The sequence below is a fragment of the Coffea arabica genome, chromosome 2e (assembly GCF_036785885.1).
Source record: "Coffea arabica cultivar ET-39 chromosome 2e, Coffea Arabica ET-39 HiFi, whole genome shotgun sequence".
Taxonomy (NCBI): Eukaryota; Viridiplantae; Streptophyta; class Magnoliopsida; order Gentianales; family Rubiaceae; genus Coffea; species Coffea arabica.
In genome coordinates this window covers 27868321-27939041 of record NC_092313.1, presented here as the reverse complement: position 1 = coordinate 27939041, position 70721 = coordinate 27868321, and the positions used below count along the sequence as shown (strand labels likewise).

The 70721-nt window shown below is 34.9% G+C and overlaps 6 protein-coding genes, 1 long non-coding RNA gene and 1 other non-coding gene across 22 annotated transcripts in view; 2 read left to right on the top strand and 6 right to left on the bottom strand.

The window, feature by feature from the left end:
* LOC113728883 (polygalacturonase QRT2) overlaps positions 1–786 on the bottom strand; it is a 9507-nt gene extending 8721 nt beyond the window's left edge. The window contains exon 1 of the mRNA XM_072077502.1: positions 634–786. Coding sequence (XP_071933603.1) covers positions 634–786 — 153 coding nt within the window. The remainder of the gene's footprint in view (positions 1–633) is intronic.
* Positions 787–16689: 15903 nt separating this feature from the next.
* On the top strand, positions 16690–27890 carry LOC113732263 (carotenoid 9,10(9',10')-cleavage dioxygenase). The gene is made up of 14 exons (XM_027257944.2): positions 16690–17087; positions 18696–18766; positions 19034–19048; positions 19654–19765; positions 20840–20939; positions 21212–21274; positions 21585–21695; positions 21969–22153; positions 23789–23927; positions 25509–25626; positions 25706–25807; positions 26097–26348; positions 27219–27330; positions 27647–27890. Exons 1-14 carry the CDS (start codon positions 16851–16853, stop codon positions 27674–27676), a joined length of 1647 nt encoding a protein of 548 aa, XP_027113745.2. The 5' UTR covers positions 16690–16850; the 3' UTR covers positions 27677–27890.
* A 1539-nt stretch (positions 27891–29429) lies between these two features.
* Positions 29430–33651, top strand: LOC113732262 (cell number regulator 6). Of its 2 annotated transcripts, none has more exons than XM_027257942.2 (6): positions 29430–29581; positions 29971–30059; positions 30175–30292; positions 30889–31003; positions 32157–32422; positions 33270–33651. In XM_027257942.2, exons 3-6 carry the CDS (start codon positions 30182–30184, stop codon positions 33495–33497), a joined length of 720 nt encoding a protein of 239 aa, XP_027113743.1. In that variant the 5' UTR covers positions 29430–29581; positions 29971–30059; positions 30175–30181; the 3' UTR covers positions 33498–33651. The 2 variants fall into 2 exon arrangements, with proteins under 2 accessions (XP_027113743.1, XP_071936361.1); XM_072080260.1 differs by having other exon boundaries at positions 29450–29581; positions 29689–30059.
* A 5738-nt stretch (positions 33652–39389) lies between these two features.
* LOC113732261 (uncharacterized) lies at positions 39390–40741 on the bottom strand. Its single transcript, XR_003458707.2, has 2 exons — positions 40496–40741; positions 39390–39982 (listed from the first exon to the last, which is right to left on the bottom strand). It is a non-coding gene; the product is annotated as an uncharacterized lncRNA (long non-coding RNA).
* LOC113733557 (small nucleolar RNA snoR130) lies at positions 40127–40256 on the bottom strand. Its single transcript, XR_003459066.1, has one exon. It is a non-coding gene; the product is annotated as a small nucleolar RNA snoR130 (small nucleolar RNA).
* Positions 40742–42096: 1355 nt separating the features above from the next.
* On the bottom strand, positions 42097–46486 carry LOC113732258 (uncharacterized). Of its 11 annotated transcripts, none has more exons than XR_003458704.2 (6): positions 46267–46485; positions 44114–45933; positions 43944–44043; positions 42826–42891; positions 42527–42726; positions 42097–42438 (listed from the first exon to the last, which is right to left on the bottom strand). XR_003458704.2 is itself a non-coding variant. In XM_072080256.1 (6 exons), exons 3-6 carry the CDS (start codon positions 43165–43167, stop codon positions 42382–42384), a joined length of 531 nt encoding a protein of 176 aa, XP_071936357.1. In that variant the 5' UTR covers positions 43168–44043; positions 44114–45933; positions 46267–46485; the 3' UTR covers positions 42097–42381. The 11 variants fall into 11 exon arrangements, 6 of the variants coding, with proteins under 6 accessions (XP_071936357.1, XP_027113741.1, XP_071936356.1 ...); XM_072080256.1 differs by having other exon boundaries at positions 42960–44043; XM_027257940.2 differs by having other exon boundaries at positions 42960–44037.
* Positions 46487–48618: 2132 nt separating this feature from the next.
* Positions 48619–56170, bottom strand: LOC113732257 (nuclear transcription factor Y subunit A-1). 3 transcript variants are annotated; one of them, XM_027257938.2, is made up of 6 exons: positions 55935–56170; positions 54677–54899; positions 52580–52695; positions 52249–52311; positions 51317–51469; positions 48619–49410 (listed from the first exon to the last, which is right to left on the bottom strand). In XM_027257938.2, exons 2-6 carry the CDS (start codon positions 54870–54872, stop codon positions 49027–49029), a joined length of 912 nt encoding a protein of 303 aa, XP_027113739.2. In that variant the 5' UTR covers positions 54873–54899; positions 55935–56170; the 3' UTR covers positions 48619–49026. The 3 variants fall into 3 exon arrangements, with proteins under 3 accessions (XP_027113739.2, XP_027113738.2, XP_071936353.1); XM_027257937.2 differs by having other exon boundaries at positions 51317–51481; positions 55935–56166; XM_072080252.1 differs by lacking the exon at positions 55935–56170 and having other exon boundaries at positions 51317–51481; positions 54677–54916.
* A 5463-nt stretch (positions 56171–61633) lies between these two features.
* Positions 61634–70721, bottom strand: part of LOC113732256 (uncharacterized) — a 19616-nt gene continuing 10528 nt past the window's right edge. The window contains exons 8-12 of one of the 2 annotated variants that reach the window (XM_072080248.1): positions 65719–65786; positions 63653–63736; positions 63508–63572; positions 63338–63394; positions 61634–62069 (exon numbers count right to left, since the gene is read on the bottom strand). In XM_072080248.1, the coding sequence (XP_071936349.1) occupies positions 61984–62069; positions 63338–63394; positions 63508–63572; positions 63653–63736; positions 65719–65786 (360 nt within the window). In that variant the 3' untranslated portion in view covers positions 61634–61983. The remainder of the gene's footprint in view (positions 62070–63337; positions 63395–63507; positions 63573–63652; positions 63737–65718; positions 65787–70721) is intronic. The other variant, XM_072080249.1, reaches the window with a different exon arrangement.

Genomic DNA, 70721 nt, shown 5'->3' with positions numbered 1-70721 from the left:
TTGATTTTCACAAGTTATTTCTGTTTCTCCGTTTGGCAAATTCATAGGAAAAGGCTAACGTTTTAGTTTCATCTCTAGAAGTCTGCTGAAGACTTGAAATGCTGCTAAATGCTAATGTGATGGTAAGAGGAAGATCAAACTTGGACACATTGGACAATTCAATTTTCAGTTTTTGATGGATTATTTTATAGTACTTAGGAATACCGTAATCATGAATGATGGTTTACTTTTTGTCACTTTTTTCCTTTTTTTTGGGCAGAAATTCTCTAAATCCTTCATGATGAAAATGATCCCCAGAAAAAAAAAAATTCCAATTTTAAATATTCTCAAAAACCCCCCATTAAAGTCAGCCAAAAAACTCTTTGAAAGGGAGTTTGGTTTTCAATACGAATTCATTCTATTTTGTACAAGAATTTTGCTTACTTCAGAGCTTCTTTCTTTACATTTTCTCTCTATAAAATAAACTGATTCAAGTGTCAAATCTTCCCTCGAGGATAAAACCCCACCTTTTATATCAATTGCAATTGCAATTGGACATTTTACCGGCTATTACCCAATTTGGAAGCTGATCTCAATTTTGACATCAATAGTTTGGCCCCGTCTACAAAAATTGTATCTCACCTCTTACTTTGCCTGAACTAAGATTATATTACTACGAAAATCACTAAAAACACTAGGACTATTAACGGAAACTAAATTGAAGGCAACTCCAAGACTCTTACTGGAAGACAATCCAGCCAAATGCTCCGCGGACAGGGTGAAAAGGCCAGGCAAGGAGTCCGCCATGTATCTTCAGTGCCATGAAAGGAAGCAAGTAAGAAAACTGAAAATTGTTGGAGAATATGGGGATTACAAGTGTCTGGAACTTATTACAGAACTATTACAAGAATTATTTCAAGAACCTGACTAAGCTAATTTCGAGGAATTCAAGAGATTTTCCAAGACGCATGATCACTTTTTTTAAGGTATTATTTGCCCCTATTATCTTGCTAACCGGGTTGAAATGACAAATTATCTCTAGGATACAATGGAAACGAAAAATAGCCTATAGCAAGTTTAATCTTAGTTTTCACAAGAAAAGGATGCAAGAAGTTGGTTTTGCAAATCTAAGATGCCTTAAGCACAAGGTGCTACAAGAAAAGTTTAGATTACCTTTATTTATAGGCAATTCAAGAGCAAAAGTACATGAAATTTACTTAATGTCCATTTATGAATATAGTACACCGAATATATGAACTAATGAACTTGAGAAGATACATCAATGTTTCTTTACTTAATATCCATTTATGAATTTAGTATACCAAGTACATAAATTGAGTGGTTCCATAAATGAACTAATGAACTTGAGAAGATACATCAATGTACCAATGAATTTTGTAGGAAATTCATAAATCAAACTTCTAGACATGAAAAGAAAGATCATATCACAAGTCATGATTAATTTTTATACTACAAACTAATTTCCAACAAAAACTCTCCTACAAAGGAAGAGAACTGAGACAGAGGCATCAAGGAAAGTCGTGAAGAAGATACATGGGAAAAGAATAATCAAAGGCCAGGAAAAGGTAAGCGCAAGAAAGTAGGACAAGACTAAAGAGCAAAATTGTTCGACTTTCACAAATGGAGGAGTGCGTCTCCTTAGAGCACCAACATCCAAGTTATCGAAGACTTTCTCATAAGCAACACATATATCTTGAAATATTATAGGAGCTTCAACATAAGGCAGAGAATTTGACAATTAAGTACACTAAGAAGAGAGGCTATATAATCATGTGGTGCCCCTCACTAATGAGATCATAAGGGAGTCACTTCATGAACTCTACTACCTTTGACAATCATAATAGGACCACTGATCTAGCTAAGCACTTAGGCTCGCACCGAGCCAAGATGTGCTTGCAAAGAACTTCATATGCAATTCCCTGCAAGAGGTTTCCTGAAAAGGAGAGTCGAAATACTAGATCATACCTTGCGAGTAAGCCATCTTCGGATGAATACGAAATAAATTCCTGGAAAAAATCTTTTTAGGAACTCACTAATGAAACTATAAAAAGAACTGTAGACACTATGCATAAAATGGAGAAAAGATTGTTTAACATGGAAGGATTCAATCCTGGTAGAAATTTAGACTTCAAACAACTACTTTTAGCCCAACTCACATGGTCCAAATGTGAGAGGGAAAAGGGTAACTGTTTCATTGATAGGGTGCATTTTAGTGGAATATTTTGGGTAATTTTGCACAATTGTTTAACTAAATATTGCATTAATTGGGTGGATTCTACTCAGATATGATTTTGGTGCTAATTGCAGGAACTGATGCTGAAAAGTACTTAAAATCAAAATTTAGAGGATTCGTCGTACGTGGAGCACTTCAAGCAGTGGGATCCGCTTGAGAAGCTGAAGAAATTAAATTGTAATAGATTTTATTCTATTTTAAGGAGGGAGTTTTGTTTCTTTGAATACCAATTTCCGATAAGAGGAAATCTCTTCCTTGAATTTCAGGGTTACCAAAACAAAAGAAGGAAGTATTAGACTCCCAGAGGGTCTGCTTGGCTTGGATTGAATTTCGTTTGGCTGGGCTATGTTTTGTAAGCAAGACAAAAGGAGACCACGGTTGTTGACCTTAGAGGACTACTTTTTCATTCATGTATTAGAGGACAATTGAGGGAACAAAAGGAAGAAAAAAAAAAAAAACCCTTTTCTCGTATGTTTTGTGAGGAAAGAAAGAAAGAAAAGAGGAGCTGCAATTGTGGACCATTAAATTGCTTTTCATTCTGGCTTTGACCGAAAAATCGAAAGTGCATCGTTTAGCTTTGGAAGACAATTGGAAGCAATCATAATCAATTGTTCCCTTTTCTTTCTTCGGTTGACCGAATTGAACGAGGGTCAATTTCTTTCGTTTGCTTTGATTAAGGAATCCACGGCTCTTTCCAACTTTGTTCGCATGGCCTGTTCTCTAATTATGGGGAACTAAATCCCTAATTCTAGTTAAGGGGACAACTGACGAATTGGTTCAATAATTACTGTGAGATCTAAACTGTTTTTAATTATTTCCTTCATTTATTGGTATTTATATGTTTCTTGCTGTTAATTGTTATAACCCTTGTGTATGATTGATTAGTGCGCAATAATTAATTATTCATATAGGCTATTTTGCTAACTAGGGGTAATTGAATCCGTAATTGTTCATTTATCTCTATCTCAGTAGCAACTGACGTAATTGGGTTTATGTCAGGGGAACATACGATCTAGTTTAAACAAACCCTTGTAGCGTGTTTGTTAGTTAGGATTGGACCTTCCTAATTATTAATGCAATCTAGAAATTAAATCCTACGGTCGTACCTAGGGTTGCTTCCGGATTAGACAAATAGTTAACGATCGTACCTTAACTATCGAGAAATTAAGGAAAAGTTAATTGTTTATCGCGTGCATGACAACTATAACTAATCTATTAGTAAATGTTGAAATTATCTGTGAATCGATGATCAGTGCATGAACCATTTCTGACATGTACCCTTGGCTAGAGTTTCTCTAATTATTTCTTTTAATTAATTATTTTCTGCAGTTAATTTATTTAGTTAGCATTTAATCTTGAAAACCCCCATTTGTCTTGACTCGAAAAGAAACAAATTTCTCCCCAGTCCCTGAGGAGACGACCCTGCTTGCCACTGTCTACTAATTAGTGAAGTCAGTTAAATAATTAATTCTGGTATATCGGATTAAGCAAACTCTTCGGGAACAGAGTGAATCAAGTAACCCATTGCACACCTAGGGTCCCTACTCTAGTACTAGAATTGATTATTGACTGCTTCAGGTGGTAGTTAGGTTTTATTATTATTATTGCACAGGTTCAGCACCTGTCATCCATGCAAAAATAAATTGTATGGATTAGGTGTTTTTAGGAGTGTTTTTCAATAATTTTACTAGAATAATGTATGTGAAAAATTTTTACAATAAATGGTTAGGTGTTTTTTAGGGTATTTTGATGTATTTTTTAGAATTTAAAATTTTAGTGGAATATTTATAAAAAGAATTAATTTTTCCTACACCGACAGTATATACACTATCAGTATCAACGTTGGATAAATAACAACTATGCAAAATTTGAATTTGAAACTCAATATTTGTACATGTGTTATGCATCCAATAGTGATCGTATATGCACTATCAATATATATAAGATTTAATCTTACAAAACTTTCAAAAAAAAAAACTTCACCACCACCGCCCATTTCTTTCTCCACCTTCACCACCAGCCTCCTCCTCCTCTCTTCTTCAGAAACAAGGGGAGAAAGAAGGGAGGAGAGAGGAATGGAAGAGGCAAGAGAGAGAAAAGAGAGAGCTAGAGGAGGAGGAAGGAGAACAAAGAGGGAGGAGAGAGAAGGGTTAGAGGGAGGGAATGATGGAGAGAGAGAGAGAGAGAGAGAGAAGAAGATGGTGGCTATTGGCAGCGGTGATCGCTGACAGTGGTGGTTAGTGGATGCTGATGGTTGGTGATATTAGTGTGAAAGAAGAGAAAGGGGGAGGATTTATTTTATTTTTTAATTTAGTATATTTGAGTGTGTTTTTGGAATTGTTTTTAAAATTGTTAGTGGAGTTACGATAGACTCTAAAAAACAAAATTAAGTATATGAGAGAGAGAGGGATTAGTTGGATGGTATAAAAGAGGAAGGGAGCGTATGTGAGAAGTCCCGAGTTTGAAACCTCCCGCTTACAATATAGGACCGGACCAACTGCCCTCGACTCATTCGACCCAAGAAAAAGCCTGATAAGTTTAATTTTTCATTGAGTTGGGTTGAGTTTGACCCTAAATATTAGGTCTAAATTAAATATGAGTCAATTAGAGCCTTGTTACACTCAAACTTGATATAGGCCAAACTTGATGAAGGCAAAGTGTAATTAACCCAATTTTATTTCTCTTGCTTTTTACCCAAAGGGACTAAAATGTGACACAAAAATATCAAATCAAGGTAGGGGTTAAGTGAAATTACGAGGAAGAAGGCTTTTGAAATTATAGAAAAATGCACTTTTCATCCTTAAAATTTAGATTCTTGACCAATTTCGTCCTCAAAATTTCACCAAAAACACATTTCATCCTAAAAAATCCTTAATTTTGGCCAATTAAGGACAATTAATGGGAAATTATTCAATTTGGATGGAAATTTGCACGTGAGAAGCACGTTTCATCAAAACCAACTTTATACCCAACAAAAAAGGGTCAAACCGAATGGAGCCATTTTTGTAACGGACGAAAATTTGGTTAATAGCAAAACCAACATTCTTCTCTTTCTTTCCTCTCTCTCACTTTGTAACCCTAAAATTTTTCTTGCCAATCTCACATTCACAATTTCGAGCATCTGTTGGCAAGAAGAAGGGCATAGACGACATCCGTGGAACATTTTAGGTGAAGAAAAAAATGGCATTGCGAAAGAAAGAGCTCAACATTTGTCCACTCCCAAATTACGATATTTGTTCTATACCCAAAATCAACAATTACATAAGATATGTCTTTTTTTGGAGAAGGATACCTTATATATGGTCTCTTGTGTTTGTAAATTTTGAAATGGTTTTTCACTATAATTTATGGCTATTTTTTTTTTCCAAATCTGGGCATTTATATGAGGTATAAATAAAATATAAAATTTGTCTTGATTTGATTATTATAGTGTAGATGTGGTCCTTTATGTTTGTGTAATGGTTGCCGCTTAACTATAATTTGTGGTGAGAGTGATTAATAAACAATAATGCAAATTGTGGTTGTATTCGGCCATGTGTATGAAAAAAGTGTTAAAGTGGTCCCTTGTTAGAAAGTTGTTGTGTGGGACAACAGTTTATTGTATGAAATTATGAAAATTAACAACCTTTTTTTTCTGATACATATTATTTTCTTTAACAAAAAATGGGTAGCACATTTATTACATTAAGATGTCACCATAGAAGCCTGATATCATATACTCCTCATCCCCATTACAAAGGTGGAGATTTGTGTGTTTTTGACTATGTTGAGAGTATAGGTCTAAATATTTTTGAAGTGGATAGATTAACTGAGGGTGCTGGTGTATATGGTCATAAGGTGTATTATGGTTGGAAAAATAACACCTTTGGGAGATAGATAATATTAGGGAGTTGAATGGTTATGTTAAGGGAGAAGTTGGACCAACTAAGAAAATTAACTTATATCTTGAAGTATCTTTTCATGAAATTCTAGTGCAACAACTTGGTTATGATCCATATGAGATAGATGAGACAGAAAATGAACCTCAAAATGATGATGGTAACAATGATATTAGCAATAAAGGTCAAGAAGGGTGTGCTACTAATAATGGTAATTGTGAAATAGGTGATGATAATGATTCCAATTCCAGTGATGAGACTTATTTTTCAGCTATTGATTTAGATTATGAAATATGTGATAATGCTGATATGGTATATTTCATGATAATGTGGACAAAAATGTTGAATGGTTGGGGGTAGACAATCACAAGAAAGAAAATGTGGATAGGAAAATTGATCCTTTGAATAAAAATGATGTAGTGGTTGAGGTTGATGAAACAAAGGTGGTTCCTAATTCTGAATCTGATTTTGAAAGCATCCATGAGTCTGATGATGAAGATTCTAAAATGAGGTCTCTTGCTTTTGATCCTAAAGATATTCACAATCCAAAATTAGAGTTGTACTTGTCCTTTACAAGTCTGAAATTTTTCAAGACTGTTGTACATAATTATAGTGTGAAACAAGGTAGGCCTTGTAAGTTTATGAAACAAGATACAATGAGGGTGAGAGCTAAATACAGAAATAGTGAATGTAATTGGGTTATATATGCTAGAAAGTTAAGTGGGAATGAGAGTATTCAAATAAGAACATTTGAAGATAATCACACATATGATAACTCTCTTGTGCATTCTGGATGGGTAGCTGAGAAATACTATGAAGAGTTTAGGTGTAATTCTAAGTTAGATTTGGAGCATTTTAGGAAGACAGTAATGAAAAAAAATAAGTGCTCATTCACAAAAAATCAAACATATAGGACAAGAAGAAAAGTAATAAAAATTGTTCATGGTAGTGAAAAAGACGACCAATACAGCAAATTAGGGGTTTATATGCATGAAATTCGAAGATCCAAACCTAGTAGCAATGTTATAATGCAAACTATTGATGGCTTTAGAGATTCAAAAGTAAGGAAAGGCAGATTTGAGAGGTTGTATATCTGTTTTGCTGGAGTGAAGCATGGTTTCCTAATTGGATATAGGCAATTTATTGAAGTAGATGGCACTTTTTAAAAAGAATCAGTAGGAGGAGTTTTGCTAGTAGCTGTTGGAGTGGATGCCAATAATGGCATTTTTTCAATTGCATATGCTGCAGTAGAGAGTGAAAGACTCATGGTGTTGGTTCTTCAAACTACTGAAAGAAGATTTGAAAATTGAAAAGGATTATGAGTGGACGATAATGAGTGACAAACAAAAAGGTCTAATTGAAGCATGTGACATGATTTTTCCAAATGTACCCCATAGATTTTGTGTGAAACACTTGCACAGTAATTTTTCATCTGCTGGTTTTAAGGAGAAGATTTGAGGAGAGCATTATGGGCTATTGCCAAACAACAACACTAGCCTAGTTCTTTAGCAAAATGGAAGAAATGACTGAAATTGATGTAGAGGGAGCCAAATGGCTTGATGACAAACCACCAAGTCATTAGAACAGAGCCTACTTTAACACTCATCCTAAATATGTTATGTTATTGACTAATATCTATGAGTGCTTCAACAGCAAAATTCTTGATGCTAGGGAGAAGCCAATAATTGAAATGTTTGAGACAATGCGGTTGTACATGATGCAGAGAATGCAAAAAAAAAAAAAAAAAATAGGGATTCGGCCAAAGAGAAGTGGCAGAATTATCCTTATTGCCCCATAATTCTTCACATTATGCAGAAAATATAGATAAAGCACCTTACTGTTTTTCATTCACGTCAAATGACGATCTTTATGAAGTCAGCTGCCCATATGGTGACCAATATGCAGTGAACATCAAGAAGCAAACATACTCTTGTAGAAAATAGGAACTAATAAGTATTCCCTGTCCCCATGTCATTGCTACATTGTGGATGGCTATAAAGGATCCTCTGCTATATGTTTCAAGTTGGTATACAGTGGAGACATGTATAAAGTGCTCTGAAGAATTGGTGTGTCTCATAAATGGAGAAAGTGAATGGGGGCTTACTGATGTTGGTAAAGGCCCTTTGCCACCCTTGTATGGGAAAGCACCTAGAAGGCCTAAGAAACTGAGAATGAGAAGTGCAGATGAGGTTTAACAATCCAAGAAAAATATTCAGAAGAAGGTGACAAGAGTGGGGCAGATTAACAAGTGTAGATACTGTCATAAAAAAGGACATAATATGAAGTCCTGCAAGCTTCTCAAATATACTCAAGATCCTGCGATTGCAAAAACTGATATTGGTTCAAGCCAAGTTGCTACTTCTACCAACGATCTAGCAAATGAACAGTTGGCCATTTCACCTACAAGGTCACAAACATTTGACAAGAACAGATGTACTAAAGCTGGAAAAAAAGATGTAAGTTGTCTTGATTACTTGTTATATCTATCTCTACTACTTGGTATATAAATAACATGTTTTCCTTTTAAATTATAGGCAACAAGGAAAATCAAGGAGCCTACTACTGAGTCTTCAAATAAAAGAGTAGAAAAACATACTTCAAATTTTGAGTTTTGTCTTATGCAATTTGACTTTTGCTACTTCATACTGTTTTGTGCAGAAGAGATAGCAAGGTAGAAGAAAAGTTGTAACTGTAGTTTGTAAAGATGATTCAAACACTAAACATCAATAGGATGCCGAATCGTTGGTTGAGATTGACATAATAACCTCTGCCCCAAATCAAGTGGACAAGGATATGTACAAAGTGTTTGGGCTGTCAAGGTCTTAAGTCAAATATAGCACCAAACTAGCAAGACCACAAACTAGAGAACAAGTAGAGATGCCCTTTAGGATTAGAGATGTTTAAATGCATGTTGCTGCTACTGCCAAGTCAACATTAGGTGTTCCTAGTTCATCTAGATCGAAGGAAAAGAAGAAACTACTGCGATAGTTGCTGCTTTTGTAAAGAAAATGACTTTTGTTTTTTCAACTTTTGCCTTGCCTAGTAATTATGGAAGTGCAGACAGTAATATGATAGCCTGCTTTATTTAGTTTATGGTCCCATGTTCAACAACAGTCATGTAGTTGACCATTTGGAATGCACTTTAATTGAAGTTATGAATGACATATATGGTAGCTGTTTTCGTGTTCATTTGTCTCGTTTTATTTTCATTTGTTTTTCCAGTTTGGTTTATCAGTACATTTGGGACATCGTTGCCAAAAACAATAATTCATGGCCATTTTATATAAATGATAGGAACAACACTTTGACAAGGTTAGCAATTACAATGTCAGAATCGAAACAATTACAATGTTAGAATTGAATCTACTTTACAAATAAAACATGACCATTTTCTTACACTTAACGCATTGCTCATACATTTTCCTTCCTAAATCCCACCTTTTACATAAGAGCTCATTTGGAACCATTGTACAAAGAAAACAAGTTCCTTTCTATACCCTACAATTGGATATTACTCATAAACAAATGATACTCTCATTCGAACAACAAACAAGGCCACCTTTAGAATGTTCTTCTGCAATTTTAGCAAAATCACTTCAGTGTTAGCAGCAACTTGCCTCCCTTTGCTTTTCCCTCACCTTTACTCCTCCAACTCAGCACTAGCAAACCCATCAAAAGCATAATTATGGTAATCAAAATTTTCTCCCTCTTACGCATTCTTTCAACATTTTCTTCCATTTTTGTTAACCTTTTCTGCAAACCAGGAATGAGAACTCTCCCTCTTGGACAAATTGGCTCATCAACCCATTCAAAATACCTGCATCTCTCAAGTCTCTATCATAACAATAATGACATTTTTCAGAAATTAGTTAGTTAAATTAACACGTTGAAGAACCAATATTTATAGACAAATATTTCTTATCGGCCACAGAGAAGCAACCAAGGATCTTCTTCTCGAATTCTCACCACGCCAATAGGTACTCATATTTGTCCTCAAGCCACAATTGCAAAATGGTATGGATGAACCACTGGAGACTTCAAAACTTTTGCTTCTCATTGACATGAAAACTTCACCACTTCTAAACTTCTCGCTAGCAAATGCTTTGAATTAGGGAAAAATTATAAAGGTGAGATTGGCAAAAAATTTTAGGGTTGCAGAAAGTGAGGAAAGAAGGAGAAGAATGTTGGTTTTCATCTGTTGCAAATTTCGGTCCGTTAAAAATTGGGTCCATTCGGTTTGACCCTTTTTTGTTAGGTATAAAGTTGGTTTTGATGACTCACGTGCAAATTCCCTTCAATTGTCCTTAATTGGCCAAAATTAAGGATCTTTGAGGATGAAATGTGTTTTTTGTGAAACTTTGAGAACGAAATTGATCAACACCCAAACTTAGAGAATGAAATGTGCATTTTTCCCTTTGAAATTATGGATGGTTATACAGTGGAGACAGTACGGATGTCTCCAGAAAGAGTAAACCAATGGTTTGGAAGGATGTGGTGTGCAATGAGCCACTGCAGCAGCATTGATGGGAAGGGCCAGCACGTGCTGTTTGGTTGCAGCCCAACAGTATTGATTTCTTACCGGTTTGACAGTGAGTTAGGTGTTATCCATGGGACCCGTGAATGCTTAGTGGGCGGTCGAGGTGGTAGCGGGTAATGAAAATAATTCAAATGAATCAGCACCGCGTACTGTTTTGCAAACTAAAAGTACAAATATTACATATATATTCGATTCATCCTTCAGAATTATATCACATCCCATATTTAATAAAATAAGATGAATTGAAATGGTATTTTGTAAAGACATTAGTACCTTCAATATATTTTTTCGATTGCCTAGAAAGGACAAAAGGAATATCTTGTTGTTTTTTCAACAATGTTTTTAACTCTAAATTATTGTACCTCTCAGTACGATTCAAACCCAGATGAAATTATGACCATTTATCAGAGACATAATAATGAACCAATCTTGTAAGATTCCTAACAAATTCTTGGATTGCTTTGGCAAGAATTCTCATTTTAATGTCCTCACTATTGGCTATTTTAGACTAAGGTAAATTATATAAGTACAGACTACAACACATTTCCATACAATTAGTTATTTCATTTTTAACATTCACATTTTAAATTATCTTAATTATGTGAATACTATTTTGTACGATAGGCATTCAAAAAAGGTACATACAAATGAGATGCATTGACACCTATGATATATATTATTAATGTTACATTCGTTGACCGATTTTAATCTTTTTGGGACTTCATTAAAGCAACATATAGCATCACTAAGTTCTCTCAAAATTGTTCCCATTTAAGAGGTTAACAACACAACTCGGCAATTTTTCCATTTTTTTAATCGATAAGCTCATTTTTTATGCAACGTTGTAACTGCATCGAGCATATAGTCTTAACTAGGTTTTAAAGCATTGCTAATATCTTGTGCATTTTGCTCTCTACCAAATTACCCAAAACAAATGTTTTCCCTTTTTTCTACTTAGCAATCGATCATTCATCTACTTCCCATTCACTTTCTCTACCATTTAATTTTACTAGGTTCACAGATTTTCTTACCTTTATTATATTTGTATAATATGTTTTCCACGAGCCAAATCCATTATATTTCATGATGTTCAACATATGTTCACATATTATATGAACATAATTTGACCTTGATTGAATATTAAACGACCTATAAATGCTGCTCGAATTCGCTTCAATAATTTGTATATATGTTTGACTTCAAATTCGATGTCAATTTGTTAAAATCTCCTGGAATCGAATTCAACCTTGAGCTCTAACTCCAATTTCAGTTTGAAAACTATTTCATTATGCATTTTAAAAATCATTCATGATTTAGAATAAGTTTAATTACGCTTCTTTTTTTTACAAATTAAATAATATTCATTTCATGTATAATTACTTTTTTAATGAAACAAGACATATATATCCTATATTTAAATATATACTCATATTGCTATTCATTTATTCTTTGTCATTCTATATGTGTTCACGAACTATTTGAATAGTTTGTAAATAGGATCGTGCTCATCTCGACTATTAAATGAACCAATATCGTGTTCAAGTTTGATTCGTTTATTACACAATCAATCTTTTTTGTCACTCAAATGAACTGAACTCGAACATGTTCATGACACCTTTACTTGTACTATGCACGAAACTTTGAGAGCAATGGATGATTTGGATGGTACGTGGAATGGAGTGTATGAACTTATTTCTAAGTTCGAGATCTGCCACTTACACTAAAAAAACGTAACAATACTTAACTCTTCTTTGCTTCCATCCTATAACTTTTAATTACATCCTTTTTATGGACCATAAATCTCACTTCTCATATCCGCCAAAAGTGCGCCTATATGGAATGTTAGACTTCATCGTGGTTACTAATACATACACATATACACATGTATGCACGCATACACACATATACCATATTTATTATTTCAAGAATTGATCATTTATACTCTACCAATTTCGATAAGGGATAATTGCAGAAACCTCCCCTGACTTTTATAGTAATAGCATTGACCTCCCCTATCAATTTTGAAATAGCACTGACCTCCCCTATCAAAAGTTGGAGGCAATTTAATAGGCAAAAGTGGGTCAATTTACTAAAGTACCCCTGACATGATTTAATTTTACCAAATGAATGTGATGAGTACTTTCATCAAACCCAACAAAACATTTGTTAATAAAAATTACACTAAATTAACTATTTCTGCATAGTTTAACTAATTAACTAATTAACAAATTAACTAAATCACTAATAATCTAATAATCTAATTAATTAATAACTAATTATCTAATTGTTAATAGTTATTAACTAATCAAACTATTTCTGCATAGTTAAACTAATTAAATATTAACTAATTATCTAATTAACTAATTAACTAATTTCTATTTATCTAATTAACTAATTAACTAATTAACTAAAGCTGTTGTCTGTCCGAAACTAACAAACTATTTGCATGTTAAATTAATTAACTAATTAACTGCTTAACTAATTAACTACCTAATTATCTAATTAATTAATTAACTAATTAACTAATTTTTGTTTATCTAATTAACTAATTATCTAATTAACTAAAGTTATTGTCTATCCAAAACTAACAAACTATTTGCATGTTAAACTAATTAACTAATTAACTGTTTAACTAATTAACTAATTAACTAAAGCTGTTGTCTATCCGAAACTAACAAACTATTTGCATGTTAAACTAATTAACTGCTTAACTAATTAACTAACTAATTATCTAATTAATTAATTAACTAATTAACTAATTTCTATTTATCTAATTAACTAATTATCTAATTAACTAAAGCTGTTGTCTATCCGAAACTAACAAATTATTTGCATGTTAAACTAATTAACTAATTAACTAACTAACTAATTAAAAAACTATTTGCATGTTAAACTATATGCAGTACGCATTAGCTATTTAAAGTATCAGTTCTTTATGGGTATTTTACTTTCAAACATTTAATTTATGATAAAAACATCAATGTTTGTAAGTAAAATTCAAAAAGTGTTACAGTAATATTCTTTCAAAAAGGGAGGGGCATAGGGCCATAAATTAAATGTTTGAAAGTAAGAATATTAATATTATTGTAACACTTTTTAAATTTTACTTACAAACATTGATGTTTTTATCATAAATTAAATGTTTGAAAGTAAAATACCCATAAAGAGCAGATACTTTAAATAGGTAATGCGTACTGCATATAGTTTAACATGCAAATAGTTAGTTAATTAGTTAGTTAGTTAATTAGTTAATTAGTTAAGCAGTTAATTAGTTAATTAGTTTAACATGCAAATAGTTTGTTAGTTTCGAACAGACAACAGCTTGAGTTAATTAGTTAATTAAATAATTAGTTAATTAGTCAATTAGATAATTAGTTAATTAAATAATTAGTTAATTAGTCAATTAGATAATTAGTTAATTAAATAATTAGTTAATTAGTCAATTAGATAATTAGTTAATTAATTAATTAGATAATTAGTTAATTAGTTAATAGTTAATTAGATAATTAGTTAATAGTTAATTAGTTTAACTATTAACTAATTAGATAATTAGTTAAGCAATTGTCAAGCAAATAATAATTGTCAAGCAAGTAAGGGCAAAAATGGAAGAAAATTCTTATCTCACTTCTACAAAAGCTGTCAAGGAGGTCTCTGCAACAAATTGTTACAGTTCAGGGGAGGTGAATGCAATTTCTAAACCTAGAGGGGAGGTCAGTGCAAATGTCAGAAATCTCAGGGGAGGTTTCTGCAATTATCCCTTTCGATAATTATCTATTTTGATTGTATAACAACTAATTTGTTCTACTTGATTTTTACTTATTTTTTCATCTAACTCTCTTTCAACTGATTTCATTTATAATTTGTCTTTTCTAATAACCTCTATCACACCTAATGCATTTGAGTTATTCTTTTTATCCTTGCCTTCTAGTTTTATTTATCCTTTTTCAATACACTTGCATTATCATACAGAGTACTTTGCGTGTACATTTATTAATTCATTTTTTATATTCGTTAACTTATTAATTTGTTACATAGTAATACGCCACTAATGCACAAATGCACTATGCTATCTTTCCTTTTATTTCTACTTAAAATGACTACCGATGTCAATATAATCGCATACATCATAAATTTAATTACCACCCCAGAGAATACATTTCATCTATTGTATGAATTGTAGTATTTAGCATATATGATTGCACCACACAATTTTTATATACATAAATTTTTAAAGACTACTATGGTACATAAATACTTCAAATGCAATTATTTCATCATACAACTATGAATACTTTGACAAAAGATTATTATAGATTTATTTACACCTTGGATCAATTCATAATTAATCATTAAGCAAAAAAAAAAAAAAACATTGCACCCGCAAAATAAAAGTTGTTATTCATGAACATACTAAACCTGTGACAAATTACTTGCATCTATACTATGCTTTTTATTTGGGAATGATTTCGGAAACCTCTCATGAGGTTTCTGACAATTTCATTGAACTCTCGTGAAATTTGAAAAATTACGTTTACCTCCATTAATTCAATAGTTTTAGTAACAATATATTAAAATAATATTGATTTTGGCAAATTTAAATAAATACCCATAAATGCCCTTGTATAATGAGTTTAAATTTTTTCCTATACAATTATAAGATTATTTAGTACAATTATACGGAATAGGTGCCAAATTTTTTTATGTCCATATCTACTATTTTATAAACAACTATAATAATAATTTTATTATTATGATGGGAAACTTTTTCATGATATTTTATTATGGATTTAGATTTATAAGCTATAAAAAATATGTTGAAAAAATCATTTAGACTTTATTAATTTTTCAAGTAATGGAATTATCATAAATTAATAGTGGTTTTGGCCCATTTCTTTTTCATTTTTTGTCGGTTAAAAAAATGGAAACAAGATAAATAAAAATATTGAATTACATATAAAATTAACTCTTACAAAAATTACTAATTCGACATTTAATTACAATAGAAACTAGAGACAATAGTGACCGTTCTACAGTTTAATTGACGAAAAAATAACAACAACAAATAAGGAGGAAAAAGAATTAACAAATAATTTGGAAACTCATTGTAAATATACGTATACCAAATAAGAGAATTTCATTACAATATTTAACCGTTCAATTGTCTTTTTTAAATCTCAACAGAGGTATGTGTACTTGTTAAAAATCGTGGGGGATGTTTCTGAAATTACCCCTTCTACTAGCAAGCCTTTTTTAGGGGCCACTTGCAATTTAGTGTTCCGTTGGTCTCCGTTCTTAAATTAATCATCTTTCCACGTTTGCAATGATGCGGACGTCCAACTGGAACATCACAGATTTCTCGCCATCTGCTTTGACGTGGACGTCCAGCTGGAACATGTGCCGCTGCAACAACACCGGCTCAGCAATTCTCCTTTCCGTTTCCATGCAGCCTTGATTTCCGTGGCTGGACAGGTGCCAATGGATCGGATTTGGGGCAGGGACGGTCATACTGATGACCGTCCCTGCACGGTTAAGGGCCAAGATTTGCCCTCAAAATTTTATGCGGCTGAGATTACACCATATAACTCGATTTTCGCGCGCCAAGTGTGGGTCCCACCACTATCTGTTGTGAAAATACATCCTGTAAAAAAAAAGTTACACGATGTACAAAGAAAATTACGCGCAGTTAATAATGACTAAAATTGCTCTGGATGGTTGCACCTGCAACCGTCCGTGCCCCGAGTCCCAATGGATCCTTCATCTGGCCAGCTTTGCTCTTGGTGGAGACATCCGTACTGTCTCCATGACAGAAAAATCCTGAAAGTATCCCAAACAATAAAGGAAAAGAAAAGATCCGTGCAAATGCGCCAAAACCATTGCATGGAACCACGCAATCCGACAAGACTCAACCGCTAATGTGGAGGCCAGGCGTACCTGCCAGCAAATTAACGGTTACCACAGCAGTCTCATGCGATAAGTAACTGCTGACAATGACGTAGACGAAATAAGTAACACTTTCTCATCTATCCAAGCTCTTCACACTCCACCACAAATCCACAGGCTGACAATCGTTGCTCCCAAGAAGATCATATCTGCCTAAAAACTGACAAAACATGCATATTTGGCTAGACTTTTAGGTAGGGATAAGAAGTACTAAAAGAATAAGCAAGTGGGGTTGGTCTTAGAATTGAGAGGAAAAGCAAAAATGGGTAGGCAAGAAGGAGAAGAAGTGGTGGAGAAAATTGAGGGAAAACAAGAAGTTGTGGTTGTGAATCCAAAACCCAATAATGGATTCACTGCAAAGTTGATAGATTGGGTGGAAAAAGCGGTGGTGAAGTTGATGTATGATTCGAAACAGCCTCTTCATTATCTGAGTGGGAACTTTGCTCCCGTTGATGAAACTCCTCCTTGTAAGGACCTTCTTGTTAAGGGTCATCTACCGGTGAGTCTACTTAATTTTTAGTTTTATAAAGTTTGAGTATGTGATTCTAATTGGAATTGCTTTTAGTTTTGCGGGTTCTTGTGTTTGATGAATTCTATGATGATATCTATGGGAGATTTAGTGGTGTATTATGGTAGCTTACGGTTAAGTCAGTACAAACTGTTAGTGCTAATCTAGGCCTAGAGGCATTACACAATTCCCCCTCCATTTTTTACCAGATTAAGGACGGGATTAAATTGCTTTGACTTTGTTTGATCAAGCTAAGGGGTTACTTTTTACCAGATTAAGGTGGCATTAAATACGCCTAGTCATTGAACAGTAACTTGGCATTAGATTTTGAATTTCATGGTTCATGGTTGAGTAAATGTACATTCCAAGAAAAGGATTAAGTAATTAAAAGAAAGAGATTCTAGCAATGCTACCAAAAGGGTTAATTTATCCTCGAATGAAAGAAAATAGAGCAATAGAAATGTCCTATTTTCTATCCAGGCGCAGTATAAGCTAAGTAATTGTTGTGGTGGTTTCATGGTCAGTTATTAGCAATAACATCTCTCTCTCTCTCTCTCTCTCTCTCTTATTTTTGTTGACATGATTTAATTGCTAGGTGCACGCTTCTTCTTGACTGACTATCTGCCTAGTTTTTATTACTAGATGCTTCTTTTGACCTGATCTCAAGAGTGTATAAAACACACAATATTTGCTCTGCATGGTTCATTTACTGTGCTGTCACCGTAACCAATTTTGGCCACCTAGATGGTTGATGAAGTGGCAGAATGCTTTTTGGCAGTGTAATAATGTTTTGATGTGCTACAGTAATTTATAGGAGCACTTGTATATAAGAGTGCTTTTTGTGCAATAGCAAACTCTGAACTTTTGAGAGGAATTGAAGGATTAAGTGACTTGTCTTGTAGAGTTTGATAATGACCAAGCCCGTCATGTTCAAGTTCCTATATTCCAGATAAGTATAAGAATAAACTAGATGGTAATCATTGCTTCAAGCGCATATAAAGCAAATATTAGTGGCTGAAGGTGGCCAGATTAGCATGCTGGTGCTGGTAGAATAGCCTTTGAGATTGCCTTAATGATCAAGGAAGTTTCTTTCCTCTCCTTTCACTTTGTCTTTAGCCAATAGATCTAAGTAAAGCACTAATATGGTTTTGCAGAAATAATTGTTTGTGTCACTGATTACTTTAAGATGTGATATCTTTTAAACAAATTGAAAATTAGCTGCACTTTCTTGGATTTTGATGTGAAATCTTGGTTTCTACAGACAACATAGGCACTTTATAGAAAACGGGAAAGTGAATTGAAGCAACTTACGACTACATGATTGCTCCTTCCGAAGAACTGGATAATCAGGCATTAAGTATAGCATGTTTTGTAGCTAAAGAAATATGCAAATAAACAAATTGCATAATTAGAAACTTAATTACATGTGTTTATGTGGTGTAAACTTAGTGGAACAATTGGACATGGCAGATGCTGATAAAGTTTGAATCTTGATGCTTTAAAAGAGAATAAAAATGTGGACTCTACGCTGGTGATTAAGCTCTGTTTATCCAGTCAGTGGTGCTTGCTATGTGATAAATGAAAATCTTTTCATTGCAGGAATGCCTCGATGGCGAGTTTGTAAGGGTTGGTCCCAATCCTAAGTTTTCTCCTGTGGCTGGATACCATTGGTGGGTTGTTTTTCTTTCTTAATAGTTCTTCTGAATAGCCTCATTTCTACCACTGCTCCTAAATCTTCCTCCTGGACACTTGCATCTTCTATGAGACAAGGTCCAAGTAATTTATTTTCAGCATTTTACTTGCATGTGTGTTTCTGTTGTTGCGGTTCAAATGTATTTGGATGTTTATACATCATGCTAGGATGGAATGTATAGGTACATCAGAGAATTGCTGTATATTGCATTTCTCCACCTTAACCTCATGTTTCTCCTCTGCAGGTTTGACGGAGATGGGTACGTGTTTATGATTCTTTGATGCAAGATATAGACTACACATTCATCAGTTACTTGTGACATGTGACTGATGGACTATGAATAGTATTCCACCTCTCATTCATCTGACCCTGCAAGAAGTATAAATTGACCTATGTTCTGCCAAATTTGTTAGAAACTAAAGATGTTAAATATTTGTTTCACTTGATCAGAACTTCTTTAGCTCTTAAAGATTGGGATAAGAGAAAAATGGGCTTGCATCATCACATGTGAATATCAATTATTGAACACAAAACAGAGAATCTACTATCTAGGTAATGCACTTAAAGACCACTTTAGCTCCTGATGTTTCAAGAGAGTGATACAGTGGAGCAATTTACCAGTTTGATAGTGGAAAGAAATGTCAACTACCTTTACCATTCATGATCTTGACATGTATGTTTAACCAGAAAGAGAAACAAGTATGACACTTCTCTTCATGCATCTGTCATCCATTGTAGTCTGTTCGGGCTTTTTACGTTAAAAATTCATTTTGGATCACTTGGCATTTATTTGGTTTAAATTAATCTTTCTTTAAAATCATGTTGGATCTCTTTGGGGATTATTTTAAACTTCTCTTGCTCTAGAATGATTCATGGTATACGCATAAAAGATGGAAAAGCAACATATGTCTCCCGGTACGTGAAGACATCAAGGCTTAAACAAGAAGAATATTTTGGGGGATCTAAGTTCATGAAGGTATGTTTGCAATCTACACAAGTCATTTTGAATGGCTAGTCTTTTCTTTTAGTGGTTCTCACTTCTCTTTCTTCTTGTATCTTTACCTCTTGTTTCCATCTTAATAAAGGGACAGTTCCCCATGGTACTCAATAGCATACGGCTGAATATTTTAATCATTTAAGGGCTCTGTTTCTAGGAGTGCTGATTTAAGATTATGCATTTAATTTCAAAAGCACCGACTGTAATGTTAAGAAAAGTAAGCAATGGGATGTTATTTTTCTTTTGATGATTGACATAAAATGTTGACAATTGGAGAGGTGTTAGCAGTATTTCTTAGGCAAACTGTTGCCTTGAGGCTCAAATGTTGTGAATACCACCCGTGATAATGGAGAAAAGAGAAAAGAACCCCAGATGGGAAGAGAAAGACTTTTTCTCTGGCAAGCTTTCTATTTTAAAGCCAAAGACGCCCTAAGAAAAGAACAATTTTGTTGATGCGGAAAAATGTACCACCTTCTGTTTTAACACAGTGATTAAGTGTAGGTCCCTACTGTTAAAGGTATCTGCTGTTACTTCAAATGATTATCGGAGTTACTAAATTGGAAGTGTTGTGTGTTGAAATGGGATCTTTAACAGTCAAATAGTAGTAGTCCATTACAAAGAACAGTCAAATAGACTTAAAGTATTCCACAGATCAAATAGTAGTAGTAGTCCTTCTGTGTTCATCTAAATGTGAATAGTAGCTGTCCATTACAAAGAACAGTCAAATAGAATTAAAGTATTCCACAGGTCATGGTATTGTGTGTATGTCCAGTTTCTAGCAATTAAAACTCCAATTCTTATTAACATCAACTGCTGAGCAACTAAATTGTTAGCAATAATGAAGCATTACAATGCTAGTAGAACAAATTCTTAAAACTACCTATAATAACATAAAATTCCAAAATTTGATCATCCATGGGCTCAACCAACTTTAATGGTATGATTTTGATAGTTCCTACGAAGTTTATTAATCTGGTTTTTCCTGGAGTACTATCATTATATGGAACATATACAATACATTCGTTTAAAGTCCTTTATTCCCACTTCTTGCAGGTTGGGGATCTCAAGGGGCTGTACGGATTGTTCATGGTTAATATGCAAATTCTTAGAGCAAAGCTAAAAGTTTTGGATATCACTTATGGAATTGGAACAGGTAAAAACTTTGCACGCCTCAGTTTTGTTTTTGTGGCAAAGGCAGAAAGAGGGAAGAGATATTCCGCACTACCATACAGTATTCTCTTTTTTCCTCGTGTTCCATTTTCTGGGAAGTGCATCAGTTTCTTGTTTGGTTTTTGGCATCTAGATTAATTGTTTGAAAATCCAACGAGTAAAACTTTAAGATCGTTACCAATCATTTTCATGTAATCATTTGTAGCTTTATAGGAAAGTTGCTAATATGAAATATATTTTGGCTTATATTTCCAGCAAATACAGCTCTAATCTATCACCATGGGAAGCTCCTGGCACTTCAAGAGGCTGATAAACCATGTATGGCTGCTTTCTCCTCTCTTTTTATTGAACAAGTAAATGTGGTAATCAGTTGCTCTGGATTTTTTCCAAGGATCAATAATTGCTCCATATTTACTTGGTTTATTAACCATTTCTTGCTCCTCTGGGAATGTCTCGGTATTAATTAGATAAGCCTATAATCCTATTGTTTCAGTTTTGCCAGTTTATTTAGATGATAGATGATATTAAAATTATAGTGTTAGTTGAATCTTGTGATACTGAAGGATTTAGAGAATATAATCAACAACTTGGTTGCTTCATTCATATCTTATTTCTATTTTATCTGCAGATGTGGTTAGGGTCTTAGAAGATGGAGATCTACAAACTCTAGGCCTGCTGGATTACGACAAAAGACTGACACATTCCTTTACTGCTCATCCAAAGGTTGACCCATTTACCGGTAAGAGATATTCAATGAGTGTAAATCCTCAATTTCTTGAATTGAGCATGTGGATATCAATTTCATTATCCAAAGCTTTGGCTAGTTACAACTAGTTTTCCAGACTCTAGCATTTTGGGTCATTGGTTAGACTCCATCAGTTTGCTGGATAATACCCTAGGCTTAATAGGTTATACCAAAGCTATTCCTGTAGTTTTGTAGATTATGAGACTGACTGATGTAGTCTTTCTGTATTTGGTACCATATGTTCTCTTACAAGAGTTTTATCTACAGGTGAGATGTTCACATTTGGGTATTCACACACACCACCATATATCACATACAGAGTAATATCCAAGGAGGGAGTAATGGATGATCCTGTGCCAATTACAATATCAGACCCAATCATGATGCACGATTTTGCCATCACCGAAAACTATGCAATTTTCATGGATCTCCCATTGTACTTCAGACCGAAGGTATGGTGATCTTTCCTAGCTTTTTATAGCTCATTTGAAAGGCATACCATTTCACATCTCAGTTAGTTAAAGTGTCTAGAGAAAAATTGCCTTTCAAATCTGGCCATGTTGCTAATCAAATTGTAACCTAGGTAGATATGACTATCCAGGAGCCATATTGCCGTGTACCTCCTGTTCTCAGATTGGAAACACATAGAATCTCTGAAAGATGAAGAGTTCCGTGGAATTAAGATAATACATGAATAGAAAGAGAAGAGTATCATCCAGTGCAGAATTAGCAGTTCTGCTACTTCTTATTTAAGGGGGCTTTGAGATGGGAAAGAATTTACTCGGGAATCAGGGGATTTGTTTATCCACGTTAGATTTAATGAAGCAATTTGGTGAATGCCTGTAAATGTCATTGTATTGGAGTAAGCTCATTCGAAGCTCTGACTTTCTCTTGACCTTGTCATTTTTTTAAAGAAGAAATTAGATTCTAGCCTTGACAACTTCTCATTCTGGAATTGGAGTGATTGGCATATGAAGGAACTTTCCTATTGGAAGTTCTTACATTTCAGATTTACAGGAGCTTGAACATTGATAACTTAGTACTGTTTAGTTGATGCTCTATCAAGCATTACACGGAAGTCTAGTTGCATAAGGTATAGAACTTAAGGATTCAAAAAGCTGAAGAAATAATTACTTGTCAATCACATGCTCCAGTAAACCAAGATAAACCTAAGTATAAGACGGCAATTGGTCCATCGCTAGATGATGGCATTATAGTGCAAGTATCCAGAAGGTAATGATCATCTTTTCTTTGGTACTTTTGGTAAAGTACTGCAGAACACGGATTCTGTGGTTGGCTATTAGGTAGTAGAGGAGCATTGTTGGAAGTTGTCCTTTCAAATTGCTTCATGAAAGATGATGGGCTTTTCTGTTCTTTTTTTCTGAGCACTCTTACTGAATTCATTGTGCTTTTTCTTCTCTTCTGAAATTTCTGGAGAGTGTTCTCAGATATAACGCATACTTTGCTGGGATCTTCTGGAGCTTCATGTATGTTGCATTCCCTTTTTTGCGGGATATCTGGATGGAAGATGAACCTTTTTTTTTGGATGGAAGATGGAAGATGAACTTATTGAATCAACCTAGTATTTCTGTTTAACCTAAAGGCTTGGTTCTCGCATCAGAATTTCAATCTTGAATTAAATCCTAGATCTGAATAACTACTTAAGTTTGCCATCTCATCTTTCTGTGACTTATCCAAGAATTTAGATGTGAGTGATGTATATATTCTGAAAATGAGGGTAGATGAGGAAGTTCTGGATATATTCAATGAGATGTAAGATGGATACGCTCATTTAGATTTAGATTTGTTTGGTCATGCTACTTTGCAAAAGAGGAAAGTATATCTATAAAATAAGGATTTGTCAAAAAGTACCTGAATAGCAAATTGGTTTTAGTAAAGGAATCCCAATTTTCTAATTGCATAGTGCTTAGTTCTCAAGGGGATTGATACATGATTTCAATGACATTATAAATGATAAAGATGATTATGTTTGATATAACAAAGCACCAACACTGTACCTCCTATATTCAGCATTTGTAAAATTGTGATTAGCAAGTTTTGCTTATATCTCACGTTTGGTATTTCAGGAAATGGTGAAAGATAAAAAGCTAATATTCACATTTGATCCAACTAAGAAGGCTCGTTTTGGTGTTCTTCCACGGTACTCAAAGAATGATGCCTTGATTAAATGGTTTGAGCTGCCAAATTGCTTTATATTCCATAATGGTGAGTTGGTGAATTTTCTTATCATTTTGTAGTCATGAAACTGCAGTTTACTGCATCTTCTTTTAGGATTCTTGCTAACGAAACTGCAGTTTACTGCATCTTCTTTTAGGATTCTTGCTAACTACTGTTATGGTTGCATAGAATACTTGAAGCATTACATTTAAAATGATTGCAAGGATAAAAACAGCACAGTTATGGCTCTTGAATATCGTCCTCAAGGAACGCACGTTGATTGTTATACGCTGTAAATCTCTCTGATTTAGATCTTGCCAACACAGACAACTGTTCCAAGGGAAACCGACACAACAAATCTTGCAAAAGTGAAACTTGCGAGATTGAATTTGTTTATACTAAAGCAAGGCAAAACTTCTTAAGAAACCACATGTCTAAGCATGCTTCTTGAAATCTTGAATTTGCGAAGATTTTGGTCTTTAAGTGAAAACTCACTTTGGAGAAGAATGGAGGAGTATAGAGCCTTGGATAACTTAGATTGCATCATTTGCATGTATACAACTTTGTGAAGAGCAAGTAACATTTTGTTTTTGGAAATCCAACAAAAGTAGGTATCACTTCTTAAACACGAAGTTTCCTGTTTAATTTTCTAGTTTGTACTCCTTGCAAGAGGTATAATATTTTGGATGATCTTTTAGCTACTTCAACATCGCATTTGAACAGCCTGTGGTGCCTTTTGAATTAAAATCCTGTGTCTGGCTTCTTTAGAAGACTATAGTCAGAAAATCCTGCTTGAGGACTGAAATCAATAGACATGATTGGCAGAAAGACCTCTGATTCTTGAAACTCCATTAAGTTTGTTTATAGTATGGCAGCTTAGTAAAGTACAATAACGCAGGCTTGATGGCAGAACCCTATCAAAACTCAGGCAGACCTCCCTGAGAAAACTGCATTTCTGCTTGTTTTCTTTCATTGGCTTCTGAATATTGTAGACATAGTAATCAGTGACTTATGACCCACCATGGAAGTTTTGATCATAGTCTGGCAAGCTAGTGACTTCTACTTTTGCTTTGTTTATTTAACTAGGAATCTGAATACCTGTTTGTGGAAATTGAAAATTACTTCTTCAAGAGGTGCTGCTCTCTTGGCAATAACTAGGCCAATTTTAATGCACGTTGCAAAAGCATTTATACAAGCAGGGAAGATTGTAACTTGTTACGATTTTTGATAAAGAGATTTTTCTTGTTTAGTTGTTTGAATTGTTATAGAAGTAAAAAACTAGATTTAGTTCCAGACAATAGGTCGACACCACTATATACATACGCATTCCAAAGCAATCAATGCAGTAAACAATGGCTTTGCTTCAGTATCTTTTCACCTTTCTCATTGTGCTGTTGTTGTACGTATGCTTAAGTATCAAGGTTTAATTACCTATCACATCTTAGATGTTTCCTGTGCATGACTCAGCACCACTATATGCCTATATGGTTTAAGAGTTGAAGATTGCACCTTCTTAATAAACAAACTGATTAACGCCTATTGCCAAAACTCAAACTTCTATTGTTTAAATTTAGTTTGTCATGATCATGATCTGGGAAGATAATTGGACTTTGCCTTTCTGGTAAGCAGCCAATGCATGGGAGGAAGGGGATGAGGTTATTCTTATCACTTGCCGTCTGCAGAACCCAGACCTGGACATGGTTAGCGGCATTGTGAAAAAGAAGCTTGAAAACTTTTCAAATGAGCTGTAAGAGAAATTTAATCCCTTGACTATATTGACCGTTTCAGCTCATGCAAGGTGTTCCTAAATTGGTTCTACTTGTCAGGTATGAAATGCGATTTAACCTGAAAACTGGTCTTGCTTCACAGAAGAAACTATCAGAGTCTGCAGTAGATTTTCCAAGGGTGAATGAGAGCTACACTGGAAGGTGGGTGCTATACTTCTGAATTGTTTTGAATTGGTCTGCAGCTAATATAAATTATACCATTCTCTTTATGTCTGATATTTAACAGTGGATGTGGATTATGCTAGTAATCAATGGCCTTATGAGGGCAAGTTAAAATTTTTCTCTGAGCACAAGAAGGTTCTCTTTTATACTTATCTGATGCTTTTGTTAATCTGTCCTAATGTTGGCTGGGTTTTTAATTTCTTTATCAAATATTATTCTACACTTCTGAGTTCCATCTACATGACTGGATCCACTTCTGCAAGCACAGGAAACAACAATATGTATATGGGACCATATTGGACAGCATTGCCAAGGTCACAGGGATTGCCAAATTTGATTTGCATGCTGAACCAGAGACTGGTAAAACAAAAATTGAAGTTGGTGGTAATGTTCAAGGTGTCTTTGACCTAGGACCAGGAAGGTTTGGTTCGGAGGCTATCTTTGTTCCACGCCAGCCTGGTATTACATCTGAAGAGGATGATGGCTACTTGATATTCTTCGTACATGATGAATCGACTGGGTACTTGTCTGACTCTTCCTACACCCAAACTTTGAAATAATTGTCATCATATTTCTCAGATGCAAACACTACTAGATTACAAGTAATCACTGTACAATCTCTAACAATATATTGTGTGATCTTACTTGGTGATTTCCTTCAATCCTACAATGTGTTTCCTGTGCCTGTTTGCTTCAGTACTGAAAAGTCTAGTCTCTTTTTAAATTGTGTAACCAAAAGATAGAAATTGCAAAACAAATGAAAAGAGAATTAGAAAAGGAGGATAAGCTTTAAATTGTAAAACGCTTCATATCAATGTCTTTTTTGTTTCTTTTCTTTTTCTCTTTGCGTTTTATGCTTGTATCTATGCTGAATCATTGAAAACTGGGGGTAGCACTTCTGAGGTGGCATTTTTGTCAGTTTAATTAGTCATCATGACGGTTCAGGTAATTAAAATGCTTGTAATAGTCTCATGTAGCTTCAGGTACTGGATATGAGTATTTGCTGTCATTGCTATGTCTGTATTTGCTGATCTAGCTAACCTGAATACTAGCAAATTACTCAGGCAAGAGGTTAAGTTTAACAAGTGTATCTTTGAAAGCAACCAAAGATTGCATGTATTCAATCAAGACTGTTCTGTTGTTCTTTCTTCCAACTGTCTTTTCTTTTCCCTTTTCTTTAATGTGTTCTGGGTCTTCTTCCTTTTTAGTGGTGAGGGCCTCAAGAACCATACACTCCAAAGTGTTCTCTTCCTATCCTGTATTTGTTTAAGAAGGCAATTCCTAAGTTTATGGATGATCAAACGAACTTCTCTATGTGGCATGTATCTCAACCTGATCTCAGATGTAATCTACAATTTACATGACAAAAATCATCATCTGATAACTGCAGAAAGTCAGCTGTAAATGTGATTGATGCAAAAACATTGTCAGCTGATCCTGTTGCTGTTGTTGAATTACCTAATAGAGTTCCATACGGGTTCCATGCTTTCTTCGTGACAGAGGTCAGTTATAATTTCCTTATTTCCCTTTGTTTACTATGCATTTTCTACTGTAGAACAATTAATATTACTTCAGAATCAAGTCTATGGCAATGGACACCTTTTCTATAGAAGATTTGCCCTCCATTCCTCTGATTCTCGAAAGAAAGCATCTTCGGCTTCTCTTACCATTTCTTGCAAGTTAAATCTTCCTCATTGCAGAATTCTAGGAACAAGCTTGCCCTTCTGAAGTTATTTCATTTACTTATTGTTTCCTCTGGAATACCTTTGGTATAGTCGTCGTCGTCGTCTGATGTGATCATACTGGTAATTTTGACAGGAACAACTTGAAGAACAAGCAAAACTTTGAGAACAACGAGATGAACACTATGAGATTGCTACATACCCGAGAGGTGGAAGCATATGCTGGACCATGTCCTAGAGAGTAAATGGTTGCATGTTATCACATGCCAAAATGATTGTAAACACTAAACAGAGTAATTGTAACTCTACAATTCTATCCGTTTAGTAATATATTCATATGATCATAACTTCAGATATATATATTTTGTTTGGTTTTTTCATTTGCAGGACTAGGTATCACTGCATTTTTTGTCTCATGAAAGATATCTTGACCTTTTTCTTTTCTTTTACCTGCTGTGATCTTCTGATTGCACCAGTTGACTACAGATGCGGATCTCCTGCAGTTGAAGGAGGTACTGCATTATGCAGTGGGCGGTCCAAGATCCGGTCAGAGCAGCTCGGCTTGATCTCGGCCATCCATGTCCAGATTCACTAGCCGTCGGAATCGGGCCGGGTCATTCCGTCGATCTTGGACCATTCACAACACGGTCCAGTTGCGCTGCATTGTGTGGTGGATGGTCAAAGATCGGGCCAGAGCAGCTCGGCTTGATCTCAGCCGTCCATATCATAATTTACTACAGCCAAAATCAAGTTAGGTCATTTCTGTCGATCTCGGATCGTTCATAGCGCAGCCCGGTTCCTCCTGCAATCGCAGAGGAACTGAATCCATTGACTGCCCTTTATCACCGGTTCCCACGAAATTAGCCTGATCGTCAAAGGCTAATGTAAAGAGGGTTAACCTGGCAGTCCAATTTCAACGCTCAAAGGTCTTCCTTCATACAGTGATATAAAAATGGAAAAAAATTTGATGTATAATCACTGTTTTTTTTTTTTTGCACGCATGGCAGAGAGGGAAGGGACTAGTTGATGTTTACTCTAAATTTGTGAGGTATACAGCAGTTTTTCCAAGCTCATTTGGAAAAATAAGCCAAACTTGCTCTCTCTCACAAATTATGTCAAAGCTAGCAAGGCAAGGGTGAGTTTGCCATTTGAATCTATTTATTGGCTAATAACATGACATTGGAATTGATTCTATAATTAGGTGACTCAACTCAAGAGTAGAAGAAAGTCCCTAACAAGGCCTCAATCTAGTGATTAAAATTGAAAATTTATAAATTAGATATTTTAAATTCAAATTTCACTATGTGAGCTATTTTGGATTCGACCTGATTTGGAGTCTAAAGGAATGTTAAAACTAAAAGTTTAAATTTCTAAAAACAAATGTTCAAATTTCTATTAAATAAGTCATAAAAATTTAAGGCAAACTGGCTAAGAATTTGCTTACTGTACAAGTGTCTACTAAATGAGGATCCAAGGAGGTGCCAACTTAGTTGAGAATTAGAAATTATTGAATAACCATTAAAAATTATTATAGCATTCTCATTATTACTTTGACAAACTCCTAAGGAGGAGTTTTAAGCTAAAACCCATCCAGTCCACCAGCAAAATCAGAAATCTTGCTAACAATTTAGGGTTTAGGGAGGATTAAGTCCCCGAAGGAATAGGATTAAGTTCTTTTTTAACTTGTAGGTCAAAGGTTCGAACAAGGGTTCAAAACTTATCTACAATAAAAAAAAAAAAAAAATTAATGGAGGTGTCAAAACAGTCCTTTGGTTTAGTCGGATAGAATATGGTGGATTAGACTATAAATATATTATTATTATTGCAACAAAAAATATATATACAGGGTTTAGGGGCACCAACGTAATTTGACAGTACCAGAAATGTTTTGACAAGAAATACGGTGGTTGTTTTCATAAACAGCCAACAAATTGTTTTCAAATGTTTTGACAACAATTCTACATTTGCTTCTGAAACTGGTTTGGGGTATTCGGTTTGTCAAAATCTTTCTTCTCCTCCTCTCTTCTCGTCAATCCTCAATCAACCCACAACTTCAAAGAGAAAAAAAACGGTAAGCTCTGATCTGCATTCTCATTTATTTCTTTTTTTTTTGGGAATTTTCTCTATAAATAAACCTATAATTTTGTAACTTTTTTTTTCCCTCTTTGTCCTCCCAAGATGTCCTTCTTCACTGTATCTTATCCTAGATTACTTTGAGCTTGCCAATGGCGGTCTCGACAAAATGTTATTTGCATTCTTTCTGGGTTACGTGGCAGTTCCTCATTGGCTTCAAGAATGACTGCTGGCAGAGGACTTGCCTCGTCTTGTCTAGTAGTATAAAATTCCCCAGCAGAGTTGACTGTTCACTGGAGTATTGAAAATTTTACTAGTACACGTTATTGAATTCTCTGAGCAAAAAAAGATTAAAAATTTTTGCCATTTTTTACTGTTTTAAACTAGGACTCAGAAGTTACTAAACGCGTCTTTGACTCAATATCAGCTAGCAATTTCCACCATTTCTGATCAGTGGTGACTTGGAATTTAGATTGGTAAGGCATGCAATTTTCTCCCGATTTCGTTGCGTTTGATTTTTTTTTTTTTTGGATGGTTTCGTTTTGATAAGGGTTGGAATTGATTTTTTTTTTTTAAATGAATTTGGTTTAGAGATCAGATGATGGCGGATACGGGAAATCCGTCAAGGTATGTGAAGTTGACAAAAGATCAAGCCCCATTAGATGACATCAAGCCAGGCGAGCTAAATCAACCCATTGAAGTCCCTCAGGTATTATACATGTATAGAAGTAATATTTGATTTCTTTCTACAAATCGTGTTTTTGAGGTAATGCGCATTGGAGAATTAAGGCTTGAGTGTTGTTGATACGGGTTTTGATATAACAAAGAAAAGATGATAAAGATGATGGTTTTGTATAGGGTATATTACCTATGAATATGGTGGGATGAAAGTGTCTACATCATATGTTTTCTTGGTAAGATTTTCGTGTAATAGTCTGATCCTGTTATCATGTAATGTGGATACAGCAGTTTTATGGTGGGAAATGTACCATTTGTGCCATTTGTGCAGGATCTGAATCTGATGGAAGGAATTAGTTAGTAGACCTTCTTTTTTACATAATGTACCTTTTGGATTGGACATTTTTAATTCAGGTATAGGAAAGAGAACGGGGCAGGGAAGAAAAAATTTTTTAAGTTGGGAAAAGTATTGGTGTTACCCTTCTCCTGTTCTCCACCCCCTCTGCTTCTGCTTCTCAAGTGCTCAATTTGCATCATGCTATGCACAAATTCAGAAACATTGTTTTTGTTTGATAATTTTCATGGTTGATAATGACACGTTTTGGATTTCTATCTTCAAATGGGCAGTTGGAAGTTCGCAAGTGCAATGAATGTGGACAGCCTTTACCTGAAAGCTTTGAGCCTCCTGCAGATGAACCATGGACAACAGGGATTTTTGGCTGTGCTGAAGATACAGAAAGTTGTAAGTTTACCTGGGGAACCACCTTTACTGGACCCTGGGGAAAAAATATTTTTGTCTAATATGTGGCTGTCATGAGCTTCATAACTCGCTATCCAGCAGCCAAATTTTGCTGCTACATATCCCATGTTTTGAAATCGGTTATCCTTTAATCCCAAGTTGAATGTCTAATTACTTAATTTTTTTTGGTCCCTAAAGTACTCTTTTTTATCTTCAGTGGAAACTTTGAACTACAAAATTCTGGTTCCTGGAGATACTGTATTCACAAAAAGTCATATCTACTTACCTTTCAGTTGAAACTGGTATTAATCCCATATATCGTCATTGGATAATGAAATTTTGATTAACTAATGAAATTGGCTCTCATTTTCCCCCTTTGTCTTTAAACAAATAACGTTTGGGAGTGTTTGGATAGGGTATTATTTGAAATATTATTTGGAATAATTACTGTAGCACTTTTTTGTGATGTGATGTATGTGAGATAAAAAGGTGGTTGGGAATATAAAAAGGTGGGTTGGAAAATGTGTTTATGATGCAAGCGAAATATTATTTGGAATAAGTTCACTATTTATTTCCTAGTCTTCCATGATAGGCCTGTCCAATTATATCAAGACATTTTATTTGAAACAGGAGTACATCTTTGGTATGACATGAAGTTGTAGTCTCTGCATCCTGAGTAAATTTTAGATGTTCTTTGTGGATTCACGCAACTATAGTCCTGTCTCTGCCTTTTGGGTAATAGTTGTTGAATTCGGAAGCTTGCTGAATTATTGCGGATGCTATATGATTGTTTTTTGGTTTAGAGCAATGTCTTTTGTTTTATTCTTTAAGAACAAGATCTTCTGTTTTTTCGTCCTTATAATTAGACTTGCATATGCGCTTGTTTCTCCAATTCCACTGGTCATTTTCTTCTAATGATGTATTGCGCTGTTTGACGCATGTTGCTACTTCATCTATCTCCTTAGTTTTAGTGCTGGATGTGTCTTAAAGCATCAGATAACTGTAGAATAGCTTGGAATTTCAAGGGTTGTACTTCATTGAGTGCCAACCGCATCTTACGTCATATTTGCATTGTTTTGTCTTAGCAGTTGAGAGTTTGCTTCATTGTACATTTCATTTCCAACCACAATTTACTACTTTTTCTGTGACTTTCCAGGCTGGACAGGACTTTTTTGCCCGTGTGTCTTATTTGGGCGCAATATAGAGAAGTTGAGAGAAGATACTCCCTGGACGACACCTTGTGTTTGTCATGCTATTTTTGTTGAGGGTGGGATTGCACTTGCGGCTGCAACAGCAGTCTTCTATGGCATTGATCCTAGGACGTCATTTCTTTTTTGTGAAGGCTTGTTATTTAGTTGGTGGATGTGTGGAATATACACTGGCCTTGTTAGACAGGCGCTACAGAAGAAATATCATCTCAAGGTAAACACCCATGCTTCTCTTTGCTTTTGTGTGAGCACTAACTAAGATAAGAATCTCGAACTTGGTTTCTTCTGTCATAAGCTGTTGAATTCAAATTTAATTTGATAAGACACACCCTCCTGAAAGAATACATAACATTCCAACTGTTAAATTAAAAACTGAAAAGATGACACCCTCTATACCTATCACCTGGGTTATTCGTGTCAAACAAAGAATCCTCCATCTAAAGACATCCTGAAACTTGCTTTCATGGTTTTCTGAATTATTAGTACGTTACACTATCCAATTTGTTGGTGGCTCTTGGTTGCAAGTTCCTCATTTGTTTTTCTCCCTAATTGAGTTATCCGTCTCCAATTCCCTGTATTTCCTGACTTCAGTATTATTCATGTTCAGCCACACCTTTTTATTTCTTATACCATATGGAGATGCTGTAATTGGATTTGAGGTCTAAAATAATCCCTGCCACATGTTGGCTGCATGATGACTGTTTTTACATGAGATTGAGTATTTGTGTCATTCAGTCTATGTCCCCCCACCCCCCACCCCCCCCCCTTTTTTTCTCTTATGCACTGGGTGCTTTATTCTTTGAACATTTTTTACTGGCTTTTGGGAGCAAAGAATGAAGCTTTTAAGCAGTGAATTGGTTTCTAAAATATTTCAATTCAATGCTTATCAAGCACCTCAAATTTGCTCATGATTCTTACTGGATGAGCGATCAAAAAAAGGTACATTTTAGAGAATATGTCTTGAAGCTGTATGTTAGACTCATGCCTGATGAAGTAGAGAGAATGTGCAGCATGTTATTTATGTTTGCCGACAAATCTTATACTATTCACTACTTCTGTAGAACTCGCCATGTGACCCCTGCCTAGTACACTGCTGCACGCATTGGTGTGCCCTGTGCCAGGAGCACAGGGAGATGAAAGGCCGCCTCTCTGATGATGCTGCCATGCCAATGACCATTGTTAATCCTCCTCCCATCCAAGAGATGGCTGCTGTTAGTGATAATAGGGAATCTGTAGCATCCTCCAGAAATGGGACTGAGCATACTGCTTTAGAGATGCAAGCTTTGTAGTGGCAGAACTTCACAGGAATGTTTGTCTCGATGCTACTCTCTCTCTCTCTCTCTGTGAAATTCTAAAGAGTTATACTTCATACAAAACTAAAGAAGACGGTGTTCAAACAGAATTGCATTGAAAATGATTATAGAATACTAGATTTGTTTTTCATTTTCTTTCATTTTTCATGTTTTCCTTTTTCTTTTCTTTTCTTGCTTGCCTTGTTGCGGCTATATAGGGGTGGATGTCTGAGGGAAGGGGGCAGCTGAAGTTTGAACGTATAGATGCTTGCCTGGCCTGATTAACTTGAAACTGAAAAGGGTACAAAAAAAGGAGCACAAAAAGGAAAGTAGCTTATTGTTTTCCTAATCAAGAAACAAATGGAATCTGAATGGCATGCCTTTTTGAGTGACTACTTTGACAGCTGATTTCCATCCTAATTCCTGGCCGTTGTGGTTTGCAGCATTGAACAAATTACAGTTAAACAAGAACCTAGCCATAATTGTAATTCCACACTATCTTCAGAACTCTATGCTTAACCCTCTTTCGTAGTATGCAAATCCATCCACACACTTGCAAAGTCATGGGTTCCAAATTTTGATTTCAATTAAGTGCTGACATGAACATAACCCCTGCAAGGTAGGAATCCTAATTTTCAATTTAGTTGAAATCATAGAGAGCTATAGTAGAATAGGTTTATAAACCAAAGGAGTTAAATTGAACATATAACAAATCACAAAGAGTGTTTTTGGTACTTTATCCTTTTTAAATTAAAATTGCGGTATCATCCTTCTGCATATTGTACAAGTGCATCAAGTTGTCTATTCACAATTGGCATTAACAGAGTGTACACAAAAGGAGAATCAAACAGAGAGTGGAAGGTATCATCCATCAATCTTAGACAAACCAATTTCAATCCAGAACGATATCACTTGAGTTTGTTGTAAAGAGCTCTGAAATCTTCCATCAACCATGCTACGTACTAAGTTATCTTTCTTAGGTAGCAAGAGATGGTTCTTTAATCATTTTAAGACCATCCCAATTCCCAGATTAGTTTTGGCTGAAGATGCGAGGCCAGGCCAATATCAGGCAATTGTCATCACTGCAAGCTTGGCTTGAAATCTTGCTAGAAGATAAATGATTAACCCTGCCCGGATTTGAAACAGCACTCTGAAAGTGTGTCGCCCTCTTCTTTCTTATCACAATTTACATATACTAGCTATTTCTTTTTCCTTTTAGTTGTTAATTTAGAGAGCAAGGGAGACAAACAATAAAAGCTACAAAAAAACATTTACAGACATTCGTGACAATCCCTCAAGTCCTGTATTAAGACGAGTAGAATCTCTAGCCATGACAGCTCTCCAGCTACCATTCTTTGAGTTGTAGTTGCAATGAACACGAAGGCCTAAAATCTTTTTCGAACAAACTACTAACAAAGGCATTCAAAAAAAGAAATATTGAAAGATGCAGAGAAGCTTTAAGGGGGAAATATCCATACCAGATTGCTGCCATTGCACAGTTTGGCACTTTTTTTTTTCCGGATACGATAGACCTCCACTTACTCTATACTAGGGGGCAAGGGGACGTGAAGAGGCCCAAAAAGAACTTAGAGGGAACTGAATTACTACCGACCCAAACGGATGCCTATGCACCCGCTGACAACATTTCCAGGATGCTTATATAAATTCTTGTAGAAAATCCTTAAAGGGTCTCTCTGAACATCAAAAGACGATAATGGTCAGTGTTACAAAGTACCCAAGACAGACACACATGGATTTTAAAAAAAAAATTATGGAAGTATCTCTTCAGGAGGTCTCTCTTCTGAGTTCCGACCAGGCAAATCATACACTTTCTTTTCCCTTTTCTTAGCTGTTGGCTCAGTTTCTTTAGCCTCCCTTCTTCTTTTTCTCCTCCTCCTCCTCACTCTTCCTCTTTCTCTGCACCTTTAAACAAAATAAAACCATATGTTTTTGGGGGGTGGATAGAGACAGAAAAGAACACCATAATGTGTACCAAAAAAGAACCTTATCAGAGGACTCGTTTGAGCTTTTCTTTGGAGGGCTCTGCTCAAAATTTATCTGCTTCTTCTTTCTTTCACTCTTTTAGTTTCTTCTTTTCTGGCTTTGACATTTTTTTTTGGGTGGCATTTTTGGGCTTTTACCTACTTAAAGGAATCTAAAGTTTCTTCATCTTAGCCTTTAACCCTCTCCTCCTCCATTGTTTTTGCATCACGTCCACTGGATGAATGATATTAGGAGAGCAACATTAATAGGATTCAAGTTCAGTTTCGTTTTCTATCCCGTCTGACTTAATTTTGTTGGTATTTGCTTCTATATTGTGAGTATACCCCTTTTAAGTAAAAGGTTCGGTGAAACGAATAAACATGAAAAGAAAAAGGAAATTTAAGGGAATGTCGGAAATTTCTCAAAAAATTGGCACATTTAGAAGAGAAAGAAAAGAAAAGAGAAATAGCCTCATAGAGCCATGCTCGGTCTCAAAGTCCTCAACCAAGCGAAAGCAAATACAAGCTCTTTATGGCATTGTCAGTGTTTCAATCCTCATGAACTCGTGCTAGCAACCTCTTGATTCATGAACACATATCCGACTCTTTCCTCCCATCATTTTTTTCTTCCTCGTTGAATTTTATCAGTGGGTCAAGAAAATTCCAGGGAACAAATATGAGCTCTTCTGAAGAGCCATTAAATTTTATTAGCAGGTCAAGAAAATTCCAAAGAACAAATATGAGCTCCTGTGAAGAACCATTAATCAAGGACAAGGAGGTTGAGGAGGAAGAATCATTATTAAGCAACGACGATGATGATGATGATGATGATATGTTCTTCAGAGAATTGAAGAGAGTTACCATAAATCATGGCGACTTCTCCAACGAAGAGAAAACAGTTGCAGATATTTTACTGCAACTTCCTGGACTTATAAGAACTTGTCCTAGAGTTTCACTGAACCAGTCATGGCTTTTCAAAAAGACAAGATCAGGGATTAATATTTTGTCCCCTCCACCACCCAGTCCACAGGATCATGATACCATCAGTGAGGTTAATTTAATTCTGTGCCCTCTTAATTTGTCTATACTGCTGTTATTCATGAGGATGCAACATCAGTCAGAAGAGGCTTTTGCTATTTATGGTTTGGTGTCACAATAATTTCCAACATCTCTGGAAAAATGGTCATTATGATCGTTACAAAGGAATGATTATAGGGGGAAAAAATTACAAGAATGCAGGGAAAGGTTATGACGACGCTAGTGCATAAAGGGAAACTACGGTTGTGATATTAATAAAATTTCTGATTAACTTGAATTCTCTATATCAGTAACGGTCGAATTTCAGAATTGCTGAAAATCGAAGGCCTTTACATTTAATTAAAGATTTCGTCTCTTATCTGCTTCTCTACCAATGACTTGGTAAAACTTTATTAATTAATCTACATATCCCAACTGTTGTTATCGAAAAATTTTCAATTATGAAGACAAACTCCAAATCTTCATCTATAAATACCTAAGCAATTAACTCTGTGTTACCATCTTACTAACAAGTGATCATATACTTCTCGACAAGTCCTGTTGATCATTTGGGCTATTTTCATAGCAATCTTGATGCTCTATGCTGCTGTTCTTGATGGCTTTGCTTGTGTTTCTTGTTTCTAGTTTTATTTAAGGTATATGTTGGGCTTTCTTGATTTTCTTTTTTTTTTTTGTATGCAGTCCAAATATCACATTAGTACATCTTTGTTGTTTTGCTTGGAGGTTGTTGCGATTGTATTTTCTGAAAAGTTTTTGGAAAAAAATTATTGTACTAATATGATATGATTTATGTCAAATATAAATATGCTGTCAGTGTATATAAAATTTATTCATCCAAATACGGCCTTGTATTCTTGCATTAATATTTTATAGGTTTTCCGGTTGACGCAGGAGTTACGTCACTTGATGGAACAGAACAATATATTAAATTTGGTATGTTCTTTATTCTACTGTGTAGTTTTCCAAACAGTTTGAGTTTCTCTGAATTGAACTAAAAAAAATTGACCTACTTTTACCATTTAGGAGTTAAAGAAGGTTTCAATTTACCATGAAAAGCAAAGGGTTTTCAATTTGCTGTTGAAAGAGACCAATGAAATGAGTTTGCAGGTAGCAATTCCCTTAAAAACCGTTTTCGTTACATTTCTCCTTAATAAGAGATGTGAATTTTTAGTCATAGACAAATTGGAATCTTGTAACAGGGCAAGAATCCAAAAGCAAGTTACAATACATTGTCAAATAAAGTGGAAGTTGTTGATCTTAGTCCATTACTATTTCAATTGGGTGATGAACAACATCATCAACCAAAACAGAAGCTCATCGCCAGAATCAAGAACAGAGAGTTGCAGGAGGTGAAGAAGGATCAACAAGTTTAAAAACTTGAACAGAATGATCATGTTCTGCAATTTGACTATCAAACATCATCAGCCAATGGAGCAGAAGCTCCTCCTGATCAAAGGGCTGCAATGTGGTGGGGTTGTTGAACCATCATCACCAAGACTAGAAGCTGATGGTCTAAATCAAGAGCTGCTGCTATGTACAGATGTATGGATGAAGTATTAGAAATCCCAGAAACTGATTAAGATAAGGGCTGCCAATGGGACTGAGTATACTAGTTTAGAGATGCAAGCTTTGTAGTTGCAGAACATCTGGAGTTTCTCTCTGTGCTATATTTTTTTTTTCTCTTTGCTATTTGTTTGCCTTGTATGCAGTACAGGAATGGATGTTTGAAGGCAGAATACATCTAAAAATTCTAACTATTTACCTGGTTGCCTGCTTTGATTAACTTTTAAGTCAAGGGAACCACAAGAAAAACGAGAATAATTTATTCTGTTTTCATCAAGAAAGAAATGGAATCTGAATGACAAGTCTTAAAAATTAATATTTTTGCGACTGGATTACCAGAAAAGAACCAAGAATTATTTGATGAATGAAAAGAAAAAGAAAAAGAAAAATAATATGTTGGTTAAGATTTGTGAGTCACCACTTTTTGACAATAGATTTTATGTTAATTTCATGGCTGTTTTGAAGTGCAACATTGAAAAACAAGAAGGTAGGAAGCTTAAAAGGGTGTTAGGGGTCAGTATTTTGTATAGACCAACACAAGCAGTAAGTTGACTGGCAGTGTAGTCAAAATATATGATTCCAAAATTGAAGCCTTGGACTTGTGGCAAAGACAAGTGTGCTTGGATAGTATATTGTTTAAAATATTTACTGTCGTGATTTTTATAATGTAATATATTTGAAATAAAAAAAATCATTGGAAATATAAAAAAAACTTAGAAAATGTGTTAATAATACAAATAAAATATTATGGGATAAATTCAGAAACCTCCCCTAAGGTTTCACGAAATATGACCTAGCTTTTCTGAGGTTTTTAAAATATCGTTTGGCACTCTTGAAGTGATTGTGAGATCATGTGTCAATAATATTAAAGGTGAAGGATTGTCAATAATACCCTCATATTTAAATTTTCTAAACTTGTTTTTCTTTATCTAAATTTTTTGCTTTGCTTTAACTATGTATATACATACATACATACATACATACAAATGTCAATGAAAATATAGAATTTAATCAATGAAATATTCAACGCATTTAGAGAAGAATAGTTGCAAGTTCTTTTTTTCCCTTTTTGTGTTTCACAACTATATTTATCTATTTATTTATTTATTTGTTCCTATTCATGTAAAGCATGAGAAAAATGAAGTAATTGAAGCTCTGAACTTTGCGGATTTTTCAAATTCTGAAATTTCTTTTTATAACAAAAATTTCATCTTTCACACCCATAAAAAAGTTGATTTATTTTGAGTAAATTCTCTGTGTGATATTAACGTTGGATTTCATCTAATGTACAAGCTTTACATGCTAATTGCCTTCAACACTACGAAAGATTTTATTTGTAAAAATGGTTTAAAGAATAGTATTTACTTTTGCTGTCTCTCTGTATTATAGAAGTAATTATTCTCTGTAACATAAATCCTTATCAACTTTCGTCCCCTCAAGCATGGTGAGCACAATTAGTCCAATCCAAGTTAGCAGCTCGACTGTAATCATACCATACGCAACTGTTTCACCTCACTTAATGTTTCCCTTCTCCGTGAGTGTACCCACCCGTGATCTGCTTATCGCAGTGGACCCTTATGATGAACTTGTCCCGTCATGTTTTCTCCATCTGCTCTTTCAGGAAATTTTACCATTGCAGGCTTCTTTGTATCATTTCCTCGCATTCCTTCTGGCATTAGGCCGGAAGATAAGGAGCCACCAGAGGCAGCTTGCACATTGGGATTTGGCCCTGCTTCCATTATTTTCTGACCGACTGTTTTTGCTAGGCTTTGCCGGCCAATGGGCATACTCGACAGCACAAGTGTTGAAGAGCAACTGTAAACAGCTGAAAAATGAGCCAGGACCTACCTATCCTGGCCCTGGAATGGGATAGCCTTTCTGAACTTTGTCAACTTTTTTCTTTCCAAAGGGAAAAAAAAACATACAAGAGAAATAAAAAAACAAGAAAGGAGGGAAAGTGAGAGAACAAGAAACTAAATCAAAAGAAAAATTAAGGCTAAGGTAAATGAATCTTTGTAATGATTATTTGGAAAAAGCAAACATATCCCTCAGAATGCCTAATATCCACCTGGGAAGAAGCTATGGTTCCTCAACCTAAGCAATCAGGATTGCCAGAAGGGAGCACCAATTTATAGTCACAGCTTTCAGATTACTAAATGTTTCATCAGTGGGATATCAAAAGTTTGATATAATTAGTCAAGAATGAACCTCCCACAAATCTTGAAACTTCAAATAAATGAGAAGAATTTAAATTTAAAAAAAAAGAACCAGAAAATTTCATTTAAAACCACAAACAGGAACCCCAACAACTATAAAAATCAAGAACAACAGATATAAAAGAATGAATGAATCAGAAAAGTGGATCAAAAGCAGATTTGTAAATGCAAAGATTAAGAAGAAGAGAGGGAGTACCAGCTCAAGTTTGCTGCACTAGAAGAAGAATGAAACTGAAGTTCCTAGGGCATTGTTTGGAGCAGACGAAGCTGTGATTGTGGGGAAATATGATATTTGTTCTCTTTCTTGTGGGCCTAACAAAACGGATCTGTGGATTTCACTATAGATAGGCTCGAGACTTACTTTGGTTTTGGGATTGCCTTTTGGGTTTTCATGTGTGGGTCACAATTCTTTCTGAATGTGTTTCTTCTTAGGAAAAATCACCAATTTAGTCCCTAACCTTTTTTTATTAGTGTCAATTTGATCCCTATCTTGTAATTTTGTCCAATTTAGTATCTAAACTTATTTTTCACTTCCAGTTAAGGAGCGCTGTGGCGGTGCCATCAAGAAAATCAAACCTGACCCTTAATTGACCGACAAAAGAGGGTATTTTTGGAACATCACTAACGGATCGATAATTAAATGTGTAATTCGATAAATTACACACCAAATTAATTGAAAGAGAAAGGCAACGGTGAAATTGGGCTAGGGTTCAAAAGTTCATTTTAATCTGCCAAAGAAACTAGTGTTCATATCTGCCAATTCTTGGAACTGGTGTTCAAAATCACAGCAAGCAAAATGCATTGGAGGAGAAATTGGACCAAAGAAACATCAAACTCAAGTAGTGATCAAGGTACGAAGAATGGGAGCTCAAATTTATCAGAATCAAGGAAACAGCTATATAAAGGGAATGATGAATACCACAATAGAGACAAAATTGTGTGTTGCAATTGCCATGAGCAATGTTGAATCGTAACTTCATAGATAGAGTCAAACCCTTCAAGAAGGCTTCATGGCTGCAAAAATTATAGGGTAAATATTTTTCTAAATTTTTGTAAATGTTTTGTCTAAATGTATGGTCTGAATTAGCACTTGTGAATGCCAAAATGTGGCTCTTGTAAGTTTTTTTTATGGTATGATCCATTCTTGCCACAGAAGACAAAGAATGTGATGGCTTCACTGTTAAGGGAACTTAGAAGTATTGAACGTGAAAATGTAGCATTGAAGATGGAGATAAGCAAATTGAATGCAAAAATGAAAATGGCTTGTTGGCATGTGTCTGCTTCTGCATTATAATTGTAGTTGTTCTGGGTGCAATGGAAGATGAAAACAGGGGGTACTGGAATTAAAAATGTTGAACTAGAGCTGAAGAATGGCGGACTAATGCTTGTAATAGAATTTCTTGTTGTATATCAGTTATTTATGTGTGCAGGATAAAGGTTTTGAGTTGTAATTTTGATCAATTTGAATATAAAATGAACTAGTTTGTTGGAGTTTTTTGGTATGATATCTATGGTGTTGATTGTTTGTGGAAATGGCAGAAATGCATACATACTAATAGCTTCCGTAATTTGAGCAGTCAAAAAATTTTTTAGAGAACTTTTGCTTCATGTATGATATTTCTAAAGTCAAACAAGATAGCTGATGTTATTACAACACTTACACTTGACAAAAAAAAGGGCCAAAAATAGGCCCAATTTACAATAATCCAAAAGCTACCTAATGGTCCTGATCTAAAATTCAATGAACAGCAACTGCTTCAACCAAAAAATATGCGAATCTACAATTCTTCAAAAACATGGCAAAACAGGGGATGCATTGCAATTGTTTCAACCAAAAAATATACAGATCTGAAAATCTTCAAAAGCACAACAAAATAGACTTGAACTGCAACTGCTTCGTCCAAAAAATTGAACATAGAGATAAGCTGCTAGTACTTCAAGTTTGAACAAGCTACTGCTACTGAAAAAACAGGCTTGAACTGCTATTGTTTCAACCAAAAAATATGCTAATCTGCATTTCTCAAAAACACAACAAAACAGGCTTGCACATATGCTTTGCTAGTGTCCCAACAGGCTCTACTTCTAGGTTTCAAGTGGATCTTGAGCGGCACCATCTAGCTCATCCAGAAGCCTATGAGCCTGCAAAAATAATTTTCAACAGTCATTTCCCAACAGCCCTTAGAATTAGTTCAAAATAATTTATCACTCCAACAGCTCCTAAACTTACTGTTTGTTTTCTTCTTTTCACACCAGCCATCCTATTTCTCCAAGCTTGTGCTCTCCAATAGGGGCAAGATTTTTTGGTGTGTCTTGGAACATGACAAAACCAACAGCAAGCAATCCTACCCACTTTCTGAGAGCTTGCTTTTGGAGCAGTAGCTTGCACTTCAATTTCCTCAGCCATTCCAGTAATATGGTCATGTACATCTTTTCCAACAGTCATACCAAGTAGCACGTACAAGGATAACTAGTCAAGATGTGAAATAGTAGAAAAAAATAAGATATAAATATGAACAAACTTCATACATGAATTTGAAGCTTCCATTGTCTCATTTTGTAAGGGCCTATTGGTGTCTCTAAACTCACTATCAGCTGCAATTAAAAAAAGGTTAGTTGTCCTCAAGAGCAATGTAAGGACAATTAATGAACAACAGTCATACCAATAGCTTTATTAGCATTGTCCTGAGCGTTTTGGCCTGCTAATGGACAAGTTCTGACATTATGATCAAGAATCTTGCATGTTTTGCACCTATTGGTGTTGAAAGCTGGTCCCCTTCCCTTGCATTTTGCATTTTCTACTCCAATGATCTTAGGGCATTTTCTCTTGGTGTGTCTCTTTTGCTTGCAGTTAGTGCAAGTCATTTGCATAATTTCCTTCCTAAACAATCATATACATCCCTTTGAATCAATCCTTGGCTCATCTGGCTCTCTCCTTCGTGTTTTCTTAAGCCTACCAGGAAGTTTGACCTTCTTTGGTGCACTCAAGGGGGTTTTGTTAAATTTCTTCCAATTGTTAGGTCCATTGATTGGACCAATAGTTGGCTCATAAACCATCAGATATGTAGCTCTTGTGTAACATGGATGCATAAATTTTTCTGGCTCATTTTTAGTCAAAGGAATGCAACATAAAGCATGTGACCATGGTATGCCAGTAACTTCCCATCTCCTACAAGTACATGCCTGCCGTTTTAAATCTACAATAGAGGTACCTCTATACATGTGTATAACCTCAAATTTATCAACATCAGACCATCTTGCAATATTTGCTCTTGCATCATCTTTTGTTTTTTCAAGTTTTTTTACAATTGTTGGATAGATTTCATCATTCTTTTTCCTCATTCATTTTCTCTTTGTCCTTAATCTTTCCATAAGGTATATCCTAATGTTCTCAAGCATACCAATAATGGATTTTTCTCTAGCATCCAATATGATAGAATTGAAACTTTCACACAAGTTATTAAGGAGAATGTCACATTTCGACGAGGATCTAAAATGTGATCTTGACCAGTGGTGTAAGGTTGTATTGTTAAGCAATCATTTGTGAGCTTGTTCATCATACTTTCTCAATGCATCCATTTCACTCTCAAATTTATTCATAGATGTAGATCTGGCACAAGCCCAAAACATGCCCTTTAATGTCTCACCTGGATGCAGATTCTTGAAGTTATTGTGTAGGTGCCTAACAGAGTGCTTGTGCTCCTCACCTGGCAGAATTTCTTGGATTGCTAAACCCAATCCCTGTCACTTAACATAAATAAAATTATTGAAACACCTGTGATTTCTAATGAAGATTGAAGAAAGACATATGATGTACCTTTTACTGGTCATTGATAAATGTCTAGTTTTTTTGTTCATGGATGCTAAGATCGTATTTCAAAAAGTTAATAACCACTTCCAAGAGCTCTTGTTCTCCACCTCAACAACTGCATAGGCAATAGGATAAATGTAGTTATTTGCATCTATCGCTACAGCTATCAAAAGTACTCCAGAATATGGTCCTTTTAGATGGCAACTATCAACATCAAGTACTAATCTACACCTAGCCTTTAAACCTTTTTTCAAGGCTGCAAAGCAAATATAAAGTCTTTGGAATCTTTCCTTCCCACTTATCTCGTCAACCTCTACCTCTATATAAACTGTAGAATCTGGATTTGATCTAATAATTCATCACAATAGTCCTACAATCTTGTATATTGCCGCTTGTCGTTGCCTTGAATCAAAATCTTGGCTTTCCTGAATGTCTTGTATGCTTACTCCTTTGTAATACGCACATTCAACTCTTGATGAATCTTTTCCTTAAATACAGACCATATAACCTTTCTATTCAATCTCAAAAACTCCATATAATATCTAGCTAAGAATCCTGAGTTGGCATGCTTGTGATAAAAAGTTCGACCACATGCATGTTCTGGCCCCATGGTCCTGATTACAAAAGCCTCACAATCCAGCTCCTTAGCTGTATAAGTGAACCATGCACACTTTTTATTCTTGCAACTTGTCCTAATTCTATTCTTGTCATTCTTGGCCCATTTATGCTCCTTGCCTCACTTAACAGAATAATGTTTCACTGTTATCTTGAATAGTTTCTTGTTATCAAAAAGTAGACCCACAAAAAACTTTGGATCCTTCATGTCCCTTTGTGGTCTAAATCTTACATACTGTGGTTTCTTTACTAAAGTATCTTCATCCGAGGAATAATAGTTGCCATTGAACTCCTTTGTGTTCACGAAATCTGACTCTTCATTGATAGGTATTTGTTCTCCAGCATAAATGCTGAAATCAACATAAGCACTATCTTGAATAGCAGCTTTTCACTTGCCCCTTTGCCTTTAATACCAACTGCATTCTTACCCTTCACATCAGCTGCATTTTTGCCCTTCATATCAGCTGTCATTTTACACTTCTCATCAGCTGCACTTTTACTTGCTCCTTCACCTTCACCAGTAGCTTGTAGATTGCTAATTTGCTGCTCCAGTGCCCTATCAACAGTAGGAATACAATTCTTGTAAATTGCATCATCATCATCCTTACTAAAGTCATAGTCGCTATCATGAAAACTTTCACAATCCTCAATTGTGTTTGACCGTGCACCATTCTTACCCTCCTCTTCCTCCATTTTCTTCCTTCAAACGCAGCAGCTTTTCACTTATTATTTTCCATTTCTCTTATATCTTCTTTTACAATTGCGTGAACTAGCACTTCTACAATCCCACTTAAGAAGTCATCGAATATGATATCCACATACAACAAATCATCATTTTCTTTTACAGATTCATTTTCAACCCCAAAGCACTGTTCACTACCATCAACAAATCTAATATGGAAGTCATGAACCACGTATACTTTTGCATACCCATTTTACTTCCCTACACAAGCCATAGCTATGACATCATCCTCAACGTCTATTTGAATAAGTCTTAATTTGCCATCTCAAATTGGAATTCTGTACATGTATTTTGCATGTTTATGTCACTCAAGAAATTCACAGAATAACATCACAGCAGCGATATTCACTCTCATGGCTAGAACCTCCTCAAAAATCTCCATACTGCCTCCCAAATATTTTTCTTCTGGTTCTTTGACATATGCCCCCACCATAGTAAATATGTAGATTGAATGCATCCAAGTCCTCGTCTGTTTATTTTTTCATAAAATAACATCAGTCACTATTTAATTTATGCAACACATGAAGTCTGAATTATCATTGTCTACCTTTTCAGAAACATGAACGCAACAACCCTAACTTATTTTAGATCCAGGGATCACATGAACCCCTTATAAAAACAAACAACCAGAATAGTGGTCCAATGGTCCTTGCCCCCACAAAAAAATTTGACTTCATCCTATTGCTTCATTTTAATACATCCACTTAGAAGTAAGACATTTTCACAAACTCTCTACTAGCCTGATTAAGTTTAAACTATTGATTCATACAAAAAATTTTCATATTTAAGTGATTTCACTTACCACACCCGCTAGATGCCCCTTCTTTAACATTGTCTTGCTTGTGCATTTTCCAGCCTATTTCTTCCATCATTTGAGTCTCAACACCATGTACTGCTTTATTCTTTATCTCACTACAATCATTTGCCCAAAATCTGATGTGTTTAAAAAACCTTGCTTTTTTCTTCTGCAAGTTTGATTTTTTTACCTTATTTTGTCTGAAGGATTTTGGTGTGTAATTTATCGGATTACACATTTAATTATCGACCTGTCAATGATGTTCCAAAAATACCCCTCTTTTGTCAGTCAATTAGGGGTTAGGTTCGATTTTTTGGTGGCGCCGCCGCAGCACTCCTTAATTGAAAATGAAAAATAAGTTTAGATACTAAATTGGATAAAATTAAAAGATAGAGACCAAACTGACACTAATAAAAAAGGTTAGGGACTAATTTAGCAATTTTTCCTTCTTATTAGACTCAAAATGTCCGTCATATTTCGTTAAATAAATTTTTTGATTCTTCATTTTTGAAATATTAACTTTACGTCTCTTACAAATTCAAATCGGTAAAATTTAGTCCCAACATAGATTTTTGACCACCTTTTAGTCCGAAATCACTATATGTTTCACATGTGATCATTTTTTAAGTACAAAATATCAGATCCCACACATTTAGAAACAAAAATGAATACAGATTGGCTCAAATCTTACTTTCTTATGATAAAAATAAATATAGTTTGAATCAAGTCCCACTTAAAGTGAAAAAACAAACATGGATTCAGTCATTTATTTAACTATAAATGATACCTAATCTTTTTGCCTCTGAAAAATAACTATGTTTGATTCACATTATGAATTCTAGATAAAAAGTGATCGAAAACCTAAGTTGAGACTAAATTTACTAATTTGAATTTATAAGGGGCATAAAATTAATATTTTAAAAGTAAATGACGAAAAAATTCATTTAATAAAATATAAGAGATGTTTGAATGATTTTCATTTTCTTACTTTAAAAATAAACGTGCCTTGCAATAAGAAAATGGATTAAAACCAAAAAAGTCATATGTGGTTAAGCGAATATACAGGAAAGCTCTCCGTGGTTTCAAAACATACAATTCGAAACTCTTGATTTTAACTAAATTGAAAACTTGACTGAAATCGTCAAAACTAACATGGGTAGACGAAATGACAAAAATACCCTAATATATGTAAGGGTAAAATGCAGAAAACCCTCATATGATTTCAAAAAATATAATATTCATCTCTTTCATACATAAAACAGTTGTTCTGATTTGATTAATATTTGTACATGGGATAATACCATAATCACGAACCCCCCCCAAACAATCATCCATTGTACATGTAAAGTGCAACATCCCTTTTGATGGCTTTTTCAATTTTAATAATTTTAACTTTTTCCTTTTGCGAACACTCACAAATCTTGTACTGGCATCGTAGAATCTAGTACTGCTGCCCACCCGAGAGCTTGAAAAGATATAAGTAATTATTTTGCAAAATTTTCCTTCACTTTGTACAAAGAAAAAATATTGAAATTCTTAAAAAAAAAAAAAAAAAGACCTTAAATAATATTATAATAGCAAAAATTCAAATTTAAAACTTTTACCATACCCAAAAGTAGTGTGCATACGACTGACGGTCAATTTCTCTCAGGAAGCTTCTCTCTCTTTTCAATATATTTTCTGAAATTTTTGAATTAAATCCAGCTTATATGTTTCAAAACCATAGAAGCCTTTTCTGTATGATGAATTAACCATAAGGGCTTTTTGGTGAAGGGTAGAATAGGTATATTAAATGAAAATTAATTATAAAAAAATGTTTTCCGGTACTACTAGTTGCAAAACAAACGCATGTGCTTCAAACATGTTAATTTTGATAATTTCCAGTGTCTTTTCAATTTCATTTAAACCATGAAGTGTCAAATTGCATATTTTAAAATCACGGAGAACTTTTCTACATCTTTGCTTAACCACAAATGAGTTTTTTTGGGTTTTACCCTAAGAAAATTACTGTTAAAAGAACCAGGCAATGGGCATTCGTTGGTAGCTATTGATTAATAACGATGCTATCCTTCAGAATCCAGTCTTACAAGGACAGTTCAAGAAAACATACTGAACAAAGCTGTGACAAATCCAGCAGCCTGCAGGTGTTACAAGTGTAAGGATTGCATGCTCAGAACTCCACAAAGACAATAAACCGAAAGCTGATGTGTAACAACAAATCCCAAATTCCATAAGCAAGAATCTGAGTGCGTGAGTTTACCCAAAAGTCAGCAATTGCCTTTTGGGTAAACTGGTAAAATTACCTTAGATTCTGTGTGCGTGTGTTTCTTTGCGCTGTTGAAAGAATAAGCAAGAATCTGAGTCAAAGCATTGGTACAAACAACCAAGACTCACACAACTGAGCATTCATGACAGAATTCAATGTTTAAGATGCCAAATCCAAGATTACTCCTACCGTTGATGTTGTTAAATTTACATGGATGGAAGAGGGAAAAGAAGGGAGAAAACGGAAACTGATGGAGAACTGAAAGCTATAGCACGCTCCCCATCTGTTCTTTGTTCCTCCAATCATCCCCTCCGTACAGACAAGTAACCAAGCCAAGAATGAATTGCCTGAGCATTTTCATGCTGCAGAGATTGATCCCTTCAGTGGGTAAGATGGGTCAGCACCTCCACTGTCAACCATCATGGATGAGATGTCTTCATGACCACCTCAACAGACATGACAGCGCCGGAGACACTTCCATACCCTGAAGGAGAAGCTTCTTAATTGCTAGAAGCAGCCCCACGTGGGGCTTGGTTCACCAGCAAGCTCCAACTCTCCTGATTGAAATGCTGTCTTCCTCGCTCACTGCCACTGGATTGTTGATAATAAAATGATGAAATACCACGGCCATTGCCATTTGAAAGCATCTGCTCTTTCTCTCGCAACTGATCAGAATATCCATTACAGTCAGTTGATAGATGCTCAGAACCTGATGAGTTGCCAGATTGTGTTGGCACAGCATCCCTACACTTTGTCTGCTCCTTTGATGCAGATTTGGACGATCTTGATTCATTGTTTTCGAGCTTTTTGGTATTAAGGAAACGACCACCAGAACCCCTGGCTCTTCTCATAGCATGTTGATGCCGAGATTCGTGAAGATATGGCTGAAACAATAAAAAGAGAGCAACACTTTCAAGAGATAGCAAGAATAAACTCTGGAGCCAACTCATGAACAGTAGTATCTGATATTTGGCAGTCAAAAATGGACTTTGCATTTCATATCACACATATTGGTGTTGCACTTTTTATTACACCTCGTATTCAAATGAAACTTATCCACTCATCTAATATTTTATTGATTGTTGGTGAATCATGATCCCTCACTGATATTAAAAGCAAGGAGACGTGTGTCAACTTTATAATAGGTGTAATAGGGAGTGTAACAGCAATTCTATAACAGGAAATCCAAAGCCGAAAATTTGGAAGAGTGCTAAATGCAAAAGCCCACATAAACAAAAAGGAGGCAAGGAGAAAATGAAAATCATAATGCAAATAGACAGAAGAATAATATGTAAAATTTTATTACAGACAATACATACTACTTTTTCTTGCAGAAATATTTTAAATGTTTGTAGTCCAGAATGTTGAAAAAACCTAAGTACTCATGTAATAAATGTATTGAAAACTGAAAACCTTAATGCACTTCTGCTGCAGCTAAACAAGCACCAATTGGGAAAACAAGATCAAGAGAACAAACCACAGGCATGTACAAGACCAATATCAAATTTCATTCTTTTGTTCATATCATGAAATGAGTTTCCAAACCAAGAGTGAATTCGTTATATCATCTACACTCAAAGCAACATAGCCAATTTCTTTGAAAAAAAAAATCAAACAAAAATTTCAGATTAAATAACAAATCTTGAAACCCCAAATAGAACTTCTAAGTATACAATTATTTATATCAGTCAATACAATTATTCCATATCAGCCTTTCTACAAGGATGGCTTAAAACATTTCATTTCATCAAACGTCGAGATGATCTTGCTTCAGAACAGAGATGAATATGTCTGCCACTGAAAGCTGCTGCTGCTCATCCACAACAGGATAGTGCAAAGGCAATTGTGTACCTAAAAAAGGAAGCTCCAAAATTCGAATAGAAAGAACCCCCAAAAGAATACCCACATTCAGGCATGAGAGGAAACCTAGTTTAATCACTTAAAGTTCCCTCAATTTCCAATACTGCAGCTGCTGAAAAAGTAGCAATTAAGGTCTACCAGAAATTTAGTTCCTGGATTAGTGCTTCCCAACTTGACAAAAAGGTTACTGGGATTATAGTATCACTCAATCTTGCAGACGAATTGTCAGAACATGGGCATACATTATGGTTATTGGACTTTCCAGGTTTCTAGTTTGAAGTTTCTGTCCTTGTCTCCCTTTCTTTCCTTATCCTATTGAAAGCCTAATACTTTCACAATTGCATACCAAAATATGTTCCCTCTGTTACTTGGCTTGCACTCCGTAGGTCCCTGCTTTTAGCTTCTTGAAAGGAGGAAAAAGAAGTAGGTAAGCGAATTAAGGTCAGGCATAACAACCCAAAGTCCAACCTGGTTTAAGCAATTTTATTACAGTGCCATTACTTTGATTGGGCGATCCTGGGTCATATTGCCTAATACCAAACGAAGTCAGCCTAATGTTAATGTTTCAAGAACTTGTCAAACCCAACCCGAAAACCATTACATTTTGTAAGAGATTATTATGGCCAGGAAACTAGATAACTCCTTGATGGTTATGTTTATCTTAAGCTGTCAGTTGACGTAAGAAGAAAACTTAATCCCGCCATTTGCTCTTTAACCATCAACTTTATAATAGTATTTCCAATCTTTTTCTTCCTATATATTTTGTCACCCGAGGAGCAAAAAACCATTACATTTTGTCAGCATTATTTTCCCCACTCATCAAAATACATGGGATGGAGAAGAACCAAGAACAACGAGATACCTCGGCAGTGGTGCTATTTAAATAGCTAGACACTATATAAAAAGATAAAGCCACTAAATGAAACTTACCTTCCTCCCTTTCATAATCTTTTTCTCCATCTCTGCTTTAGCACGTGACTGCCTTCTCCTCAGTATTCCATGATACTGCTTTGCATTAACAAAGACTGGTTCTTCCTCCATCTGAAGAGGCAGAGGCATTCTCGTCTGATGAATCCCAAAATACTGAGGATGCACCTAGCAGCAGGCAAAAAAGTTTACGAACTTTCAAACTGTACTAAGAGGTGTGCAACAAAACCAGATGCTTCACAAACTCAACACAAGCAAGCAGTGAGGAAAAAAAATAGTAGTATTCTGTAGATACATGATGTAACCAGCTATGCAAATGACTACAAAACTTAAAATGCCCACAAAATAAATGATAGACAGCCCATTTTTCTCTCCTCCCACCCCCAACTCCCCCCTCCCCCCTCATTTTAATTGATGGATATACTTCTTGCTTTCTCATGTTCTATAACACAAGGCAAACATCAAAATTTTACTAAAGGAGCTCTCATAGGAAGCCAAAATCAGCAGAAACCAATTTTCTTCACAAATGTCCTCAATGCAAGTAAAAGCTGATGTATCTACATAAAAATGCATATGCAAACACAGAAGTCCCCGCTAGCATAGAGCAGCACTTTAGACCAGTCAGCTTTTCCCAATTATAGCCATTAAAATAACGAAAGCTCAGCAGCAAAATTGAAATTTATGGAATGCACAGACATTAAGGAGAGAGGAAAGGATAAACAGAAGAAAAGGTACAGGCTCTCAAAATTAGATAGTTAATAGCTTGGGTAATGCTTCTGTTTGTTAGAGATGAAAAACTGCTAAGGACTTTTTCAGTTCTAAGAGAGGCAACTCATATAGAGTTCATAGAACAAGTCACAACCTGCCTATGCACAGTAACACATGAACAACCATGAAGCCTCCGGATGAAATAGAAAATGAGAACTTATCCTTACCGGAGCCCCATAAGTAATTACTCCCCCATATGCTGGGTCTGGATATGGGTATGGTGTCAACATCTGCAAATAAGATTACAAGAGCACAGTTTTAAGATGAAAGGCAAAAAGAGAATATTTGAGAAAATCCTTAACCCATATCAATCAATAACAAATCTTTTAGATCTTATGGTAATGATGCATTAGTTGTTCATATCTAAATAACCTTTGTGTTTCTTTCAGTGTGCTTAGTGTTCACTCTCCTTTTTTAGTTTCGAATAGAGCAAGGCGTGTATTTTTGGTGAGGAAAAAGGAACTAGAGAGAGAGAGAGAGAGAGAGAGAGAGACTGACAATTGAATGGCCAACAAGTTCCATTTGAGAAGGGGAATCAAGATGCCCACTCATAGGTATGGTTGATGGTGCATGTTTGACTTGCTGTGGTCCTTGACCGCCACTTCCATTTGATTCTGTAAACAACCATTATAAACTTGTACGGTAAAAATGAATGAAATGTACCATATGGAATTATTTACCAGACAAAAGCATGCAAACCTATTGTTTTGCATGCACTTTATTTGGGAAACTTAAGTAGAAGTTATCATCACAAAAAGAAACACAAACATAAATCTCATTGGGAAGCAATGGATGATGCACATCAGAAGTCAAGCACAATAAGAAAGACTAATTTTCCCCAATATTGGGGTTGGGGATGGTAGGTATTAATGGTAGTTTGTCATCTGAAGTAAATTTGTTCCAAACTGCATGTCACTTAGACTTGTGTATCACATCTTCACCCAAGGTTTCAAGGTACCCTGAATTTTCCAAGGCCAAACAACTAATTTCCACCTGTTTGAACAACAGTATACTGTCATGGAGGCAGAGATCTTGATCAAACAAAATGATATTACCATCATTCTAGGCTTAAGGAAAAAACCATCCCTGCAGAAGGAAAGTAACAGGAAGGCAACCAACATCTTGCAGAAAGTAAGTATCAAGGAGGTAACCATAAAGCTATGAATTTTTGTGAAAAATGACGATAGCACAGTGACAATGAAATGAGAACTCAGAGATCTCATTTCACTGATCTAAATCACTCTGTGAACTAAAGCATCATGAACTCCAGTCCTGTGCAAGATTGCTGGCCGGTAAATTTCTTTACCGGAGTAATGACTTCTAGTGGAGCTAGATTTTCTCATAGCGCTTTAAATTACAAAAACTAGCTCGGTAAGTCCTTTCTTTTTGGTCTTGTACTAAAGTACAAGGGAAGACTCTCTAAGTTACCAGATAACTTAAACATCAGAAATGTTTGAAATCTCAGAATAAGCTATATATTGTTTCCCGAGGTTATGTGAAATATAATGCTAGAAATTTCAACTGTCAGTTTCTTTGCAGATTATAGACAATTAAACCTGCAAAATTGAACTGAACTTAATACCATTGACATTTCTCAAAACATCATGAACATCACAAAAGCATTCACTGCTATAGCTGAGCCATCTTCATTGAGTACCTCAAATGAATTGGTATTATCCAAGAGAACCAATTCAAAATAATAATTTGTTGGACCATCAGAACAATTTTTTTCCAAAACATTACTAGACCTCAAAATCTTAAAGGTGAGATGATAAGGAATTAAGGATTCCATGAATGTAAAATTGGATAGTTTTACCATATCTAAGCCTTACTTAGAAATGTAGGCAAAAGACTGATGATGCAAGAACATGCATCATGAAATCAATTGCAGCTCAAATCATGTTAAATTTGGAATTTAAACGTCCACATTCAGCATTAATCTGTGAAAGCTTCTAAATGTTAAAGGTTGATGTTAGGAGGCAATTAGTTTGAAAAGCTGAAACATTCAAAAATGTGTTCCTTGCTGGATCACTTTCATGTCTTAGCAAGTCCACTAGGAACCCCCATACCAATTATATCACTTCTAATGTTGTTGGGAGCTATATAAGCGAGCTACTTTCATACTTCAATCAGCAAACCACAAGGTCTTGAGCCATTTAGAAGGGCGTGAAAAAACCAGGGTCTTGAAGGAGTGCCATAGAATGACTCTTATGTTAGGACAAAATGTGAATCACCAAGATAACAATTTCCATTTCCTAATCCTGTCCATAGTTAATATATTTTGGGATGGTTAATGTCTTGTATTCTCTATTTTGCCCTGTTGTTCATTAATGAACCAAATCAAAGGATGTCCAACTAGAAACCACAAAAAAATAGTCAATATTACAGTTGAGCGGCAAATTAAACATATTGGCTTTAATGTCATAGTCAAATGGTTGCCAATATCGTGCTCAAACAAAATCAAATCATCAAACTGTGCAACATACTAATACATAAAGTGTAATTTCTCATACTGCACAGGAATTAAAATTAGATGAAACAAAGAGTCATATCACACAAAATTTGCATCCGCACTAAAGTATGCAGAATTAGTACCAGATGGTGGAGCCACACTGGTGTCCCTTTCCTTGGTGACGCTTTCACTGACAGAACCATTTACACTTTCCCCTGGAGAAGGCAGGCATGTACTTTCATAACCCCGCCACCAAGGCTGTGTGTAGACTCTTGATGAGGTAATATTGTGGACTTCAGTCTCAAGCTGCCTACCTTCATTTCTAGCTATAGTGGGCATTATACTTCCTCCCAAGTAAGCAACCAGCTATAAAACACCAATTACTTAAATAAGAACAATAAAGAAATCGAAATAGGGTCTTACAATTTAACCAACTGATACTAATGCATCTTTTAATTTAAAGGTCAACTATGTAAGCCTAGAGAGAGAGGTGGAAAATACTCCATTCTATTTCTAGGTCCCAGATTACATATTGATACACACGTCGGTGTCAACTCGTTTTCTTGGACAACCAACTTATGCAGTATGTAAATGTTCGTGCGGTCAAAATTGCCAAAAGAGGAGTTTAATGCAGCCTACCTGGATCCATATATCTCCATGGTAATCCCGTCGCTAGCAAAATAAGTATCAACTAGCTAGAATTTTAAGTCAACAAAGTTTCAGAGTTAATCTAAATTTCACTATTAACTACAGCTAAAACTTTCCATATTTTCTAATTTTCTAACTTCCAGCTTTCATAGCCACCTAGAAAACGAAACAACCATAATCCAGTGCCTAAGCCTCTTGTCACTGAGCATATATATTAGATATTTTAACAAAAATTGACAATGAATCATCCCTTCCAAAGATTCACCTGGAGCTAAAGCCTGAAAACTTACAAAAACAATTTACATTAAACTGAAAGACACTAGAACGAAGTGAAATTCAAAGATCAAAATTTACACCACTCTAATCCCATTGGACCCTTAATTCTTCCGTAATAACAAACCATATTTTACAAATTACTTCAAAGAAAATGAAAAGTTGCAATATTAAGTGAACCCTTTTTTCAACCGACAAGATTAAACCAAACCAAAATCTCAATTTCCATTTTCACTCAAGCTTTCAGCTTTTTTGTCTTAGTATGTCAAATTTAATATTTTTTCCCCTGTTTCTCTTTCCGGGTTCCAATCATTTTCGAGGGCAGTCAAAACAGAGCTAGAAATCAAATTTCCCAGTCAAAAATAACTCAAGAAAAAGAAAATCATACCCAATCAGAAAACCCTGATTACTAACTTGATGTGAAAAAGAGGTGACACCAAAAAATAACGAATAAAATGAATTAAATAAATAAAGACTTACTTTTTAAGATGAGAGCAATGGATTTAAAGCAAACCCTTTAAGGAATTTGGTCTGATTTTGAGTTTGAAAGACTTTATTTCGAATCCATTTTGCTCTGTGGAAAGCCCAGCCCCAGCCAGTAGTCGATGTGCACAGTGTTCTTGCATGTAGTATTTATTTTGTTATAAAAAGTTACAGAATTAAAAAAAAAAAAAGAATTCTAGAGAGAGAGAAGAGTGAATTTCTTTTTCTTTTATAATAAGAAAACAATTTTAAGGTTTGGAATTATTTATGTTTCACGCCAATGTCACTTTCTGGGATGTCTGTTTTAGTTGTTGATTTATTATTTTATTTAAAGGGTGTTTGATTACCCCTTTGGATCAGAAGTTGAAGATTTTGAGGCCAAAAATGGCCTTGAACCTTCTTCTATTTACAGTCATGTCATTTCCTAGTTGAGGATGTAGTAGTGGGATGTAAAAGGCCAAGGTCTTTCTGCATTAGTTTAGTGACATGGTTATGGAGAACTAGAGGAAGAGGCAAACCCCCAAATTAAAATCAAGCAATGCAAATTAAAAACAAAGTTTTTTTTCTCCTCAATGAAAGGGTAGGATTTATTCTTTTTTATGACAAAGGCAGAAGTTATTAGAAGTTTGATTTGCCAAATCAAAAGGAAGTTATTGGACGCTTTTCTGAAAGGAAAAATTATTGGAAGTCGTTGAAATTAAATAAATTATTGATATTAGTTTGTTTGTGGTGATTATATGTATAAATCTATACTTAGAGGTAAAACTGGAATAACAAATAATGACAAAAAAATTTTAATGCCAACATTTTTTATATATAGAAAGATATCATAAATCTTAAATTGGACTCCTAAATCATGGACCCATACTATAAGGATATTAATAATTAGGCATAATCTTCAATACCGGATGTAATATTATTTCAGTAACAAATTGCCCCTCGTATTCATGAAACACACAAATTGCCCCCCGCTAAATTATGAAAAGATGGTCATGCCCTTAAATACTTGTTTCTTTGGCATTTTTAATCTTTTGACACCAAAAGACCAAATATGTATACCAAATTGCACCTTTTTTGGTCCAAAATTATGGTTTTCTTCATGGAGAATTGTTGTATTACTAGGGGTAAAGTTTTAGATGTCAAAAATGGCTTATATATATTTTTATCAAAAAATGGCTTCTACTTTTGATGTTAACAAAATCTGTCTCTTGCTTCGTCATAATCAAAATTGAAAGAAATAAAACTCAAAAATTTAATTGTGAAATGTTTCTTTTTCCTTCTTTTCCCTTTTGTTTTGTTTTTTTTGGTTTCCTTTCCTTCTCCATAAAAAAAGCTATAAGCTGTTTTAAATGTATCATTCATGAGACAAAACCTCTATTAATATAACAATTATTAATAAAACTTAAAAAGGAATATAATTTTGGACCTTAAAGGTTAAATTTAGCTTTTTGGTGCCAAAAGATTAAAACTATCAAAGAAATAAGTATGCAAGAACATGACTGTCTTTTTGCAATTGAGAGGGGGCAATTTGTGTATTTCTTGTACATGAGGGGCAATTTGCTATTGAAGTATTATCACAGTGAGGCATTTGGTGATTATACCTAATAATTATTATCATAAATCTTAAAGTAGGATCTCTTAACAATGAGTTTGATTTTGTTGAGAATAGTGAAAGATTTTTCATACCTAAGTTAATGAATTTAGAAGGTGATTTAATATGCAAGTCTTAAAAACTAAAATAGAAGGTGATTTGATATGATATTGTGAACGTTTGACAATGCATTTTGGCAACTTATGGTTTCTTTTTAGCCATATAGGTATGACTTGCAGCCTTGGAGCCTTGCAAACATGATTGAGAAGCAATTTGAACCAGGATTTCGATTACCTCTAAGTGTTTCTAATCTAATTGTTCTTGTGTTAATTTCGACTAGTTGGAAGAAGCAATTTGAAAGTCAACATTGTTTTTAAAAGCATATCAAGTTTGATTGAGATATTAAAGTTTTAGACCCATTTTATAATCAACTTGTACACAAAATCAAATTGTAAGATATTGAACATACATCATGATTGAGACAAAGAAAATATGTACAAAAATCCCCAACCTCTACTGATTGTTTTACTATGTCAAAGAATTGGCTTACTAGTCCGTTAAGTTGCCAATCTTCCAAGTAGTTCCAACTTCCAACATGGTGGGAAAATGGCTATGTTTTCCATTAAAAAATAATATGTTGTTTGTAAATATATTTTTTACTTACTTTTTTATCTCATATATATGATATATCAAATCATTACGGTACATTTTTCTACAAAATTCCAGAAAACTGCAATCCAAACAGGACTATGCCATGTTTACACGATGACTTCTATTCTACCATCTTTCCAATCCCATATTTGATGTTCTATTTTGTGTCTAATATCCAAGATGATTTCCATTCACTTTTCATTGTTTCTACTATCCCGGATTCATTCATGCAAAGAATTTTTCATTCTAACAAATATATGCCCCAGAGATAAAGGATTTGCAGTTAATAGAATGAACATAATCTGACAATTTTTTCCCTACCTCCTATTTTTCACTACAAACTTAAGAGTATAGAGACGAGATTAGGTTGAATAAGACATAAAAAATATGCAAGCCATGAAGCCGAACATCCCAAAACTCACAAGGGATTTGTCATGTCATCCATGGTTTACTTGTACTGCCGGCCGTAGACAAAAATATTATTTCAATGTTTTGTACAATTAAAAGCTTCTATTTGTTTATTGTTTCCAGTGTTGAACAGCAAAACGGAAGTAAACTATGTACCAAGCATATTAGAGCAAAAGATAATGAGGATCATGATTATAAATGGGAAAGGTCTATAAATATATAAGGCAATTATTTAAAGTCAGGTAAGGAAGTTACAAATTCTTGCATCCTATTAGTTCCTTACCATACACGTTAATCATTTACAAATTTCACCTTTTGGATTAGCCCATTTTATTGGACTACAATTTTAATTTACATTTGGAATAAATCATTCGCTGAGAAACAGTTAAGTGGAATTGTGAAAAATCAAATAATTCTTAAAGACTAATATATTTTCGTGAACTTCAATAATTTAATTTCTACATTATGGTCAAAATAAAAACCATAATATACTCTGAAAGAAACTAGAGGATGACAAAACTACACCTAAGTCATATATAGCTTAATTATTATCCGTTTTGTGGGACAGAATTTGGATCCAATGAAAGTCTTTTAAGTACAACCGGGAAGCAATGAATTGAGTGGTTCAGAATAGAGTGTAAATGAGAGATCTCAAGTTCAACCCTCCCACTTACATTAAAAAAAAAAGTACAAAAGGATGGAAACAAGCATTTTTCCCAACTAAACATATAAAAAGTTTACGAAACACGAGTTGTAAGTTGATCCATAATTAACCATATTTGGCATAAGTTAATCAATATTCCTACTGACTGGATCCCATCCAACTGCAAATTGAAAAAATGATGGAGACAGGCCAAAAAGGAAGCTCTAGGTTATGAACTAGAGTGACTTAATCCCTAGTTATTTGTCAATTTTATTGACTTTAAACATAAAATCATGAAACTCACTTTTCTGGGAACTGTGCCATATGGTTATGCCCAAACCCCAAGTGGATGATGTTCAGATAACTTCTCATTTTCCAACTCAACATCTTTAGTCGCCAAGACCTAAGATCTTCCTCAAAAAAAAAAAAAAAAAGGACCCAAAATTCCTGGCTTAGGGCCTCAACAATTATAAGTTTCAATTTTCCAAGCTAATGTATATGCTAACACAATGAACTTAGGCACCAAAAAAAACAATAATATGACAAAATTTGTCCCTTCTTGAAATATGTGTTCCAAACATCAAAAAACCTCTCCTAGTCAATGACCTTGTTCTCAATTTATTTTCAATTCCTGATTTAAGATTTTGATTTTCAATTTATTGTGTATTCAACTGCTTTCTTTTATCCTGAATTTGGATTTTTTAAGCTAAAAAAATTCTAAAAATCAAAGCATCTATTTTGATGGTTTTTTATTCTGATTTTTTAAAATCAATCTTTACATAATCAAAAGCAGTTAGAGAACAAGGCTAATACCTCTTAAAAGTAATCCATGGAAAAGAATTAAGGCCAAGAAAAGAAACCCCCAACTTACTTAGTAGGGTTTCAAGGGCAAATTAGTCACTTAAAAGCTTAATGGATAATTATGATGAAGACAGCAATTAGTGCTTGATTTATAATTATAAGTAAGATACTTAAAGAAAGTTATGGCCAGCTAAGCCACTTGTATTGGGAGGCCACAACGTGTCAGGCTCATAATAAATTGGTCATTGGGGCCCACATTTTGGTGCTTGACACGTGGTCCCCGTCAGATAATAGCAAAGCAGTTATTCGGACTTAACGGAGAACTGACGCCAGACGGCCGCTAACTGACGGTGAGTTGTCGTCATCAATCATCATAACAGAGGTTGACGGTCGAAGGTGAAGACGTCAGCTGACCGTGAGTCACACGCACGTGGTGGCTTTGGATCAGACACGTGGACGGTGGGAATTTGTCCTCTAACACCTCATCACTTCGGCATGGGAATTTTTAATATGAAATTTTCTAATATGAATTTTTGAAATTTTTTTCCTAACAGGGGAGGGATGGGATCGAAAAAAATGATTATTAAAGTGGGGATTAAAAGTTAAAATTCATAATCCCCACGTTTTAAGGTTTCAACCTTTGATATGATTCAAAATTTGGTCAGCAGTGAATATTATTTGAAATATATCATCAATAATATTTGGATAGAGTATTCTTTAAATTATTATTTCAAATAATTACCATAACACATTTTTGTGATTTGATATACGTGAGTGAGATAAAAGAATAATTAAAAATATATAAAGATAATTAAAAAATATGTTTATAATACAAACAAAATAATAATTAAAAAATATTTATATCAAAAAACACACTAAATTTGCTTGATATTAAGGATTTGTAGCACAACCAATCATTATACCAACAATTCGCGATTTGGACAAATTGTGTTGATGTATCAGTTGAAGAGGAAACACAGATAAATTGTTTTAGTGTATCAATGGTACCTGAAAAATCATCATGTATTCACAAAGAATATAAAATGCGTAATTTTTTTCTTTAGCGTCGTGCATACACAGACTAAATGTGTGTACACCTGTATGACTTTTTTTTTTTTTTTTGGATGTAAACGCATATTATAATAATATGTTTGGCATATTGAATTGAAAATTTAGTTGGGCACCTAAACCCAATATTAAAGGTAAAATTAAATTAAACCAAATGATCATTATGGTATAGCTTTTACCCTCTTTATGTCATCATGCATCCTTTTGTGTCACTCCTCATAAATGTAAATCTAACAACAGTACAGATCAAGTGATCCAATCCCTTTAGTTTGCATTATAAAAAATTTAGCCTTTCCTGAAAAAACTCGCTAACGAATGCATAAGCGCCTGTTTGGACTGATGGTTATTCAGTTTCCTTCAAATTTCCCTTTGACCCCCGTGAATCCTCCCCTCTCCCTAATATAGAATAGAAGTAAACGTAAAATATAATCTATTGTGTCCCGAATAAAAACACTCCCCTTAAATGTAGATGAACACATGATGTTTCCCGTCGATGTTCTCCAAAAGAAAGAAAAGAATAGCAAAAGGAAGAGATAGAAAAAGGAAAAAAATAAAAATAATCAAAGTTACAAAGATAATTTTGTCCAAACACATAATGAACTGAATAGTTTAAACCAAACACATCATGTATGGAGTTAAGTGCCTATTAAAACAACTCTAACGTGGTCAAGTATTTTTTATGCTCATATTACCCAATCCCTTTGTCCGCCTATTCATCCATACTCCACTTCTGGAAAAAGAAGGATAAGAACCAAAGAGGCACTGAAACTGGCAAGAATTTACTTTTAAGGATAATTTTTTCTTCCCAGCTTTGCAATCTACGTTATAGACTGTACAGCTTCTAGCTTCTGATCTGTTGGACATAAATCAGGAATTCAGCTGTTTCAAGGAAACATGCCCTCAAGATATTCATCAATGTTGTCATCATCATTGTCATTGTCATCCCTTATTGAAGTTGAAGCCTTTCTCCCTACAAAGAAACATGCAGGACAAGTATAAGGAAGCTAACCCTGAGATAAGAAATAAGACATCGTTTTAGAAATTTTATTTTTCATGTGAAAGTTCCGAAATCAGCAACGTATTGAATCTGCTAGGCAACATATTGATTCTGCAAATAGTGCATCAATTAAATAGCTAAGCCACCCGTGAAAAGTGCAGATAGAGGCTAAATGGTTTTTCAGACAAAACCCTGGCCACCAAATGGGGTTTCTCGTCCATTGGAAGACATGAAACTACTTGACAACATCCATATCTATTACAGTAGAGCTAAAAAATGCCCAATAGATGAACATATGAGGCCATGTACGAAAGCTACAGACCGCATCTATTACAGTGAAAAAATAGCTTCACCAAACTTTTAGCTTCTCTACGTTGTAATCGAAGTATTCAGACATAGCAATACTATCTGTACAGAATTAGAAACTTGGCTAAAGCTAATTGACACGTGCTTATTACACAGCTAGTACTTAACAAGAGGTGAATGCATAACACAAAAGCAAAAGGTTGGGTCTAAATTCTCCCATCATAATGGACAGGAAATATTGAGAAGATTCAAGTCAAAGAACACACCAAAAATTTTTCACAATCAAAACTATATACCACAGAGAAAAACTAATGGATGCAAGTTCCTGCAATTAGTAGATGTCAATTTCCTTACTATTTCATGGCTTTTTACTTTTTAGTAAGTCCTTAGTCCAGATAACTAGCTTTTTCTAAGAACGGTTTCTTTTATATGTTTGTACCAGACTGAGCCTTGATTGATGCAGAAGTTGTATGCACTCTTTGGTCTTTAAATATTTCAAGTAACTTGTAACAGTTAAGACTTGTTCAATTCAGTAAACAAAATATCACAAGTGCATGACACGTGACCAAAATTTATGAATTTAACTATAAGAAGGGTTAAAACTTGTTCGAGATTGTTAAGAAAATGCTCTAGTGTCAGAGACAAGTCCAGTGAAGACAGCCACCCATACTTCATAGGCGTTGAAGAATTAACTGCATTAAAGTGCAGACATTAATGTAGGTAAACAGCATTGCAATCAATTAATAAATTTCAGAAAGCACCAAAAATTAAAATCAGCAACAATTCAGAGAGAAAACTTCAAGTGAAAATCAGCAACAAATTGTTCCAAATAAATGGATCACTTTCAAAGTTTCAGTTTCATTTGTGTTTTTCTTTCTTTGAAAAACTATCATGCTTTAAAGAAGGCCAAAAACGTGCCATATTAAGGACACCACCTGCTAAAAAATCAAGGTCCCAATGTGTGACCAAATACTGACACGTTCCTCCTACTCCTGTATCAGAAATAAGGACGGCTAATTATGCTCTCAACTATCTAATTAAGAACCCACTTCATCCATTATTCTGACATGCATACCGTCATACAATAAAATTGTTAATATCAAACCTTTTCTCTTATCTTTCCTCCTGTCATAATGACTGTCTGAATCATCATCACTTTCTGATCTTTCCCTGGAAATATGCCAGAAATCAGAGGAATGAGAATAAAAGAATCTTGTGGATGTAGGTATCAGGTGGCTAATGAGATGCACCTTTTCCTTGAATGCTCTACATATTCCCTCTGTACTGATTGTTTTTTCTCTTTCTGGTTCTTGTAAAGAAGCTTTTCCGCACATCTGTTTTGAACAAAACGTATAAGATGCAGCTGTCAAAATGAAATATAAATTTCACCAGGTTGTTAACCCACCAAATTATGACCTGAAGATGAAGTATTTTATTTTACTTTTTGATATCAAACATGAGATTTTATTAATGTACATCCGCCACTGCAGCGAAGATTGCATCAGATGGAAAACAATCCCACTAAACAGCACGATGAACAAGGGAAAGAGCACTAAGAGCTAAAAGATGAGCAGAAACATTTCCTTTCCACTTATCATGTACTCCAGAAACCTGATCAAAATCAAAAAGTAACATTCTCACTTCGTGAACTGGGTGTCCAATCACTCAGAGATCATCTTTGGTGTCATTAATCTTCCAAACAATATTAAGAGAGTCCCCTGCAATGACTAAGTGACTGATCCGAACATTGTTCACAAAGAGGAGCTTTAAGAAAAGCTAGAAGCATAACATGACTAACATCTAAAGCATCATAAATTCTTTCTGTGAAAGCTACTTGAACAATCCCAGAGTGGTCCTGAACTGCTGCTCCAATTCCCGTAACATCACCATGAAAAGCCCCATCCACTTTAATTTTAAGCACCTCAGACCCAGGTGGTATCCATTATCTTGCCACCATCCGCCCTAAATTTGTATTCAATCATGTCAATATTTTGCTTTAAGCTAGACAAATATTTTTAACACCGTTGACACAGAATCATGAACCAGGGATGAAACTAAAATGTCTTGTTTTTTTCTCCCCATTCCTGAAAGATCTGTAGTTCCCTAATGTTGTCGGATCTACGCTAAATTGATTTCTCAGAGGTCTTAATAGTCATGAAATATAAGCAGAAGCTACTAAAAGAGCAATGCTCCTGATGTAGCATGGGAAGCATATTGACATTAACTTTGATTTCAAAACTTAGTGGTATTTGATTTCAAAACTTAGTGGTAGACCCTTTAAGAATCGGAAGATAGTTTCAGAACTTTTAGATCTGAAGTCTGAGAATGGGAGTTTAGAAGTAGGATTTGAGGAGGAAGCAAGAGAGCAAGAGAATTAAGAAGCTCTAGGAATCCAAACAAGATTTGCCTAGGTATATTTACTTAGTGACGTTGTTCTCAATTCTCAAGGAAATCACAAAACTACATAAACTCGACATGACTTCATATGTCAACTAGGTTCTGATCTCCCAAATACACTTCCTTACTTTGCCAACAAAAGCACTTCTTACTCTAATGCTATTAAAAATGTTGCTTAAATATAGATACGATATCTCCTAGCAACACATTTCCTAACTTCTCAGCTAATATATTAAAAAGAAAAGCTAGTCTTCAAGGCAAAGTCTTCTCAAGGACTAAGAAAACGTTGTAACTAAGTAAACCTAATCACTACAAGGGCTAAAAGCTATAGGTTTAAGAAGCCAAAATGAATTTGACAACTCCAGTAGTTTAACTTCCTCTAGGACAAAATACTAAGTACTACGATATCCAAATGACCCTCAAGCAATCCAGAAAATCCAGAATTCCATTGAGTTTTTAGAATTATCCAAACATCATTATAGACCCCTATGAACTCTGCATCAGCTCCTGTTATTGACCTGTCTCTGTCTTTGAAATTCAGACAGATACCAATATAAGTTGAGTCTTCCAATATTTCCAGGGGACAGAAACACTTGAACAGAGGTCAAAAACAACTTTGCTGGGTAGTCAATTCATAAGGTTCTACAGAAAAGCCAGTCCTGAAACAGCCAGATAAGCTTAATGTGTAAGCACAAAGTAACTGCTAAGTATCACTGATCCATTGTGCTTCTTGTGCACAAAAAGCAAAATTTGTGTCATTTCAAAGAAATAACTTGAGGCAACCCAGAAACACTTACTTTGTAAAAGTAAATTTGTTCATCATCAGCAAATTAAAAGTTGTGATTTTCAGTAACAAAACAACCTAAAAATTTAACTAAAAATGGGCAAACTTGTACGCAAATAGAAACAAGCATCTTACTTTTCACATGTCACCAATTTCACCAGGGCTTGTTTGTTTTCTCCTGCTTCAAAATAAGAAAAGTTCACCTGCATTTACAGCAAATTTAATGGAATAAAAAGTAAAATAGGAAATCCAACTATTGAAGAATTTTATATAAATGTTCAGATTCCAGCCTGTTCATACAGTCTTCCCATAATTATAACAGTGAACTCTCTACACAAAATCACAAACTTCAGACTGTAAAATGCAAATTTAAAGGAATAAAAAGTAAAATAGGAAATCCAACTATTGAAGAATTTTATATAAATGTTCAGATTCCAGCCTGTTCATACAGTCTTCCCATAATTATAACAGTGAACTCTCTACACAAAATCACCAACTTCACTGTATAAACTAAACAGCCACTATGTTAAATAATTTTTGTACTTCACTACCTGATACACAGCATTAAAAAAAGGAAGGCCAATCCAAAAAATATTGATATAATCTCAATCTGTATAATGCCATTATTTAATACTTGAAGTTTTTTCAAATCACAACCATATAGGCATTATTTGTTCCTTTAGTTTAAACTTCAATGACTAACTAAATTTGAGAGCAACAATAACCTAACAGAAAATTAGCTAGACACTTGATCCAAAAAACCAATATCTAATTTAATTAGATATGCTCAAGCTCCCTAGGCCAATTTTGTGAGGCTCTTTAGTCGGCTGAATTCCTAAGTTTTCTTAGCTTCACTAAGCCTTTCAAGCTTTTTTCCATGTATCTGTAAAACACGATATCTTTATCCACCCTTGACTGTAGTAGATGTTCAGAAATGCTTCTATGTTCTATGTACCATTATATCACTTTAGATGGAAGCACACCTTAAATTCTAGGAAAAACTTGCTCGCTCCCTTCTTGTTGGCCCCACATATGTAAATAGTAATACTGAATCCATCAGCTGTCTCTTCCTAACAGAAGAGAAAGAAAGCCCCTTGCATGCCTTTTGACTTACTTTATCCCACAGTGACACTTAAAAGAGGCTTTCTTGATGCATCAATATATTTTTGAGGTACCAATATGCAAGATGTGATAAACTTTCACCCCCCCTCTTCCTCCTCTTCACCATCCTCTCTCTCTCTCTCTCACACACACATACACACACACAGAAACACACCTACATCCTGCTGCCAAAAACCTCAAGCAAATATTTAGATGTTCAAACCTATGTCCTTTAAGCAATTTAAAACAAGAGCAGTCCACATCCTTTGTTCTCAACAAGGCAATCCTACTGCCATTTACAAAATGGCTAAGCACGCAACGTTCCAAACATTTGGAACTTGGGCCAAGTTTCCTCCGTTTGGATTTGCTGTTTTTGCGGATGTTTTTTAAATATTTTACTGTAACAGTGTATATGAAAAACTTTTACTATAGATATGTTTTTTGTGATTTCTTGGAGGGTTTTTTGGAATATATTTTGGGGTAACTTTTAAAATTAAAATATTTTTATGTGACTATTTAAAAATTACTACTATCACCCACAACCACCACTGCCACTATCCCCACCCACCCACCACCACCACCACCCCCTCCCTCTTCCTCCTCCTTCCTCCTTCCTCTCCTCCACTCTTCCCCATCCCTTTTCCCCTTCCCCCCACCACTTGGCCCTCCCTTCCCCCTCCATCTAGTCTCGACCAAATCGAGGCCTCTGGTCTCCAGATCGCGACCAAAAAGTTGTGACTTTTTGGTTACAACTAGAGGCCTTGATCTGGGGGTGGGAGGGAAGGGGAGGGAAGGAGGAAGAGTGTGGGGGAGGAAGGAGGAGAAGGAAGAAAGAGGGGGGTGGTGGAGGTGGTGGGTTAAAAATGTTGTAGAATTCGATTTTTTTAAAATTTTTTTTTGTGTATATATGTGAGTTGTATGGATCATATGTTTTTTAAGTTGTTTTTTGTTTGTGTATGACTATACCTTTGGCTTCTCTATCTAATAAAATTGGCTAATTTATCATGAAAATATATGATGCATATTTACATGGATGTTAAGCCAAGGGACCATAACTCTTCACCGTTTAAATATGGGGGATCCAGGTTAGTCCACGCTAAGAAGTTAAAGCTGTTAAAAATGTTTCATAAGACCTTTGCTGGGCTAAATGGTCCACGGTCTGAAATCAGGGACTAGTAATGCTAACATGCCAAATCAAACAGATTCACATAAGAAAACATATCCAAATAGTTTATATGCAATGCATGCATGTATCTAATATAACACTTAATTCCTCTACCCACTGAAAGTGTAATGCTTTCCCTTTGGGAATGTCCCAAAACTTTAGTCATCTTACCAAAGTCAACGTTATTATTTATATCTTTTTCCAATGTTCAGCTATATGTCATGTTATATCCAAATTCAAATTTTAAGTTTTGGAGAGCAATTTGGAAACTAAGCGCCACTATCACAATCAAACTGCTATTCTTAAAAAGTTGAAATTGCAAAGAGCGACCAAAAAATTTTGGACGTAAGGTGTAAATGAATAAATTCAGATGTGTGCATGCGTGACTCCAAAAATATAGTTTCCATTTTAAGTTGCACATCTCATATAATATTTCTTGAAAGTATAAAGAAATCTGTGCTAGAAAATCACTTCAGCCTCTTTTGTGTTCAATTACTTTATTTAATAAATCACCATCCTGGGGACATAAATAGACTAAACAGGAAAAGTTGTACATATTTGGACATAAAGCACATACTTGACTTTTAAAAGGCGCTCGACTAAATTTTCATGATGTATACCCAAAGAAGAAAGAAAGTCCCAGAATTATGCTAATATTATAAAGATAAGCTCTGTCACGCTAGTCTCAAAACTTCCACTAAAACGAGAAAACATAACAGATGATACATAGCTTGCAAAATTGTAAAAATACTTCCTCCACCACTGTGCAGGGCCAGTGACTGTTGAACTTGCAAAATTTGACCTCTTATAAAGCCTCTTACTTAAGAACATATTGGCGCCTTTTGGTTGTAAATCTTACATTTTCAATTCTACCCCTCTGTATACGTACAAGAATAAAAGGGGAAGTACTTTACTTTTTCAACACAGCAATAAACTCAAAATATCTAAATGGAAAAAATCTAGGGAACCTCATTCAATTTACAAAATGATTATTACTTGATTACAAGGGTTGATATCAATTCTTGGAACTCATTGAAAGGTAATACTTGAAAGCATTTACCAATATGAGTTGACAATTTTAATTTTTCATGCATGAATGACTGGTTTGTTAAACTGTACTCCTACGAATCTCTACAACTCTTGAGTTGTAACCATGTTATAAGATGGTATGATAGTGCCACTTCTAAACTTGGTTAAGAAAGGAAAAAGTGAGTAGTACTCTAATATTTCCTTTGATATAGATAGAGAACTAGAAGAACAAAGGATACTTTTGGAAAGAATGAGGACAATTTGAAGGGCGAAAAAATCAAAGTTCTAAGGGATTGGAAAGAGATAGCAAAACAACTAGGCTTTTCTTTTTTTTTTTTTTGGGCCGGGGGGGGGGGGGAGGGGTAGGAGAGAGAATCTGCAACAAGAACAAATCGACTCTATGAGAAAGGAAAAAAGAGGAAACCATCCCTCGGTGGAGTAAGAGGACCATGGGATAAAAGTTGGAAAGCTAAATATAGAGAATCTCATTCAATTTACGAAATGATTATTACTTAATTACAAGGGTTGATATCAATCCTTGGAACTCATTGAAAGGTAATACTTGAAAGCATTTACCAATATGAGTTGACAATTTTAATTTTTCATGCATGAATGACTGGTTTATTAAACTGTATAATTGAAATCAAAGCGTTTCATTTGTTGAGTATGGCTGAATGCTACTGCTATTCTATTGGCTAGTATAGTTTCTCCTATAGTTCTCTAAAGTTTTTTCTCCAAGTTTGCCATTTATGGAGATTTCTCCTCACAAATGATATAGTAGTTGAATCAAACTTTATCAGGGATTAATTACGCAATTCTGTCATCCCCAACCACCAGTTTCTCTGTTGATTTCCCTCTCCAGATATGCATATGCCCAAAAATCAGTTCCCACTAATTCTTTTTCTTCCCTATACTAACTCACGAACGGCTAGTTTATCTGCTCCTCCCCCTCTATCTATCTATCTTTCCAAATCTCCAACGGCTTTCTTTTTCTTATTTCCCCAGCCAACGGCTAGTGTTTCTTCTTGCACTCTCAAAGGGAATAAATTTAAATCTCAAACAGCTAGTTTCTATATTTTCTTCCCTCTCTGTCTCTCATTATCTCTCAACGGTTACTTTTTGCTCTCTTACCCGGTGTCTGTCTTCATTACATGGTATAGGTCATAATATCCCAACGGCTAGCGTTTTTCTGTATACATCTATATATACTATTCAGCTTTACAACTTTTATCTCATAGTCCTCTTTCTCCACCAACGGATGGTTTCCTCTTCTTTCCTTTCTCAAAGAGCCGATTTATTCTTGTTTTCTCAAGCAGATTCTCTCTCCCCACCCCCTGGCCCAAAAAAAAAAACAGAAAAGCCTAGTTGTTTTGCTATCTCTTTCCAATCCCTTAGAACTTTGATTTTTTTCCCCTTTAAATTGTCCTCATTCTTTCCAAAAAATATCCTTGCTCTATTCTCTATCTAGATCAAAGGAAATATTAGAGTACTACTCACTTTTTCCTTTCTTGACCAAATTTAGAAGCAGCACTATCATACCATCATGTTTACAACTCAGGAGTTGAAGAGATTCGTAGGAGTACTTAGGATGGAAGAAAATTTCCTTAAGATTCAGTGTCACTCCACCCACCGTAGGTTGGGAGAGAGCTGCGGCATACTTAAAGTATCTACCGATGGAAAACTAGAGATCGATTGCCGTTGTTTTCCCAAGTGTCCAAAAGGTATTGTCTCTCTCTACAAATAATCTACAGTAGAAAGATTTTGAAAAACAGCCGTAAAAATACTTAATCCATAAGGACCCAATGTCTTACTCCTTGCATTCTACATGCTCCTGCATTTCTAT

Excerpts from the sequence above, each read along its gene's own strand:
- LOC113732263 (XM_027257944.2), top strand. The coding sequence starts at position 16,851 with ATGGGTAGGCAAGAAGGAGAAGAAGTGGTGGAGAAAATTGAGGGAAAA. Across the intron at positions 21,275-21,584 it reads TCAAGAGGCTGATAAACCAT|ATGTGGTTAGGGTCTTAGAA; the intron begins GTATGGCTGCTT and ends TTTTATCTGCAG. Across the intron at positions 25,808-26,096 it reads AATGAGAGCTACACTGGAAG|GAAACAACAATATGTATATG; the intron begins GTGGGTGCTATA and ends CTGCAAGCACAG.
- LOC113732257 (XM_027257937.2), bottom strand. The coding sequence starts at position 54,872 with ATGCCCACTATAGCTAGAAATGAAGGTAGGCAGCTTGAGACTGAAGTC. Across the intron at positions 51,482-52,248 it reads TAATTACTTATGGGGCTCCG|GTGCATCCTCAGTATTTTGG; the intron begins GTAAGGATAAGT and ends GCCTGCTGCTAG. Across the intron at positions 49,411-51,316 it reads AGATTATGAAAGGGAGGAAG|CCATATCTTCACGAATCTCG; the intron begins GTAAGTTTCATT and ends TTATTGTTTCAG.
- LOC113732258 (XM_072080255.1), bottom strand. The coding sequence starts at position 43,167 with ATGCAAATGACTTGCACTAACTGCAAGCAAAAGAGACACACCAAGAGA. Across the intron at positions 42,892-42,959 it reads CAATGCTAATAAAGCTATTG|CTGATAGTGAGTTTAGAGAC; the intron begins GTATGACTGTTG and ends TTTTAATTGCAG. Across the intron at positions 42,727-42,825 it reads AATGGAAGCTTCAAATTCAT|ATGTACATGACCATATTACT; the intron begins GTATGAAGTTTG and ends CTGTTGGAAAAG.
- LOC113732262 (XM_027257942.2), top strand. The coding sequence starts at position 30,182 with ATGATGGCGGATACGGGAAATCCGTCAAGGTATGTGAAGTTGACAAAA. Across the intron at positions 30,293-30,888 it reads AACCCATTGAAGTCCCTCAG|TTGGAAGTTCGCAAGTGCAA; the intron begins GTATTATACATG and ends TCAAATGGGCAG. Across the intron at positions 32,423-33,269 it reads AGAAGAAATATCATCTCAAG|AACTCGCCATGTGACCCCTG; the intron begins GTAAACACCCAT and ends CTACTTCTGTAG.